Below are 67,780 nucleotides of genomic sequence, written 5' to 3' on the forward strand. Positions count from 1 at the left end.
GGTTGCTTATGCATCAAGACAGTTGAGAATTCATGAACGAAACTATCCTACCCATGATCTTGAATTAGCTGCAGTTGTATTTGTGCTTAAGATTTGGAGACATTACTTGTATGGTTCGAGATTTGAGGTGTTTAGTGATCACAAGAGCTTGAAGTATTTGTTTGATCAGAAGGAATTGAATATGAGACAACGAAGGTGGCTCGAATTATTGAAAGATTATGACTTTAGTTTGAATTACCATTCGGGTAAAGCCAATGTCGTTGCGGATGCCTTAAGTAGGAAGACTTTACATATGTCTGCTATGATGGTTAAGGAGTTTGAATTGCTTGAACAGTTTAGAGATTTGAGCTTAGTTTGTGAAATGTCGTCTCAGAGTGTTAAGCTGGGAATGCTGAAAATTGATAATGATTTCTTGAAAAGTATTAAAGATGCGCAGAAAGTTGATGTTAAGTTTGTAGACTTGTTAGTCGCTAGTAATCAAACTGAAGATGGTGACTTCAAGGTCGATGAACAAGGTGTGTTGAGGTTTCGAGGTAGGATTTGTATTCCAGACAATGATGAGATAAAGAAGATGATTCTTGAAGAGAGTCATAGGAGTAGCTTAAGTATTCATCCGGGAGCTACGAAGATGAATCATGACTTAAAGAAGTTGTTTTGGTGGTCTAGATTGAAACGTGATGTAGCACAATTTGTATATTCTTGTTTGATTTGTCAGAAGTCGAAGGTGGAGCATCAGAGACCTGCTGGGTTGATGACACCGTTAGATGGACCAGAATGGAAATGGGATAGTATATCCATGGATTTTGTGACGAGTTTGTCGAATACTCCTAAAGGGAATGACGCTATTTGGGTGATTGTTGATAGATTGACGAAGTCGGCACACTTCATTCCGATTAATATTAGTTTCCATATAGCTCAGTTGGCAGAAATTTATATTCGAGACATTGTGAAGCTGCATGGTGTTCCTTCAAGCATTGTGTCAGATAGAGATCCAAGATTTACTTCTAGATTTTGGAAGAGTTTGCAAGAGGCTCTAGGCTCTAAGTTGAGATTGAGTTCGGCTTATCATCCTCAAACAGATGGTCAGTCGGAAAGAACGATTCAGTCATTCGAAGACCTGTTGAGAGTTTGTGTACTTGAGCAAGGTGGAACTTGGGATAGTCATCTCCCGTTGATTGAGTTCACGTATAATAACAGTTATCATTCGAGTATTGGGATGGCACCTTTTGAGGCTTTGTATGGTCGGAGGTGTAGGACTCCGTTGTGTTGGTTTGAAACATGTGAAAGTGTGGTTTTAGGACCAGAGATTGTTCAGCAGACTACTGAGAAGATAAAGATGATTCAAGAAAAGATGAAAGCGTCACAGAGTCGACAAAAGAGTTACCATGATGAGCGTAGAAAGGATCTTGAGTTTCAAGAAGGAGATCACGTGTTCTTGAGAGTTACTCCGATGACCGGTGTTGGTCGTGCATTGAAGTCAAAGAAGTTGACTCCGAAGTTTATTGGTCCGTATCAGATATCGGAAAGAGTTGGGACGGTGGCGTACCGAGTGGGTTTACCACCGCATTTATCGAATTTGCATGATGTGTTTCATGTGTCGCAACTGAGGAAGTATGTTCCAGACCCGTCCCATGTGATTCAGAGAGATGATGTGCAAGTTAGAGACAACCTTACGGTGGAGACTTTACCTTTGTGGATTGATGATCGCAAGGTGAAGACGTTGAGAGGCAAAGAGATACCTTTAGTGAGAGTTGTTTGGAGTGAAGCGACTAGTGAAAGCTTGACGTGGGAGCTAGAGAGTAAGATGATGGAGTCTTATCTAGAGTTGTTTGCTAGAGGTAAATTTTCGAGGACGAAAATTCTTTAAGTTGGGGAGAGTTGTAACGCCCGTCGTAAATTATTTAATTATTTAGAAATATATTTATATATATTTATATGATTTATGATTTAAGTGATTTATGAGGTTTACGTAATTTTATGAGAGATATATGATTTACTTGAAAATTATGTGATATATGCGATGTTATGATTTTTAGAGATGTTATGAGGTGTTGAGACTTATTTTATTATTTAATAAAATAAGATATGAAAATAAAATAAAAATATTAGAAGTTGGGCTGTGAGGTGAGATGAGTAAGTTTAGAGGTGAGTAGAGTAATGTGGAAAGATAAATAGGGCAGACATAAGTTAGAAACAGAGAACGTACGTTTTTGGAGAAAAAGGGAGAAAAGTCAGAACAAGAGGAGAACAAGGGGAGGGCTGCGATTTTCTGCAATAACCAGGTAAGGGTGAGACTAACTTTCAATATCATTAAGGGTATGATTCTTAGAAGTGGATTTAGCATGATTAGTTGAGTTTTGGTGAGAATTGGGAATTAGGTTTAAGACCGATTTTGAAGATTGAACCATGAAAAGATGTTAGATTGATGCAAAATTAGTGTACAGACCTTAGATATTACCTAGGGTGATAATTAGATGATATTTGGATGAAAGAATCATGAAGATAGGTGAAAAGTTGTGATTTTTAGGTTTTTGGCCGTACTGACATTCATCGCTCGCAACTGCGAGCAGTAACACTCGCAAATGCGAGCTAGGAGCCATCGCTCGCCATTGCGAGCAACACAACTCGCAACTGCGAGTAACCCGTAACGCTCGCCATTGCGAGCAAAGTAGCTCGCCGTTGCGAGCAAGGTCTCTAGGAGTTCCAGGGAGCACGTTTTGCTCGCCATTGCGAGCAAAGTTACTCGCCACTGCGAGTTAGGCTGTTAGTTGCCCAAAATTGTTCCGATGCGATCCTTTCGCACGTGTAGTCATGAGTTGATCTTAGAAGTAAGAATGAGGGTTGTTTAGGATACTTTCAGAAGTTCCAGAAGTCTGTTTAAGTGACTGAGATTAGTAGTGATGATGTATAAGTATTATTTATGATGCTTTATGATGATAAGTTGATATTGATTCATTCCCTTTAATGTTGATATGTTATTTAAGCACTGTTACATGCTGTAATTGTTGTTGGTTGCTGCTGTTTACTGTTAATGTCTTGAAGTTGCATGAGTCGGTCTAAGTTGCAAGAATTTAAGGAGTTGTCCATGATTATGGAGTTGTATAAGATGTTCACGTTGTTGTCTAAGTTGTAGGAAGATTGAGTCCATTGCATACTCATTAAAGATGGGGGCTTTAGGCCCGGCAGCTTTATGCTCAAACTACGTTGGGGGCTTTAGGCCCGACAGCTTCATGCTCACTTGTTGCAGAGCCTAATTATGCTCATATATGTTGCTGAATGGTACCACATGCATTTGCATATCAAGAAGTTTCACGATGGTTTAAGTTGTTAAGTTGTTAAGAGTTGCATTGTCAAGATGAGTCGTGTTGTCGAGTCAAGTGCTAAGTTGAACATGATGTCTTATGTTGATTATAAGATGATAAATGATTATTGTTATTGACGTTTATGATGCTCTGACGATGATGTTTGTTTATGATTTGATATGATGTTAATTGATAAATGTTTGATATGTTAATAATGTTTTATGTTGTTAAATGCATTTTGATGAATTTTATGCTTAATTTATTGACTGTGAAATCTCACCCCTTCTGCTTGAAAATGTTGCCCTTCGTAGTAACTTGCAGGTAATAAAGACTAGAGGCGTTCGTGAGTGGACTCCTCACTTTGTGTCTAGGTGCTCTGATACGCAACGGGATGAGGCTTGTTTTACTATTATTCCTTACGTGTCTTTATGAACTTTTTAATGAATAAATGTTGAACTGAAACTATGAAATTTTGATGGGGCCTGCGTGCCAAGACTTTTATAATGTTGAACTATTTTCCGCTGCGAAGTTTCAGATTTAATGATGTTGAAAATTTGAAGGATAATTATTATTATCTATTTATGATTTTCAAGAAGCATGTGACATTCCGTTTGTGATTTAAATACTCTGATTTTATGTGAAATTTTTATGTTGGGAAAAACGGGGTGTTACAATTGGTATCAGAGCAGGTCGGTCCGTCCGGCCAAGTAGATGAGTCGAGTTGTGTCGTTAGCAGTTGGAATACCATTATTATGTTATTCTAATCGTTGTGTGTTGTGCAGAGAAGAGACCTGGAGGCTGCAAATTTTATCTGTTATAAGAGAACTAGAATGGCTGGAAGGAATGATGCTGTGATTGCTGCTGCGTTGGAAGCTGTGGGACAACATCCAAATGCTGGTGCTGGTGTTAATGCTGAAGTGAGAATGTTGGAGACCTTTCTGAGAAATCATCCTCCCACTTTCAAAGGAAGGTACGACCCTGATGGAGCACAGACATGGCTCAAGGAGATTGAAAGAGTTTTCAGAGTTATGCAATGTACTGATGATCAGAAGGTGCGTTTTGGTACGCACATGCTGGCTGAGGAAGCTGATGATTGGTGGGTGAGCCTCCAACCTACCCTAGAGCAAGATGATGCGGCTATTACTTGGGCTGTGTTTAAGAGAGAGTTCCTAAACAGATATTTCCCTGAGGATGTTCGCGGAAGAAAAGAGATCGAGTTCCTTGAGCTGAAGCAAGGAAACATGTCGGTGACAGAGTATGCAGCGAAGTTTATGGAGTTGGCTCAGTTCTATCCACACTATACTGGTGACAATGCTGAGTTTTCTAAGTGTATCAAGTTTGAGAATGGTTTGCGTGCTGACATCAAGCGAGCCATTGGTTACCAACAGATCCGTGATTTTTCAAATTTGGTGAGCAGATGCAGAATATATGAAGATGATAGTAAAGCTCATTATAAGATTGTGAGTGAGAAGAGAGGTAAGGGTCAGCAAAGTCGCCCAAAGCCTTACAATGCTCCTGCTGATAAAGGAAAAAGAAGAGTTAATGATGAAAGAAGGTCGAATAGGAAAGATGCTGATGCTGAGATCGTTTGTTTTGCTTGTGGCGAGAAAGGCCATAAGAGTAATGCTTGCAATAAGGATATTAAGAGGTGCTTTCGTTGTGGTAATAAAGGACATACACTTGCAGAGATAATTGCTAAAGCAAACAATTAGCTTGCAATAAGGATATTTCCTCATGCGCTACGTGAGCCGACTGACTTGCAGATAGATGGATAATTTGTGGCAAGCAATCATGTGAACAATTTTCGGCATCTATGATAGGGTCCAAGCAAACAAATATGTGTTTATTCTCAAGCAAACAATTAGCTCCATTATGAGAGAACAAGGATTCTCAGACCCTATTATGACGCCTCAAAATGGGTCATCATCAAACAAAATGAGGATGAAGTATATGTATGGTATCGGTTTCATGACCTTTTTCTTGGCCTTGAGATCGATTGGTTTATTTTCTTCGTCGTCTTCATTAGAGACGATTGTTTCTTCGAGTCTGACGTTAAACACATTAGAATAAATTTAATTTTGGTCCTTGAATTGAAGAACCTAATTACCAATAATTTAAAAGTTTTAAGGACACAAATAAATTTTGTTTAGTTAAATGACATAATTACAAAAATAACGAGCGTCCCTATGCACTCTTTAAGACCTTTTAATAGTAAGATTTTGTGAAAAATTGTATATTCAATATATTGAAATATGTAATATTTAACTTTTTAAATAAATAATTTCTAAATTTGAGATGTTAAAGAGTGGTTCGGGAAGCACTCATGAACAAGACCATAAAAAAAAAAAAAAAATACACCCTCTGTTTCAAATTATACTACATTCATCCCTGAAATATAAGACCATTTTGAGAACAACACGAGAATTAAAAAAGTTGGTTGTTGAATTAATTTTACTGACAATTGTTATTGTTTTACATGTTTACCCTTTAGGAGAGAGAGAATCAGTTAATGTTTTCATCGAAAATTTAATATATATTGCAGAAAAATATGTAACATAAATAAAGTTATAGTGGTAAAGAAATAATTAATGCACATTGAACTTTGAAAGGAATCTTATAAAAAGAGACAAAGAAAAAAAACTCAAAAGTGACTTATAATTAAGGATGACGGTAATATGTAATTACAGTAAAATTTGTTTGTTTTAAATTATATGTCATTCTACAATATCAATGAATAATTAATGTTTATTTTTCTATTATGTAATTTACTATTTATTACTTTATATTTTTCAATTCACTATATTCCTTTTTAATTGTCACATTTTGAATGATACAACAATTTATCTTTTTTTCTATAATAACCTTAATTGTTTAATATATCATTTCAAATATTTCTCTTTTGTAATAAATATCTTAGGATAATATAGGTAAAACAACATTTAATGATGCATTGAAATTAGAAACAAAAAATTTATGCAAAAATGATAATTATAAAATAACGGAGGGAGTAATTCTTTTAATATATGTTTTTCATACCATTGAGAAATTATATTTTTGTAAAATAATTCATAATTACCCTATTTTATATAGAAAATTAATGACGTTTTTTAATACATGTGAAATATCTAAAATGATATATACTTTTTTTTTTTGACGAAAAAATGATATATACTTTGATAAGGAGAAATACAAAATTAAAATTAAAATAATAATAATATGAAATAAAGCGGGGAATGAAATTAGTATGTAAACGATAAACTCCAATTCCAATTCCATTTCGAACTTCAACTTCAAAAGGTACTTCCGCGTGAATAATGTTGATTCAGAGATTTCAGGGTTTCTCATCTTCGTGCTGATTTCTTACATTTAGGAGTTGGAACTTTCACGAACCATCATCTTCAGCAACCTTCAGGCTTCTTCGATGCCTCCATTTTCAGGTAGTGATAATAGTTCAGTTTTTGATTTTTCCTTCTTCTTCAATGGATTCAGTTGATTCTAGGGTTTCAATTTTCAGTTCCTCATGTTTTGATTAAGCTGATTCAGTGTTTGTTTTGTTGTTCTTTGTTGGTTTTGTTGATTCACTTTGTGGTCTATTACATGATTCTGTGTTGTTTGTTTTGTTGATTCATTTTGTGTCTAGTTTTATTTTTTCAGTTGGTTTTATCATTGAGGTTGTTACTCCTCTGTACTTGTATACTTCCCATTAATTTGAAACTGAATGCATTTTCATTTGTGTAATCTCTCTGTTAACGTTGATTTATCTATCTATTTGTGTTGTAAGCTTTTAAAAAAAGGGCAAAGACTTTTTGCCAAAAGCTCTTCGGGAAATCCAAACCTACAGGATCTGATAAATGGTAAATTCAACACTTATACCTCTTTATTCAACTTTTTGCTGAAACATTGTGTAAAACCAGAAATTGTATACAAAAGCCTTATTCACTTTATTATTGATAATTCCATTTATAGGGTGTTTTACATCACAGGTTCACATAGTTTTGTTTTCTAAACTCACTATGACACTTACAGTTACAACAGCTAAATAGGCTTACAACTAATTTGGGCATTTTCAATCCCCACCGTTTATGACAGTGAAAACATAACTACAACATATCCTCCCTTAAACTGAGTCGTATTCCACAATCAGTTTAATTCAGACAACCTGCACATTCCTATTTGCTTTCTAAGCCTTTCAAAAGTATCAGAGAGTTGATGAACAGAACCATAATGCACTAGTTCTATAATTCCATCTTTGCTAAGATTCCTTGAGAAATGAAAGCGCACATCAATGTGCTTGCTTCTCCCGTGCATGCCTGAGTTTTTTGATAGCTTGATTGTTGAAGTGTTATCACAGAACACTATCATTCTTTTCTGCAGAGATGCTCCTAACTCACTTAGGATTCTTCCCAACCAAATTCCTTGACTTACACACACTGTTGCGGCAACGAACTCTGCTTCTGTAGTGTGACAAGGTGACCACAGGTTGCTTTCTAGAATACCAGGAAATTGCTCCGCTTCCCAATAGAAACATATAGCCTGATGTGCTTTTTCTATCGTCTAAGTCCCCGGCATAATCACTATCTGTATATACCAATAATTGTTCCTTTTCCTATCTCTTGTAGTAGATTCCATACTCAATAGTCCCCTGAACATATCTAAGTATTCTTTTAGCTGCCATCAAGTGCTTTTCAACTGGTTTCTCCATGAATCTACTAATAAGACTAACAGCAAAAACAATGTCAGGTCGTGTGACTGTAAGGTGCATAAGACTGCCTACCATCTGTTTATAAGTAGTAGCATCTACATATTTCCCTTCATCTGTTTTGGATAGTTTTGTTCCCGACACAATAGGACTTTTGACTGGCTTGGAGTTTTCCATTTTAAATCTTACTAGTAACTCCTGAGCATACTTCTGTTTCCATTTTTGAAACCATCTGTCAACACTTATACCTATTTGTTGTAAATTTTAAAATGTATCTTCTTAATACATTGTAATGTGATTTTTTTTTTTTTATATAGGAAACTTATATTAGATGAAGCAACCATTCAAATGAAAAAAGCAGTTCCTCTTCTTGAGAGTGAACTTCATAATCTTGAGGAAGAAGAGGCAGTTTTGATGGCTGCAGGAAAGAAAGCTAAAGCCAATGACATGGTAGTATCTATCTCTATATGACTGTATCACATTTTTTATATAAATAATTGTTGAAGTATGGATAGTTAGAGTCATTTAGCTAGTTAGTATATAAGGTAGAAGGAGAATTTATTTGTTTACCAAATTGTTCACTTGTATCATTCTCATTGTTTCCAATACAAATTTTTTCTTAAGCTTTTATCTCTTTTTCCTCTGATATCATGAATCTTAACTTGGTATCAGAGCCATGGTTTCCTCAATCACAATCCCGCTGCCATTTTCTCGAGAAAATTCAATTCTCAGCTATTCTTTCCTCATCTGTGTTCTTGATTTCGTTCAATTTTTCATTTTAGTTCAAACATCTTTTTCGACAAATTTTTGTTTCACGGATTCAACATCCTTTTCAATTTCGTTTCCGATTGAGTTCTTGATTCTAGTTTCACTCATTTCTGTGTGTTGTTTGCAAATTGATTTGTTCTGATTCATTGATTCTTTGCTATTTTTCACAAATTTCTTTGGTTTAGATTCGATTAAAATTTGCTGTCTATTTCTTCCCAAATCACTATGATTTTTCTTCGCTCAACTGGAATCTTCGTCTCAGTTTTGATCTCGATTTCATTTTGAGTTTCACTCTATGGTTAATCATTCATGTTCATATACTTTTGGTTCTTGATGGTGACAAAGACACAAATTTCTGTTGTCATACATTACTTCTTAAATTTGAACGGTTTTGGAGAATCATCGAATTGGCTTTGTGATCGGTGCTCCATCGTTGATGTTGTTCGCTCGGGTCAGTGCGCCGTGTTCTTCGAATTGTTCAACTCAGTTCTGCGTATTGCAGCTCATGTGTGATTCTTCTTGCAACTACTGAAGGTTTATTCTCTCATTCTCTTGGATTGATATGTTTGTTGTCAAACCAATGACTTATCATTTTGGGATTGAATTTTCTTTGCTAATTGTCCATGGAAGGTCACTGATAAATGCATTTCATATTGTTCTACTTGATCACTTGAAACTAGTCAAGTTTGGATTTGGATTTTGTCGTTGGTTCTATCCTTGTTACCTCTCTGTTTTTTTGTGTGAAGATTGAAGACAGATTTTTGAGTTTTTTTATTCAACTCTTGATTGGGAAAGCTGGCTGGTCCCCTTATTTTCACGTTCTATCAGCTGGGAGTATTGTTTGTGTTGAAGATCCACGCAAAGTATTCGCCCTACATATGAATCGTTGTGTCAATTTGGTACTCTTGGCATTTTGCTACATAGTGAGTTAGTCTCTCATGTTCTTTGAAGAATCAATTTTGGTTGATTATTACGTTCTTGTTGCTATGGTTTATACTTTGTCTTTGGTTATTAAGATATAACCATTCTGCCATAGCTTGTTCAACTTTGATATTGGGTTGGAATTCTTATTGGTTTTAGTCTCCTTTTTGAGCTGGATTTCTTTATGACTGCATATGGTTTTACTGGTGCAAGCACCAATATATGGTTAAGCAAGAGTTACATACTAGTTCTTCCTCCACACTTTGGTTACTGAGATATTTCAAAGTCTTCGGTGCTGATGTTTGGCTTATACTTACTGATGTTTGCAAATGTGAAAAATTGAAGACAAATTTGAGTTTTATGATATGCTACTGCTGCTATTACATCTTTTAGTGGGGCTGTTACAATTTGTTAGTGTGGTTTGCTGAGCAATCATGTGTTTAGTGGTCTGAGATCAATGGGTGGAAGACATATGCAAGTTCTTACTCAAAAGATTATTTGCTCAACTGGTATTTGATGAGGCTTCTGGTACATATCGTTTTTTTTGTTGGTAATTTCGTCTCTTGTTGTTGATTAGCCTTATTGGCTTTGTGGTGAGCTTCTATCCATAGTGGTTAAGAATTCATATGATCTTCTGTCATGAATGGTTAAGCCTTGTTTCATGCTTCTGCTCTATGGTGGTTAAGCATGCTTCTGCTCTATGGTGGTTAAGCATTCTTCATATTTTCTTTTTCGCTTATGCCCTATGGTGGTTAAGCATTCTTCATATTTTCTTTTCCGCTTCTTCCCTATGGTGGTTAAGCATTCTTCATATTTTCTTTTTCACTTCTGCCCTATGGTGGTTAAGCATTATGCCCTTTGTTGGCTTTTATTAACGTTTGCTTCTGTTAAGTGGTTAAGCCTTGAGTTATGGCTTCTGCTTAATGGTTAAGCGTTTTGCCTTATGGCTTCGATTAGTTTACTGTCTGAGTTCAAAAGTTGTTTGGATTTGGCTTGGTGAAGCATTGCTTACTCATCTCTACTATGTTGGAGGGATTGTTCGGATTTTAGTAGCACAAGGTTCTGCAATCATTGTTGACTTTTCTAGTTTGTGATTGGATTATTGGATTTATATACTATTGGAATTGCCATGTTTTGGAATGGATGTTGATACTATCTTGTTGACAGTTTGAGTTTCTCATATTAGAATTTGTGAAGGAGTTGATGTTTCTATTCAGTTTTGTGGTCTAGTGGCATTAGTTGAGCTACCTTGCTGACAGTTTTGAAGGAATGGTAGCAAGGATGTTGGTCTACTTTGTACATGATAATACAAGGATTACTTTGAGTGTATTGTGTTTTTGATATTGCTCGTCCCAAGCCGGAAGTGTTGTGAACACATTCCAGTTAGAGTCATTTAGCTAGTTAGTATATAAGGTAGAAGGAGAATTTATTTGTAACCAACTTGCTCACTTGTATCCTTGTCATTGTTTCCAATACAACATTTTCTTAAGCTTTTCTCTCTTTTTCCTCTGATATCATGAATCTTAACAATAATCATTCATTTTATATTAATAGTTTACTTATTTTTAGATGCTGAGAATTGTTGAGATAAGAAGGAGAATTGCCTTTTTAGAGACTGGATGGATTTATTCGGAAAATCTTGCTCGAAGAGTGGATGCTGTATTTGAGGACAGGTTGATTACTTTAAACCATTAAACTTTTATTTAAATATTGAAACCTAGTAAACTTTTTAATATACTAATTTGTTTATTTTATTTTTACACGACTAGCCAATGTCCTGAGGACTTGGTTGCAGCTATGACAGGACTATCTTATGCAGCTGATCGGTTCCACGAGATGACAAGTCTAGCTAGGTTCAAAAAGGAAGTGCTCAAGAAATATGGCGTTAGATCCTCATTGATGTCGACTTTTCATCCCGCTATTACTGAAGAGGTTGATTTTAGTTCTTGTTCAGTCAACTTATTTGATGTTCACAATTAATTTTATATTTCTTGTTTAGTCAACCTCTTCTGATAATTGTGTTTTGTGTGAGAGGAATATTGAGTCGGCGTATCATTTGTTTATTCATTGTGTGTTTGCCATGGAGGTGTGGAATAGTTTGTGGAGATGGCTTGGTTTTAACTTGTGTTACCGTTGAATCTTTTCTTGCTTTGGGAGGGTTGGAATGGTGCTGCGAGTAATAATAGGATTCGTAAAGGTTGAATCTGCTTTCTGCTGTTTACTGTTTAGCGCTTTTTTGAGCGGTCTAGCTGGTTCCCTTTGTATTCTGTTTTTGCTAGCCGCGAGTTTTGTTGTGTTCTAATTAAAATAAAGCTTCTGTCATTAAGGCACAAATGTCAAAATGAGAGAAGCAAAGTTATATGGTGTGGTCCACATATAGTTCATAGAGGTGATTGTGATTGTTTTTCTTATATGTAAAAGAAAAAAAACAAATTGGATGATAGTCTTACATGAAGTTCATTTGGTTGGTTGAATTTATCATTTCAGTATTATTTTCATTGGCACAATTTGATTTTTTGTTTTACTAGACTTTTTATGTTTCAGTCTAATAAACAAGACTTTACATGTTTCATTCTATTCTTTTACATAATTTTACATGTTTCATTCTATTCTTTTACATAATTAATGATAGTGTTTGCTGAATAAGATTAGCTGTTTCTAAAAAATAAATTTATATTTCTTGCGGTTTAGAGTATACAGAGGGCGAAAAATTATCGAATTTTCAATAATTCAACTTGTGAAGTGGACGAGATAGTGGAGGCTATTAAGGTTTTGTCGTGGAGATGGACTTTGAGTCGGTTGAAGGTGCCGGCTTGTTTGTTCTATGAATGGTGTTTGAATCCAAAAGTGTCTTTGCGATAAGGGAGCAGTTTTGGCGAGTTTGCATCGCAAAGGTTGAGGCTGGGGTATGCTGCGCCTGCCGTTAGCTGTGCTGGTTTTTCTGCTAGTTTGCATATGGCAGCCTCACTTCTTTGTTTCTGGTGCTGGACTGTTATAGCGCTTCTGCTGTTAGCGTTTTAGGCTAGGCTGCTTTCTGCTGTTTACTGTTTAGCGCTTTTTGAAGGGTCTAGCTGGTGCCCTTTGTATTCTGTTTTTGCTGGCCGTGATTTTGTTGTGTTCTAGTTAAAATAAAGCTTCTGTCATTAAGGCACAAATGTCAAAATGAAAGAAGCAAAGTTATATGGTGTGGTCCACATATAGTTCATAGAGGTGATTATGATTGTTTTTCTTATTATGTAAAAGAAAAAAAACAAATTGGATGATAGTCTTACATGAAGTTCATTTGGTTGGTTGAATTTATCATTTCAGTATTATTTTCATTGGCACAATTTGATTTTTTATTTTACTAGACTTTTTATGTTTCAGTCGAATAAACAAGACTTTACATGTTTCATTCTATTCTTTTACATAATTAATGATAGTGTTTATTGAATAAAATTAGTTGTTTCTAAAAAATAAATTTATATTTCTTTTGCAGATAAGGAGGAATTTGAAGTTTCCAACCCCCTCCCAACTTCAAATGAACGGTCTTTTATTGGATATAGCTGTACGGTATAAGGTCTACCAGTGGGAAGAATTTCCTCCAGATCTAAATATACTCCTTACCAACATCTCATTGGGGTTATACAAATAATTTTGTAAAATTTGTAAAAGACTTTATGAATGGAGTGAAAGAACTTGGGTTCGTCGATCTCTTCCTTAAAGATTGGGACGAGTCAATGTCGGTTGATGGTGCGAAAACACTTTTTGATGTCGATTTCCAAAAACCAGGGAGAGGTTCCCCACTCTTCTTTGATCCGTGTTTCGGATAGTATTTTTTTCTTTTCAATTAACAGTTTTTCTAACATGTTAAAGTTCCCTTAGCTGGCCTAGCTCAGACGGGAGTGTGTCTTCAAATTTTACATGTTGATGGTGAGAGATAAGGGATGAAGGTTTAGTGCAGTTGGTGTATCTCAGGTAGCAGGATTGGTGGAATTTTGTTTGATGGAGTTGCTGTTTGGGTTTTACTCAATTCCAATGTCATGGTTTTGTATTTTGGCATTTGTTTGGGCTGCTGTGCTGTGCGGTTATTGTTTTTGGCTTTACTGTGTTGTAGGCCGGTTTTGTTCCTGCTGCTTGGGTTATTTGTCTGTGTCTGCCTTCTGGTTTTTGTTTCTGCGGTAGGGCGGTAGTTTAGTGACTGTTCTGAGTTTTTGTTTTGCGGTTCTGCTGGTTTTAGCATGTGTGGCAGCTGATTGTCTAGGCGGTTGGGGTAGTGAGGCAGGGGTATGCTAGAGTAGGCAGTCTAGTCGTCTGTCCACAAGTATATTTCGGCCTCATTATTTTGGTTGAGTTTTTACTAAGGGTTGGTTGGTTTGGGTTTAGGTGTTCCGTGGAAGGCCATATCCTAGGGCCCAACCCACTGTCTTGTATGTAGATTACCAAAGTGTTGGAAAAAAGGGTACAAAGGAAAATGCTAAAAAACCACTAATTGAAGAAGGAAAGCTGATAAGGTCCTCTCTTTAGGCTCAAACTGTCAAATTGGTCTGCTTCCATTGTAGAAATGGCAGGCTTGGTTCCTCCTGTTCCTACAACACTGATGTACAATGCAAGGAAGAAAATACCCCTTTGCAATGGCGATCCCCTTGGGCAAGCAACTCCTCGTGCACATTGTGGTGGCGACAAAGATGTTACTGAAACAGCTAGAGTCAACAAACATTCCCTGTGGCCAAACAAAAAATGGTTTGTCTGTTTGTCTGTTTTTAATCACATAAATAACATACTAAATGATCGTGACCTATTCCTTTCTTCGTGTGAGAGAATGTTAGAAAATATAAATGTAAGTGAGCCTATATGATTCGGATTCAGCTGGGATATACTCACCGTCAAGTTTCGGGTTATGATGTGTCAAATTTGCCATTGTGAATTTCTGACGGTTACTTGTTCTATTGTTACATATGATCTTGTTTATGGACCCCCCCCCCCCCCCCCCCACCACCCCCCAATCATAATGTTCATCCAATAATTTTAGCTGCCTCTAAGTAGCATATATTCAAATGATGAAAATAACATCACTACATACCAAAAGATAAATGCACGATGCAATTACAAAGTTCCAATAGCTGTCAAAATAAGCATCGGCGATGTAAGCTCCTACAAGTGGCATCATTCACATCGAACCCGCCCAGATGCTAACATTGTTTGAAGATTCCACAGTACCCTCATGGAGCTTGTTTGTTGGATAATTCACTAAGTTTGATGCTATCCCGTAGTAAGCCATCCTCTCAAACACTTCATACCCTATACACAAAGATCCATAATGATTCATTCATGTTGCTATATATGAAAACAATAAAATGGAAAAAAGAGAAAAATATTAAGGTATCTATAAAAAGATAAAACTATGTATGTTTAGATTGACACGTAAGTTTATCAAAACCACAATGACACTATAATTTTGTCAAAATTATAAAGTATATTTCAGTCGTCAAAACTGTAGAGGATTCCATCGATCCTAGTGTATAGTGTGTCCAAATATGCACGAAGCCACAAAACGCCTCACTTTACCTACTATGAAGGAGCAAGCTTTCCATCGTCCAGTCTTTGATCTTAAAACAGGTCTACCTTTTAGGTCTACTGTTCCATCTTGAGTGTAATCTTCTTTCCCATTTGCGGGGCCTTTTTCTTCAACCGCTTCCATGATGTTGGATAAAAAGTTGTGTTGGCTCTTATGTTGGAATCATGCAAGGTGGCTGGCTTTTTCTTATGAGTTTTTTGATATGTTTAAGGACGGACAATTTGATTTTAGAAGTTTGTCTTCTACCTCCCTAAAGTTATGTATCGTCCATTTTGCATGACCTAAGTAAATCTTAATTGGGGCCGAAAACAAATAAGGAACTTGTCATATTTTTGTTTTGCCTGCACTTCTTGTGTTTTCCACATTTTTCGTATCTTTCTTTCTTTGTGGTTTCGCTTGGTGTTGACATTTAACTTATCTTGAAGATGACATGATATATTCACAGTGCACAAAATGTTGTACGCTACCTACGCTCTGTTCCCTTTTTAATTGTCATCATTGACCATTTGCAAATTGCAATACTACCAAGACCCAATGTACATGTCTCTATCCTATATTTATTCTTAGCTATATATATATATATATATATATATAATGTTTTTATCCTTTCCTATCATTCGACCCGGACATAATTTAAAGGTTTCATAATTCTTGACAGGATAGTGTTTTGTTGGTTGAAAATGTTCTCTACAGCCCTGCAATAGTACTCCAAAAATAAAAAACACGATGAAAACAATAACAAGGATTTTACTAAATCTTTAGTTTTTCTTGCACGTGTTCATAGATATTAGCTGCGATGTGTCAGTAATGCTTAATGTGTTAAGACTTTTTTAAAATAGGGGTTAACATTATAGTAAGGAGTTTCCGAGATTGAGATAAAACATTGAGGGTTCCATGATCCAAGTTTGATCTCTCCGGAAAAAATTGAGGGTTTTATGAGAAAAACATTTGAAGATTGATATGATGGTGTAGATTTGAGATTAAATAGTGTATTCCTCTAGATTTTAGGTTTAAACTCTATAAGTGCTAACAATTTTTTGTGTTGAATCAATCAGGACTTTGCACTTACTTTGATTGGACCCTAGTAGACGGTATGACCGATTTCTCTAATTAGTCAATTTATAGATCAAATACTAGTTTTAGGGATCCTATATTTATTAAGATCCATGCTTGGACTCCGAGTGACTGACCGATTTCCTATATCAACAAGGGAAGGAACTCCGAGTTCCTGACCGATAAGCAAGGGAGCCCCCCGGGCGAGATTCCAAGCTTTACTTGGAGTAAATTCCTCTTATCTCTCCGAAGGCGAGATAAGAATTGAGTTCTCAGTGACGAGCCCGCTATTCCTTCGAGGAATAGAGTAAGGGCTCTACTACATCTCGATTTTCGTTTGCATAGCAGACACGTAATAACGAAACCTCTAGACGAGGGACTGTAGCTACACCGAAAGAGAAGAGCTACAGGCCCATATACTTCATAGGAGACAAACAGGTGGTAAATAGCCTTTAGGTGGTATACCATTAGAGGGGCCTATTAAGTCCCTTAATAGGCACTTTATTCTATATTAGAGGATGGTAACCTAACACCCCCCACCCCCCCCCCCCCCCCCCCCGGCGCCGCCGCCGCTAGGGGTAGGGGCTTCCTCTCTCAGCTTCACCACCCCAGGGATATGGTATGGGAAAGGGGATCCACCAATATACTTCAAATGGAACTATTTATTTCTTTTGAGAAATCGAGATGATTTTGATCCTAGCACTAGCACTAAGTGGATCATCAAAATCTCAAAGACTTTTAATTATGGTTGTGCATGCAATCAACGGCTTTTTTTACATGGTTAATTATCAAGGGCTAGGTTTAGTTTATTTCTTTTCTAGTTAATTTTTTGGCTTAAATATATTTTTGTTTCTTTATCTTAATTTCAGAATGGAAAATGTTAACTTATCCCCTTATGACACAAGGTAATGATCCAAAAATAAATGTTGCATTGATTATTTTTTTTTTATACTTTTGAGATTATAAATGCACAATTTTCAAGATTAAATTTTCACATTTTCTTATCTTGTACCATTAGGATCAAGTTAGAAAGACCCTTTTAGGATTCATATTGACACCTAAAAAAAAAAAAAAATCATATCAATCATTTAATTTGATTAAATTGTGTGTTAGTTATTTCCATATCCATTCTGTTAATTAAATTCAAGATTTATGGTCAATTAACAGTAACGTGAAGAGTCATACACAAAAATATTATGACTAAACATTTGATTTTGAAAAAATAAATAAATAAAGTAAAATAAATAATTTTTAATTTATTTATGCTCATCTTCCTCACTAGATGCATTGAACCAAGAAAAAACCTAGCAAACTGCTTCATTCATATTCACCTCACCCCTATCTTACAATATTTACAAATCTAAAAAACATCATCCTTATCAACAATTTCTTCAATTTTGAAAAAAATTAGGAACTCTAATTCCAAATCTGTGTTTTTTATAAACAAAATATATATATATATATATATATATATATATATTGTTGAACGGTTTTGAAAAGTTAACCTCGTCTCCGTTTGTGATGTTGATATATCTATGGTGTAATTTGTTTTCCACATTAGAGAATCGATTAAAGATCCAAAATGTGATACGCACCCTGATCAAACAAAAATTAGCTTGTGTGAGAGACTTGGCAAGGTTGCAATGTTGGATATCGAATCAAGCTTATTTCCCTGGAATGGTCTCTCTTCCCTCCACCATACTGAACACCGTGAACATTTTGAGGATGAAATTGAACAAAATATAGACTAACATAATAATAGAGTGATAACAATATGACTCAATTGAATGCAGGTATTAAAAAAATTTATTGTTGATTAAATGTTGGGCGTGTCTAGATAATTTCGCAAGGGTGTGATTAAATTTAAAAAAAGATTTACGGACAACTAAAATTGTTTCTTAACTTGAGAGAGTGATGTGATAAATCTAATATGCTAATGACGTGATACGAAAATAAAGAAATACAATCAAAATGAGGTGCTAAATGAGTGTGTAGAAATTAGAGATGTATATATATCATTGTTTTTTAATTAATGGTGTGTAATTAAATGAATGGTATGAAAGTCTATTACTACTATTTGATTATTCAAAAATACTCCCTCTGTCCCAAATTATAAGTTAAAAAATTATTTTCACACTTATTAAGAAAACTAAAATATTGTAGTTTGTAGTATAGTTTCTTGTGTTATCCTTGGAATAAGTTTCATAGAAAGATGTAGAAACAATTTTTATTGGTTATTAGTTATAGAGAAAATGAAAGGGATAGCATAATGAATGCAAATTGCATTTAATTTCTCTTTGGAAAAGATTATTTTTTGAAAAAACATAATTAAATACGATAAAAGCTAGTCTTTTTTTATTATAATTTGGGAAAAAGAAAATGAGTTCTTTTCTTATAATTTAGGACGGAGGGAGTATGAGATACAATAAAAAGCGGTGACATCTATTTCATAGTTCCTTAAAAAAAATCTATCTCGTAGTTTGTTTATTCCATTTTTTATCAAAAAAGTATTGTCAATTTTACAAAAAAAAATGGCAATTTTAATCTTTTCTTCATATTAAAAAAAATCTATCCCATAATAAAATAAAATTTGAAACATTTGTTTATAATATTTAATTGCTGTTTTGTTCCTCTTATTTTAAAATCTGGCAATTTTAATCTTTTCATCAAAGTATTTTTTATTTAAGAAATTGACAACATATCGTGATATTTTCTCATCATTATATTATAAATCACGTCATTTAAAAACATATAACACTACCAATTTTTTTAGTTGGAAAATCTAAATAAGAGACCAAAACTGTTCCACTTTAAAATAGAGAAATGAAATCCACATAATAGAAAAACTTGATTGAACAAAATTGCAATTAAGCTAATAATAAAATGTTGACCAAGCTAAGAAATTCAAACAAAAAAAAACATGAAAAGGTAGCGGGAACAAACGGTGGGAACCAGCTCCAAAATCGAAAAAAAAATGGCGCGAACACTTTCATTTCATTCATACAAAAACGTCATCGTTTCCTAGGCGCGAATATATGAAATCCATTAATATTTCCCGCGCCTATAGTCTACAGTATTTTTTAAACCAAATATGAGCCATCCACGACCGTTATCTCCCAAAACATCATAAGAAAAACAATTATAAGTCCCTCTAAAAAATACAATTATAAGTTACTTTTGATTCCCCGATTATTTTTAAGTCCAACAAATACTAGTTCCGTTTTAAAATAATTGTCGTTTAAAGTTTTTACACATATATTAAGAAATGCAATGATTATAAGAAATAGAATTGTCATTTTACCAAATTATCTTTATTAAATATTGGTTTGTTTTCCACTAAAATAAAAGTAATACTTTAGAAGTAGTGTACATAATATTAACTAGATAGCACAATTAGAAGGAAAAAGTTATTATTTCATTAAAAACTTATAATAATATTTATTTTGAAACAATTTTTTTACTGAAGTGACACACATTTTAAAACTGATGGAGTAGGTTAGCAAGCCTACTCCCACTTGCTTTTAACCAAAATACCCACTAGTTACTGATTAAACCAGTTTTAAATGAAGGGCTGTTTTGTAAGTTTACTTTAATTAATTAAAGGGTTAATTATGTTTTTGGTCCCTACAAAATTGCGACCTTGTAAGTTTACTCCTTACTTAATTTTAATAGCATTTTTAATCCATACAAAAAAAAATTTACTTATAATTTTAGTCCCTGCTAAAATAAATTTTGTTTAATTATCCTTAAACTCTTAAATTTTTTAACGATTCTTTTTATACAAGTTTAGAACACTATGAAAGGTCCATTTACTAAAATCTATAATTTTTGGTCCCTTTAATTAATTAAAGGGTTAATTATGTTTTTGGTCCCTACAAAATTGCGACCTTGTAAGTTTAGTCCTTACTTAATTTTAATAGCATTTTTAATCCCTACAAAAAAAAATTTACTTATAATTTTAGTCCCTGCTAAAATAAATTTTGTTTAATTATCCTTAAACTCTTAAATTTTTTAACTAAAATCTATAATTTTTGGTCCCTTTAATTAATTAAAGGGTTAATTATGTTTTTGGTCCCTACAAAATTGCGACCTTGTAAGTTTAGTCCTTACTTAATTTTAATAGCATTTTTAATCCCTACAAAAAAAAAAATTTACTTATAATTTTAGTCCCTGCTAAAATAAATTTTGTTTAATTATCCTTAAACTCTTAAATTTTTTAACGATTCTTTTTATACAAGTTTAGAACACTATGAAAGGTCCATTTACTAAAATCTATAATTTTTTAACATGAAATAAATTAAATATGAATTTTTTAAAACGACAAAAGTTTAAGATATAAGTAACAAAAATATGGACGTGGAAATCAAATTTTTGCGATATTTTTTTCGGATGACCTTTTAATAACGTTCTTAACACGCCTGTAAAAAATTGTTGAAAAACTTAAGAGTTTAAACATAAATTAAACAAATTTGGATTGAGTAAAGACTAATATTGAGTGCAGAAATTTTTTGTAGGGATTAAAAATGCTATTAAAATTAAGTAAGGACTAAACTTACAAGGTCGCAATTTTGTAGGGACCAAAAACATAATTAACCCTTAATTAAAACAAGAACACAACTGGGGTCAAAACAAAGACAAAACACTTAATTGTGGGGAAACAAAACCACTTTCGCACGTTAATTCCTCATATGAGTAATATATTTTCCCAGTCTCAGTTAATCGAAATTAATTACACTCCAAATTACATCAATTATACGGGAAAAAACTCCAAATTACATTTTTTTTAAGGGTCCAAATTACACTTAACTGTGTGGAAAAATTGGTCTGACCCAATTCCAAACAACAATTAATAGATCAATTAGTTTCATACTATCAAGCATTTTTTTTCTTTCCTGAGATTTGGCAAAAACTGTGAAACATTGAGATGGAGAAACGTAATTTTGAGATCAAATTATTAGAGATTCAACTTGATGAGTATGAAAGCTTTGATGAAGATTGTTGGAACATGAAAAGCTTCTTAAAGAAAAAAATAATAGTTTGCCAGTGAAGGATTAATTTTGTTACGGTGAAGGGTTGATTGGGAAAAAATGTATTTTTATATTTGTTTTTAAAATTATATATTTGAAAATTACAAAAGTAGCCTTCAACTTAGAACTGATTTCAAATAATTATAATGATTTTTTGGTCAAATGCAAGTGGGAGTAGGCTTGCTAACTTATAAAGAGGATGTTCATAACATTTATCATGTGAGATAGAAAAGAGGAACTTGAAAGTTGAAACAACAACAAAAGGCAAAGGATGATATGAATGAATTATGAAGTGACCAATTGACCATGGTCCATGGCATGGGCTTGGAATACAACCAAATAATTATTAAAGTATTACTTTTCCCACTCTATTGTCTTCTCGCGCGCTCTATAAAATTTTCAAAAATGTCCCTTTGTAGTCCGGATTACGTAATCTGAATTGCACCAGCATCATGAAAAGAAAAGGGTGCATCAACAATCATAATCTCTCTCATTTCAACAATTTTGAATTTTGCTTTTAAAAACAACCAAAAAAAGGGTTTATTCATGTCAAATAAAATCATAAAAACACAAGGATGAGAGTTAGGAAGATTAATATTGTCCTTAAAATGACTATCAATGTTACAAACATGTTCAGAATTGGTGCTGATGTTGTCCGGATTACGTAATCCGGACTGCATTAGCACCATGAAAAAAGGGTCTAAATATGGAATTTTGGATTTTGAGGGCGGAATCTCGTAAGAAGTCACTTCTAAGGGAGTCTTGATCATAAAAACACAAGGATGAAAGCTAGGAAGATTAGTATTGTCCTTAAAATGACTATCCATGTTATAAACATGTTCAGATTTGGTGCTGGTGCTGTCCGGATTACGTAATCCGGATTGCATTAGCACCATGAAAAAAAAGGTGTTTAGGGGTGTTCGATTCTATAATACGAAAAAATCAAATAGCGCACCCTATTTTTTTAGATTTCCGGATTACAAAATCCGAATTGGTGAAAAACATATTTTTTTTCACCATTTAACAAAGGAAAACACCATTCCGGATTATGAAATCTGGAAACTCAAGGGCATTTTGGGAAAAAATAGGGTGTGCGAGGAAAGACATAGGGTGGGAAAAGTAAAACTCTAATTATTATCCAAAAACTGAGAAGTTGAGAGAAATGATATTCACACGGTCAATAGATTTTTTTTAACCGTAAATATTATTCTCCTCGAGTATATGCAAGACGCACAACCACTCGTGGAAAAAGAGATAAACAAAATACACCCTCATATGCAAGACGCACAATCACTCGTGGTATAATTTCAGCTCAACCATCATGTACATATTTGGGACCTTTTGATGAACGTTGCTATATATACCCCCCCCCCCCCCCCCCCCCCCAATAAACCAAATATTTCTATATACACCCTCCCAGGTAAATATTTTTTTTGGACCTCTACCGGCATGGGTCCTAGGCCGTCTGAAGGTATAATTTTTTGGGTTAAGTCTCGTATTGTGGTTGCAGACTTAAGAGAACATGGTTTCCAGGTGCTTTGTGTTCTATAATCAGTCTTTTAACTTTAGGATTATGTCGTCCATGTATACTTCAATTTCTTGGATAATAAATATCACCAATATTTTTGATATTAGTGAGGCACATTATTAGAAATAAAGGTCTCAAAAAACTATCACTAATTTCTTTGATAATATTTTTTTTGCACATTATAAAGAACAACCAAATTTTTTTATAGGGAGGGTGTATATCAAAATATTTATGCTATACGAGGGAATATATAGTAAATCGTGCCAAACACATTAACAAATTTCAGCTCAACCATCATGTACATATTTGGGACCTTTTGATGAATGTTGCTATATATACCCCCCCCCCCCCAAAAAAAACCAAATATTTCTATATACACCCTCCCAGGTAAATATTTTTTTTGGACCTCTACATGCATGGGTCCTAGGCCGTCAGAAGGTATAATTTTTTGGGTTAAGTCTCGTATTGTGGTTGCAGACTTAAGAGAACATGGTTTCCAGGTGCTTTGTGTTCTATAATCAGTCTTTTAACTTTAGGATTATGTCGTCCATGTATACTTCAAGCATGCCTCCTATTTTCTCTTTAAAGTTTTGTTCATTATTCTTTTGGTATGTGACTCATGCGTTCTTGAGCCCAATGGTATAAAATTATAACAACATTAGGTATTGTTTGTCATAAAGTGGTTTTTTCCAATCTTTTGGATACCTATGTATTAAGTTATAACTAAAGCATGCGTCCATGAAGGATAATAGCTTGTAACCGGAAAAATTGTCGTTAAGTTTGTCTGTTTTGGGTAGGGGATACATGTATTTTATAGTTGTTTTGTTTAGGTTGGTGTAGTAGACGCACACCACTACTTGTTGTTTGAAAACCTAACAAGAACCACTTTTGAATTACATGCGGTGTATTTAACCTATAATATGAACTTGCCATTAAGGAGATTTTTGACAATATTTTGTCAAGAACTTCTGGCTTCTCTTGCAATTATTTCCTTCTGCGCTACGCGAGCCGACTGACTTGCACATAGATGGAGAATTTGTGGCAAGCAATCATGTGAACAATTTTCGGCATCTATGATAGGGTCCAAGCAAACAAATACAGTATGTATTTACTCTCAAGCAAAAAATTAGCTCCATTATGAGAGAACAAGGATTCTCAGACCCTATTATGACGCCTCAAAAAGGGTCATCATCAAAGAAAATGAGGATGAAGTATATGTATGGTATCGGTTTCATGACCTTTTTCTTGGCCTTGAGATCGATTGGTTTATTTTCTTCGTCGTCTTCATTAAAGACGATTGTTTCTTCGAGTCTGACGTTAAACGCATTAGAATAAATTTAATTTTGGTCCTTGAATTGAAGAACCTAATTACCAATAATTTAAAAGTTTTAAGGACACAAATAAATTTTGTTTAGTTAAATGACATAATTACAAAAATAACGAGCGTCCCTATGCACTCTTTAAGACCTTTTAATAGTAAGATTTTGTGAAAATTTGTATATTCAATATATTGAAATATGTAATATTTAACTTTTTAAATAAATAATTTCTAAATTTGAGATGTTAAAGAGTGGTTCGGGAAGCACTCATGAACAAGACCATAAAAAAAAAAAAATACACCCTCTGTTTCAAATTATACTACATTCATCCCTGAAATATAAGACCATTTTGAGAACAACACGAGAATTAAAAAAGTTGGTTGTTGAATTAATTTTACTGACAATTGTTATTGTTTTACATGTTTACCCTTTAGGAGAGAGAGAATCAGTTAATGTTTTCATCGAAAATTTAATATATATTGCAGAAAAATATGTAACATAAATAAAGTTATAGTGGTAAAGAAATAATTAATGCACATTGAACTTTGAAAGGAATCTTATAAAAAGAGACAAAGAAAAAAAACTCAAAAGTGACTTATAATTAAGGATGACGGTAATATGTAATTACAGTAAAATTTGTTTGTTTTAAATTATATGTCATTCTACAATATCAATGAATAATTAATGTTTATTTTTCTATTATGTAATTTACTATTTATTACTTTATATTTTTCAATTCACTATATTCCTTTTTAATTGTCACATTTTGAATGATACAACAATTTATCTTTTTTTCTATAATAACCTTAATTGTTTAATATATCATTTCAAATATTTCTCTTTTGTAATAAATATCTTAGGATAATATAGGTAAAACAACATTTAATGATGCATTGAAATTAGAAACAAAAAATTTATGCAAAAATGATAATTATAAAATAACGGAGGGAGTAATTCTTTTAATATATGTTTTTCATACCATTGAGAAATTATATTTTTGTAAAATAATTCATAATTACCCTATTTTATATAGAAAATTAATGACGTTTTTTAATACATGTGAAATATCTAAAATGATATATACTTTTTTTTTTTGACGAAAAAATGATATATACTTTGATAAGGAGAAATACAAAATTAAAATTAAAATAATAATAATATGAAATAAAGCGGGGAATGAAATTAGTATGTAAACGATAAACTCCAATTCCAATTCCATTTCGAACTTCAACTTCAAAAGGTACTTCCGCGTGAATAATGTTGATTCAGAGATTTCAGGGTTTCTCATCTTCGTGCTGATTTCTTACATTTAGGAGTTGGAACTTTCACGAACCATCATCTTCAGCAACCTTCAGGCTTCTTCGATGCCTCCATTTTCAGGTAGTGATAATAGTTCAGTTTTTGATTTTTCCTTCTTCTTCAATGGATTCAGTTGATTCTAGGGTTTCAATTTTCAGTTCCTCATGTTTTGATTAAGCTGATTCAGTGTTTGTTTTGTTGTTCTTTGTTGGTTTTGTTGATTCACTTTGTGGTCTATTACATGATTCTGTGTTGTTTGTTTTGTTGATTCATTTTGTGTCTAGTTTTATTTTTTCAGTTGGTTTTATCATTGAGGTTGTTACTCCTCTGTACTTGTATACTTCCCATTAATTTGAAACTGAATGCATTTTCATTTGTGTAATCTCTCTGTTAACGTTGATTTATCTATCTATTTGTGTTGTAAGCTTTTAAAAAAAGGGCAAAGACTTTTTGCCAAAAGCTCTTCGGGAAATCCAAACCTACAGGATCTGATAAATGGTAAATTCAACACTTATACCTCTTTATTCAACTTTTTGCTGAAACATTGTGTAAAACCAGAAATTGTATACAAAAGCCTTATTCACTTTATTATTGATAATTCCATTTATAGGGTGTTTTACATCACAGGTTCACATAGTTTTGTTTTCTAAACTCACTATGACACTTACAGTTACAACAGCTAAATAGGCTTACAACTAATTTGGGCATTTTCAATCCCCACCGTTTATGACAGTGAAAACATAACTACAACATATCCTCCCTTAAACTGAGTCGTATTCCACAATCAGTTTAATTCAGACAACCTGCACATTCCTATTTGCTTTCTAAGCCTTTCAAAAGTATCAGAGAGTTGATGAACAGAACCATAATGCACTAGTTCTATAATTCCATCTTTGCTAAGATTCCTTGAGAAATGAAAGCGCACATCAATGTGCTTGCTTCTCCCGTGCATGCCTGAGTTTTTTGATAGCTTGATTGTTGAAGTGTTATCACAGAACACTATCATTCTTTTCTGCAGAGATGCTCCTAACTCACTTAGGATTCTTCCCAACCAAATTCCTTGACTTACACACACTGTTGCGGCAACGAACTCTGCTTCTGTAGTGTGACAAGGTGACCACAGGTTGCTTTCTAGAATACCAGGAAATTGCTCCGCTTCCCAATAGAAACATATAGCCTGATGTGCTTTTTCTATCGTCTAAGTCCCCGGCATAATCACTATCTGTATATACCAATAATTGTTCCTTTTCCTATCTCTTGTAGTAGATTCCATACTCAATAGTCCCCTGAACATATCTAAGTATTCTTTTAGCTGCCATCAAGTGCTTTTCAACTGGTTTCTCCATGAATCTACTAATAAGACTAACAGCAAAAACAATGTCAGGTCGTGTGACTGTAAGGTGCATAAGACTGCCTACCATCTGTTTATAAGTAGTAGCATCTACATATTTCCCTTCATCTGTTTTGGATAGTTTTGTTCCCGACACAATAGGACTTTTGACTGGCTTGGAGTTTTCCATTTTAAATCTTACTAGTAACTCCTGAGCATACTTCTGTTTCCATTTTTGAAACCATCTGTCAACACTTATACCTATTTGTTGTGAATTTTAAAATGTATCTTCTTAATACATTGTAATGTGATTTTTTTTTTATATAGGAAACTTATATTAGATGAAGCCGTTTTAGAGATGAATAAAGCAATTCCTAAACATAAGGATTCAATTTACAAATGTGAAAAAGATGCCGCTACTTGTATTGCCAACGGCGACCTTCGTTTAGCCTATGTCAAGGTTTTATCTCTATACCTCTATTTTTAACAGATGTTATATATATTAACAGATGTTGTGATGCATTTTAAAAACCAAGTTTCTGTCATGAAAGCAAACACATGCTAGAAAAGCTATCGGTGATCCTAAAAAATGACCACCTATGTTAACGCTGCTAAAGAATCAATAGAACCTTCATGTTCAAAATCACCGTCAAGTTACACAAGCTAACAAGATAAGAACTTATTATCAAACTGACCTATGAGATTGAGTTGAAAGGTTTGGTTTGTGCCATTAATATTGAGGGGAGGTCAATGCAATTTCCCCTTTAAATAAACAATTACCAATGTTATGTTGACATTTTTTTTCTTCCTTTTTTCTAGATAATATACATCTGTAAACTGAACCGGAAAATCGATTTCTGTAAGATTGCACCAGTTTATGCAACAATGCTATCTGATAATGTCAAGACTTTGTTTGAGAACATGTAAATTTTTTAAACCTTCAAATTCTTATTTAAAGATTGCAGTCTTTTATTTAAATTTTTACCATACTAATTTTTGTTTAATTTCATCTTATTCAACTAGCAATTGTCCTCGGGCCTTTCTTGAACCAGTGGCATGTTTATGTTATGCGGCTGATCATTGTGACGATCTTCCGAGTTTGACCAAATTCAAAAAGGAGATCTCAAAGAATTACTTCTTTAGGGATCCGATCGATGTTACTTACTACCCTCACGTTACTCAAGAGGTTGGTTTTCTATTTTAGTTATCTTCCCTTCCCTTTTTGCTGTTGAATTGTTGATACCAATTAATTTTATTTTCATTTGCAGGTCGTGAGGTTTTTCTCGTTTCCAACCCCTTCCGCCGATAATCTGAGTTCTCATCTATGTGATTTGGCTGTCCGTTACAAGGTTTTTCAGTGCGAACAGATTCCCCATGATCTAAAGGTCATGCTTAAGGACATCTCAGATGCATTATACACGTAATTTTGGTGGAGTGTATCATATTTTAGACATGTTGCTCACAATTCATCTTGAAATATTTCTAATTTGCAATCCGCACCTGACAAATAGTATGTGATTGCTAGATAGATAGATAGATAGAATAACATGTAAGTAATTTTGTCACTTTATTAGGTGTTCAGAACAGCATTGGTATCCTAAACTTCTCTATGCTTGTTAATTTGATATAGCAGTTGTAGGTTTTGAATCTTTTGTTGAAGAAATGAAATTTTGGTTAGGTAGCATGGCAACTAGTGAGTGAATCTGGATGGTTGGATTGCAGCTTCTGGCATTTCTAAGTTGTTGTTCACTTAGGCACTAGTTTTTACTTCAATTAGATAGTAGACTTGGACCTAATCTAATTGAATGGTTATTTTTAGAGAGTTGCATGGAATGGTTGGTATTTGCCTTTTATTGTTCTGATAGTTTAGTTCATTTAGGATTTGCTGTGATATGCCTAAGTGGAATATCGGTCCTCTTTAGTAGGACTTCTTCCTTGTTTGACTCAGGGACCGATATACACTATGTGAAATGGGGGCAGCTGACTTCAATTAAATTAGAGAATTACTTTTTCCACCCAGTTGATTTCTCGCGCGCCCTGTTAAATTTCCAAAAATGCCCATTTGTAGTCCGGATTACGTAATCCGGATTGCATCAGCACCATGAAAAAATTGCAAGAGATAGAAACTGTTTTCACCATTTTAAAGATGGGTTTTGCTCTTGTAATGATTGCTGGTGAAACTTAATTATCATTGAAAATCCGGAAAAATCCGTAACTCATTTTTTCACCCTTTAACAAAGGAAAACACCATTCCGGGTTATGAAATCCGAAAACCTCAAGAGCATTTTTGGAAAAAACTTAGGGCGCACGAGAATCCTATAGGATGGGAAAAGTAATACTCATTAAATCTTAATATATATAAATGTTAGACAGTCTCCAATCAACCTGATTAACCCTAATCCCGCCCTTTTTTATGGGAATTTTTATGAAATTTTATGAAAAAAAGGGTTTGCAAGGAATCGAACCAGGTACAATATGCCACCATTCCATAACTTTTACCACTAGGTCACAACCATATTTTTGAAATATTGTTGCTTATAAAATAGATATGTAAGGCCTTTTTTTAAGCCACTATCACCTTGGCGGTTCCTTTTCCAATGGCAGTTACTTTTTTATTATTGGTGGTTCCTTTTATATTTTTCCCAATTACTACATAGCAGTTCCTTTTCTTATTTTTTTTTCCTTTCGTCACCGCTTAACAACTTCTTTTCATTATTCTTTTTTTCTTTCTTTCTGTAACCACATATCAGTTTCATATATTATTTTCTTGGTGCAAACTTTTGTCTATTATTTTCTTTTGATTACAATGTTCACTATGAATTATCATTTTAATTGTGTTGATATCCACCTTTGATTACTTCCGCTAAATGATACTTATATATGAAACTCTATAAAACCCGTGCATAGCACGGGTTAGAGTCTAGTTATAACTAATAAATGGACAATTTTGTGTGTTGCCCCCACTTCTAATCTTGCATTGTCCCCACACCGCTCACTAATTTGAAAACTTTTACAAGCCAATATTGTATATTTTTTTTTTTTGAAGTATTGCTGCTGTATAAATATTTTTAAAAAACGATTACTTGCCACGGGAAATAGATCATTCCAACTTTTATGAGATGCATGCCATTGTTTTTTCGTTAAAAAAAATAGAGAGATGAGAGTGGTGCTTGAAATGAAAGACGACAAGCTTCATAAGTGCAGCAAATGAATAAGAAAAATAACTTCTTCACACACTACACTCGCAATGCAAAAGAAATTGAAAAAATAAAAATAAAAATCTCTACTCCCTTCTTTGTGTCTCCCGATTTAAATTTTTAGCACTTGCTTTTGATTCTATTTTATTCCTTTATTTTGTTTTTAAAAAATAACATCTGAAGGTGCAATGGTAGTAATTTATTTAAAATGGGAAGTTGATTAATTTGACTTGATTTTACGCATAACAAATTTCTTCTATCGAGTTTATTGAGCTGGACAATCAACTTGAAAATTGTGTATTGGATAATCATTCTAGCGAAACACTTTCTAATGTAGATGAGATAACCGATAATTCAATGATGTATATTCTTGAATTTAGCATGGTTTCTACTTCTTTATATATAAAAAAAAAAAAGGCATGGTTTATACTTGTGGCAATTGCTACGGTTGAAATGAAGTTTTTATAACTATGAATTTTGTGAAAATCAAATATACTACGTAGTCATAGAAAGGGAAATATTTGATGGTGGTAAAAATAAAATAAAATAAAAAATAAGGGATCCAGAATGGCTTAGGCAGGTTTGTCTCACCTCAATGGCTCAGGTTTGAGTCACCTTTAACCCACTTTTTATGATTTTTTTTTTAAAACGTTAAAAATGGAGGCGATGGAAGTCAAACCTTAGACACACTTGTATTTAACGAGTATCTACCGCTAGTCAAACCCTAGACACCAATGTTATGCATCCTAGATACATCAAGTTTGATTGACTCATTTAACTCTTATAAAAAGCACCGAAAGAAGTAAGATTTATGCAATGTTGTGATTAATCACAATAGGACGACTGTAATCTATAATGTAGCAGCCGTGCAAAATCCTTAACATACCCATGACCTAAACCACGACCAACCTTGGATGAGTATCGATGTTTCCCTATATTTTAAGTTATTGTAATTTTGTTTTTTCTACGATGTGTGTCTATTCATCATATAACTCAATCAATATGCCACATTTAAACCACACATGTCCATGATCTTAGCTAGATCCCCAAATTGAAGAATTCCAAAATCAAATGCAAAAATAAGTAATTTCATAATTAAAGCCCCGGCAGCGGGATGTAATTCTAAAGACACCAACATACTGTTAAATGGATTTCAACACCTAATTTTAATAATCCAAATTCTTAGAAAATTTAGAACTTCTAAAAAAAAGTATTGAGGACAAAAAATAGTGTAATGAACCATAAAAAACTGCATATGAAGCAAAAGAAGTGCGTCAAACATCAAACTTTATTCCACCCAGCCGGCACAATCTCCAAGATGTCCTACAAAGGCAATATACAAAGAAAGGCATAACCAAAAAAAGTAATTAAAGATATACATCAAACATGCATGCCCTTACAAATATAAATCACCAAAAATTGTAAGAAAAATAAGTTCACTTAATCTACTAAAGTGTTGAGATTTATTCAAACTTAGGTGTGTATAGCAATTAGTTTGCGTTAGTTAGTTATGCCTTACTCAACTAACTTTTCATGTTTTTAGGTTTAGTTTGTTGAGACTGTAACAATTACTTTTTTTTTTTTTACACTTGTGAATAATCAATATAGACTTTTCTCACATTCTATTTTCTTCTCTCACATTCTCTCTTTCTTCCGATCTTAACTGCTTTTACAAACCCAAAACCATTTGTTCACCAACAAATCGGTATCATAGCTTGCTTGAACGATTCAAGAAGAAAATAGATAATTAACCATGAATATGAATGTGAATGGTAATATCTCAGCACATTTATGTGTTTGATGGAAACAACTGGGACAGATTGATGAAGCAAATGAAGGTGATTTTTGGGTTTCAAGAAGTGTTTGAAGTTGTCAACAATGTAGTTGAAAGTCTTCCTACAAATCCTACTGAAGTTCAAAGAATTGCGCATAGGGAAGCCAAGAAGAAAGACTGCAAAACCATCTTCTATATTCATCAATGTATGGACAATAAGGTGTTTGAAAAGATAGCTGATGTAGAAAGCTCAAAGAAAGCTTGAGACACACTTATGAAATACTTAAGTGGTGATGACAAAGTAAAGAAGATATGACTGCATGCATTGAGAAGACAATATGAGTTGATGCAGATGAAGAAATATGAAAAGATTTAAGATTACTTCTCAACAATCATAACCATCACCAACTAGATAAAGTTATGTGGTGAAACTCTGTCAGAAAAGGTAATCATGGAATAAATTCTTAGAACATTCCATTTAAGTTTGATCACTAGTGATAACAATGACAATTAAGAAACAATCAATAGTTGATTTATGAAGCTGAATATGTAGAGCAGGGTCCTCAGCTTTTTGTCAAGCTAAACGTGCCCAACAAGCCAAAAATCGTGTCGCGTTTTCCCAAAATCGTGTCACGATTCGACACCCTGCAAAACTTGCTCACGGCATTGCGAAATCGTGACACGCCTACCAAATCGTGTCACGATTCTGTTTTTTCACAAAGACTCAATTTTGAGTCATATACCAACAAATATGATCCTAGAAATGATCAAACAACTAATATATATTCACCAAGTTAATAAAAAATAGTTCACTTTCTAAAACGGAGAAAAGAACTAGGTGTGGTAGCTTTTGAAAGTTTGAATTAAGAAAGCATGTTGAGATTAGTAATTCAAACTTAGGTGTATATAACAATTACTTTGGATTAATTAGTTATGTCATGCAACTAACTTTACATGTTTTTAGGCCTTACTTTGGTGAGACTATAGCAGTTACTTGTTCAACAAGTAACTGAATATCCACTTGTATATATATCTCACTCTTGTAAATAATCAATATAGACTTTTCTCAAATTCAATCTTCTCTTGCATTCTCTCTTTCTTCATTTCGTAATTGCTTTCACAAAACCAAAACCACTTGTTCACCAAAGAATAGTAAACATATTTTATGAGATATTTCTTTAAAATTAAAATAAACTAGTGATTAAACTTAATAAAGACATTTGCACAGGCATTTGCACAGGCGGTCCAACATTCCAATTAGTAAAACTTACATGTGACACTGATTCTGGAGAAGTAGAAGTCGACGACATGCCTTTATCAGCAAAATTAAAATAATGGCATCCGTACTCATAATACAAGTCATTCCGATACGAACATTTGTACCCTGGATACCAGTCTTTGATCTTGCTTCTTTTAGCAATTTTTCTTAGGAGTTTATTTCTCTCATTTTCCGTTGGATTCGGAAGTAACAACAATTTTATTACCTGCAATTGAAACCATATGAGATGCTTTTATCCACAAAAAAGAAAAGCATGACGAGCATAGAAAACGTTCACAAAACCTTCTTATTAACACAACAATCTAGCTTGCTCTTGGTGAGGTTGACTATATATTCTTCTCCATATTTGCTAATAAATTGCGACCGAACCTTCAATAGAGCCGGAAGTTCATTATACTTTGATCCAACAAAACATAAAGTTGCTATGGCTTCCTTCATGTCTGGGGGAACTTCTCTGAACATCATTGAGACTTTAGATACAAAACTCTAGAATAAAGATTTTCATTTTGCAAGAGTGCTTATACATAGACACACATGAGTGGCATACAACCCTTAAACCTCCAGACATAAATGCAACATGTGGCAATGTGGGTCCAAAGTAATTACATATCCTTTCTTACACATTACCAAAATACTCTCCTACATAGGATGTGTACAAGAGTGGTATGGAAAAAGGGTGTCTATCTATATTTTCCCATTTTGTAAATACCGTCGCAACATTAAAATATTATTACAAAAACAACATTAAAATATTCATTAGTCGCAATTTTGACTTCTCATGTGGCAAATAATAATGTAAAAATGTTCCAAGTAGTACAAGCATTTGATGCAAAGATATTTATAATTCAATATTGCAAAGCATATGCATACATATTTCCTTACGATAAATGATATTTTGACAATATTTTTTGACAACTTTTGGACAACTTTCTCTCTCATACTCACATGATATTGTTATCCTCTCTCTTCCTTTTTCTCTCTCCATTGTTTTTGATCAATAAAAAGTGAGAAAAATAAGATTGTCAACAAAGTTATCATCAAATGAATGTCAAAATATCATTACTCTTTCCTGACTGAGTCTATCATAAGAACACATTAGAAGAAAATCAACAACCGTACGGTGAGTCAACAACCATAATCATAAAAAGGAAGTGTGATAGAACCGATAAATTTGTACGGAGAAACAGTACTTTATTAACTTTGTTGGAGATTCATACAAGAGAGATACTCTCTCCTAACCAATTTGCTAAACAACTTCATGAAAACTAACTCTCTCTCTCTCTCTCTCTCTAGCATATAAGAAATTTAGCAAAGCATTCCACATTTAATCACAATTATCAAGCCCTCATGCCTCAACAAGTTCCAATTATAAGAGTACGTTAATCAAGTTATTAGAATAACCAGTCTTCATGATTGTATATGCAACAACACAACCCTATTGAAAGTTACAACAACCTCAAGCAATGGTTGCCGGTTTAGAGTCTTCCTTTGAGTAGAACTGGCATGAAGATTCTGGAGCATCATTTCATATGATTGACATGGCATTCGCTCTTTGAAACACATTATCAAACTTAGATTTAGGGTGCATTTGTTTCAATTTAAAATAATATATAGATTTCGTGTTAAACAATTTTAGAGATAAATTGAAATTATTTTTGTTTATTTACTATCCATCAAAATCATTTTTTTTTTAAAATATTAAAGTTAAAATTTCGTGTTAAACAATTTTAGAGATAAACTGAAATTGCTTTTAGTACCTAAAATTGATTTCTTAAAAAAATATTAAACATAATTTTATAGAGTTAAAATTATTTCTATGCTTGAAAAACATTTCTAAGACATCTAAAAGTAGAATTGAAGGTTTGAACACGGTTGCATTTATTTGACTTTTTCTAGAATAGAATCGTCTAGGATTTTGAATTTACTTCATTACTATATCGAACTACGACTTAACGAGAGCATTGTTAGAACAATATAGACATATTTACTACTTTAGACAAAGTTTTATAAATATTCTCTTCTGTCTCAATTATAAGCAAAATTTCATTCTTTTAGATTCATTCAATAACTAATGTATTTGCACTATATCAGAGACCTAATACATTAATTATTAAATAAAATCTAAAAAATGAATTTTTACTTATAATTGAAATTGGATGGAGTACATTAACATTTATTTTTGCCAGGATGTTCTAGAAATAACATCAATTTCAATAGTCTTCATATCAGTCTCTAACCCTCTGAATAGTTCTTGTGCAGATTGGATCTAAGCTGTCTAAGAGTGAAATTCATAAGCCTGGATTACAACCCACATTACCAGCTACCACTTAGTTCTTTCCTTCCTAATAATATCATTGTTACTCCCTCTGCTGTTGATATTAATATTATTATTACATGTTATTATGTTAAGGGTGATTGATTGAAAGTGTGAATCAAATGTATCATACAAATCTAATGTAATAATAGGATAGTCAACCATAATTACGTTTAATTAATATATATAGAAGAGTACCTTTGTGATTCAATTGAAGGAAGACGACGAGCAATTAGTTGACAAAATGGTATAATAATCTCTAGGACCCGAGACAAATTTTTCTGATCAATTAACTCCACAACCTGCATAAATAACCATATACATGAAGAACAATGTCACTGTGTCAAAATTCTTAATAGACTGGGTAATTCTTTACTTGGATCCACAAGTCCAAATATTTGAGGATATGCATACATCTAACTTAAAAAAAAAAAAAATTAAAAGAATAAAAGTAAATTATATTAATTGTATATTATTTTATTTCATATGGGTCTGCTCCAATATTTTTAATTTGTGATTGTGACACGCAGCTCGCTCATAATAGCTATACCTTTAAACGAGCACTGTTTTCCCGTCCACGTGATAGTAACTGTCCAATTTCCGTTTGCATAAAATCCATACGATTCTGCTTTAAATGAATTAGTGCTTCTCCATCTCCAACTATGTCATACAACAAAGTCTTTAATGTCTTCTCTTTCGGCAAAGTCACGCTTAAAATACAAAAGACAATGAAAAATTGCACAAACATTAGAAATCCATAAAAATATACATGTAACAATAAAATGTCGAATATATATATATATGAAGTCCTTACCAGGTTATTGGCTTGTTGTAGCAACAGGAGATCAAGTTGAAAAACATTGTGTGATCGTTTCTATCTACATCACGGGAAAGGATGTTAATAAACAACAATATTGATAAAGAAGAAAAAAAAAATTATGTGAATCTTACATCCTTAAACGAAGCTAATAAACCCTAACGAAAACCCACGTAGCAGAATGTTTCAAAATCATTAGACAAAGATGAGATTACTTCCTCTAAAAAAAAAGGTGCAAATCTTAAAAGGAGAAAAGAAAAAAATTAAGATTGACGGCTCTTACCTGTTTCTCTTCTCTTCGCTAAACAGGTAGGGTATATGCTCTATTTTCTCCTCTCTTTTCGTAATTATTATATATAGAGTACTACATATGTATGTAATTTGCAAAAGTATATTTATAAATTTACAAAGAATCTCTTCACAAAAAATATGATTATTAATTATGATTATATTTAACTTTGAGTCAATTTTTTTGGTTACAATTCTGAATCAATTTAGAAAGACATATGTATTCGTTTTATAAATTGAGAATGAATCTTCTCATATATATATTTTTTTCTATAATGAATCTTCTCATATTTTGTGACAAAATATTTTAGATTAAATATATTTTCCATTCCTACAAATCTAATAAAGTTCATTTTTTTATCCTACAAAATTATTAACTTTCGTTTTTTCTTTCTGATGAAAAAGGGAACTTTTTCTTTCGTGCTTGTGGTCCTTAAAAAATTGTTTGGTTATCTTTAAAAAAATTATTGATTACTTTTTATGAATATTTTTTAAACTCTAATGTTTTTTCTACTTTGGATCGGAGCACTACCCCGCACTCTAAAATCTTTTCAACAAAATTTATAAAAAAGATTCAAATTTATATTAATCAATATTTTTATTATTTTAATCAAAATAACAATAGCAATATGTAAATAAATATATTAAAAAATTATATTTATCTATTTTATACTTATATATAAATGACAGACATGATTTTGGGATACTTTTTATTTTAAATTTTATCCTTCATTTAAACAATTATATTTACTTTACTTTATTTTTTAAATTATTAATTAAAAAATGGTAAATCTCTTTAAACTAGGAACAACATAGTAGGAATGATTAAAAAAAGAATTTTGCTCTTCCCCCAGCACAAACCACTCGCGCCCAGCATGATTTCCAAATATACCCCTGCGTGAGTTAAGTCACGCTGCGTGACTTAACTCACGCACCTTATAAGCTCTGCGCGAGTTAACTCGCACAAGTTGGCCGGTTGTTAGAACTCAAGAACACACGTTTTTTGGACGGTGGTCAATGCATTGTAATGGTTTTTACACGTTTTTTTTTTTAAAGTTTTTTCACGTTTTTTGACCTCATTAAGTGCTATGTTACCTTAAAGTCTTAGACCACCTATAAATACCCTCACAAACTTCATATTTTCCTCACATTATCTCCTCCCACTCTCTCCCCCTCTTTCTCTTCTTTTTTGCTTCTTTAGTTTTAGGCTCTTTATATCCCTTTAGGTATATAGCAGTGGCTTTTGGGGTGAATAGTGGTCAGTCGAGTTGGAGAAAAAGACAGCATCCCTTGAGGTAAAATTAGGTTTGCTTTCTTTTACTCCCAAAATCTTTTTACCGTGGGTAAAAAGAATCATCATGGGGGTATAAAAGGAACCAAATTTAAATGTACCTCAAGGGATCTTGATGTCGTTTTCCCAACAAGACTGATCACTATTTTCCCCAAGAGCTATTGCTATATACCGAAGAGGGTAGAAAATAAATATTGAATAAATAAAATTGAATTCATTTTCTAATTTTGTATTCAATGAATAAATAAATTAGAATAAATATTGAATTAGAATAAAATCGAATTTATTTTAAGTGCATAACTAAATTAGAATATAGCAAATAAATAAATAATTTAGAATAAAGTAAATAAAATATTTTACAAATAAAGTAAATAACATAATTTGAAAATAGTAAATAAATTAAAAAAATAGCCACCGTGTGCCACTTAACTTACGCCACACGTAACTTAAATTGCGCATTAGTTTACACTTGCGCTAGTTAACTAGCGCAGGGGCATTTTGGGCATGACTGTAGGGTGCGAGTGTTTTCTGCTGGGGGAAGAGCAGAATTCTTAAAAAAACATCACAACAGTAGGAATTTAAATTATTAATTAAAAATATAGTTAAATCTCATTCAAAAAAAAAAAACAAAACAATATTACATGAATTATATTTAATCATAATATAAGTCTATATTTGTATATTTTTTAATATGATTAAGCGAAGTAAAAAAGAGGATGGACGAGCATCTTAGTGCTCATATTTCCGTTAATAAATTAATAAATAATCATTAACTTTTTTTTAGAGGAAATAATCATTAATTTACGGTATACATGAAACAATGTAATATTTGTCCCCGTGAGCTTAGATTAGTTGGTATGAACAATGCATAAAATATGCAAGGTATTTACATTATACGGTATATTATATCAAAACAATTTACACTTATAAAGATTTTTTACGTTATATATATAATACACATGAATAAAAGGTATGCAGATAATAAGTTGTATCACTAAGTCTTTTCGAATAGCAAAAATAATCCTTATGAACACGATATTTATGGGCTTAGAAAATATTACATTGTTATGCATATGATTCTTTGAAATCTATGTAAATTAAATTATGCATAAAGGCTTCCTTACTCGTTTGTAGTATTGCTTTTTTTTTTTTGTGGTGGTCGGGGTTTAAACCCCGAATCTTGCATATATTATTCATTGTTCTTACCAACTGAGTTAAGTTTACGATGACTGTTTTGTAGTATTGATTATACAATGCAAAACAATTCTTCAAAGAACTAAATTCCATGTCAAAGAGTCATTCAAATTTCCGACCAATTCCTATTTGTTTTTTAAAAAAAAGTTAGTACAAAAATTAAATTACTTTAATTGAACAGGAGAACAATAATAATTCAATATTTACATTTTTTTTCTTACCGTTATAAATAATGAGAAATTCTTTCTTAGTCACAAACACAAGAAAAAAGTATTTAGGCGTGTGAAGCCCCGATACTTCAAAATGGATGACGTACCGTATCTCCTGCGTATCCTGCACCGATACCTGCCCGATACTTCCCGATACGTATCCGGAGAGTATCCAAATATTAAATTTTATTTTTTTAAAAAATAATTATCCGATACTTCCCGATACATCCCGATACGCACGGATACTTGTGTTTTTTTATATTATTTTGATTTCTGTTTTTTTTAAAATAAGAATAAAAACATTATATTACTATAATATATATACATTTCATTTATCTTTCTTTGGTGTCAGTACGACCCACACCACACAAACAATTGCATCTTCCCCTTTCTAAAAAATTAGGGTTTCAACTTTTTCTTCCAAAGTGGTCGCCGTCCACTTTGGCCACCGTTGAACTGCTCGGCCATTTTCTTGTCAAGGAAAGAAGATGGATATAAGAAAGGACAATCAAGAATGTGGGACATTAGTAGAGATGCGCATGAACCGTTTGATGATGTTGGAATTAAGTTAGCAGAGTTGTCTTTGGATGAACCGGATTTGGAAGCTGATTTGTATCTTGATGATGGGAATGGAGGAGAGGAGATGTAAAAGTTAGTTACATGTTAGTGTTAACTCTTAGCAATGATGTGTTCTTTTTTGGATATAGTGCTTCTTTTTTGGATCGATATAGTATAGCACTAACAATGTTCCTTTTGGATATAGTGTAGCATTGATGTATAGCACTGATGGTGCTCTTTTTTGTATATATTGCGTATGTAATTGATTAATGACCACACTCTTAATCGTCAATATTATTTATATTTATGTTAATGTGCTACGAGTCTGGTTTCTTGTGTTTGTTAATATATTTGCATATTAAAAAAATGGTTATAATTATATTGTACATTTAACTATATAATTTTTTTTATTAACGTATCTCAGCCGTATCGTATCTTGATTTTTGAAATTTTTCCGTATCGGCGTATCGGTGCAGTATCATATCCGTATCATATCTCGTATCTGGGCTTCACAGGCGCACACACATAATTGAACAAAATTAAAGAAAAAATAAATGAATGATATGACTAGATTTTTTCATTTATTTTTCTCTACTTGTGTGAGTGTGTCCAAACCTTTTTTATTTGTATCAGGCGCACACACATAATTGAACAAAATTAAAGAAAAAATAAATGAATGATATGACTAGATTTTTTCATTTATTTTTCTCTACTTGTGTGAGTGTGTCCAAACCTTTTTTATTTGTATTTGTGTTCAAACAAGTCTTCCTCTATAAGGTGAATCGTGATAAGAGAGTCACGCACGTGCTCACCGCATGAGCAACTTAAGCACATTGGCGGCATACCTTAGCAAAGGGTCATTAGTCACGTGCCTTTATCCGAAAAAGAGCCCAATATACATCATGCTTTGACTAAGTCTAGATAGGCGCAGAGTAGTGGGAGATCCCATGATCCTTAATTTATCAGTGAGCGAGGTTATTAAAAAACAAGGTTATAGTGTTAAAAATAATACATATAATTTTTTATGCTTATAGTTAATTAACAGCTAGTTTAGACAAATTTAAACCTTTTTGATATTTTCTTAAACTGGAAAGAAACTATGCTAATGGAATTTTCTGATTAGAATGATGTATACATTTATTTATGTGTGAAAACTATTTGTAAGCTTCTTCATGGAATATTTAGAAGACTTAAGATTCAATCTTAATTGCCATCAAATTGCTAGGGTGTTTAATTTCTACATGCACGAAGGAACCATCAAGTATTATATGATGTGAATAATATACTGGCCACTAACTAGTAAGACTTCATCATAGGCTCATAAAACCCTCGCATGTTTTCTTTTATAATTTTCTTCGTTTTGATATCTCTTAGTTGCAACTGAAAATGATGCTTAGTTCAAGGGAGAAAAGAGGACTTTGATTCTTGTGCCTTTGGACAATGTTTTATGAGCTTTCTTTGGAGAATATATATATCCAGAACCTAGTCAAGTCGTGCTTTTTCCACTTTTGAGGGTGATTAAATCAAAGAGCAGAAGGAGTATTTCAACAGTAATTTCCACTTGAATATGCAATTAATTAATTGATTCCTTTGCAGCATACTATGTAGCATTTGCTTAGAGTATTGTAGGGCCAAAAATTCTAATCTGTGTAGCTCAAGGCTTTGATTTGTTTCTGTTGAAACTGATCTAGTAGTGTAAGAGTTGGTTTTGGTGGCATTTTTGTATCCTCTGCCAAGCCCAGTACTGCATTTCCCACTTGCACTTTATCCTCCAACCCTGATGGTATAAGGAAACATAATTTATGTTTCCATGAGCCAGGTCTAGCAATCAGAAATTCTGCTGGAATATCAACCTGAACATCTGCTTGCTAATGTTGTCAAACATTGAAAGTACTTAAAAATATTTGGAAAAATTTGACAAATTAAATTCAACTACTAGGATATCAACCGAATATAAAAGTTCTAGAACCCCTGCGCACTAGTGTAGTGTCTATTTTGAATACATATATACTTGTATTGCGTCTGTTTGAGTGTCTTTACAGGCTAAAAGGCAAGAATTATACACCTCAAAGGGTAGGAGTTAAAGGAATTGATACGTTCTGTGAATGTCACAATCTTGATAAGTTCTTTGATGCGCCAGATAAATGTCACCGACATAACCGCTGGCTTAGTTGTCCTCTCCAACATCCAAGAGTCAGAAACAAAACAAAAAATCAGCTTGATGTTCTTAAATCGCCCAAGTGACGAAAGACACAAAGGTTCACCATATGAATCAGTGTAGTATTTCACTATGATATAAGTGTGATCAATTTTAACTTTCTGTCGTTAATTCATTCGTGAAATATGTATGTGTAAATTATCGGTACATAAATTGTTGAAGTCGGATGGCCATTGTTGCTATACTCTGAGCCGTCACTAGCACTCTCACTCTTATATCTGCAAACAGTGAAACCATGGCCGTTGGTAAGAACAAGCGGATCTCTAACGGGAAGAAAGGTGGCAAGAAGAAAGCTGCTGATCCATTTGCCAAGAAGGATTGGTATGATATTAAGGCTCCTTCAGTTTTCCAGGTGAAGAATGTCGGCAAGACCCTCTCAGGGTACTAAGATTGATTCAGAAGGACTCGAGCATAGAGTGTTTGAGATTTCATTGGCTGATCTTCAAGGAGATGAAGAACATGCATTCAGGAAGATTAGGTTGAGAGCTGAAGATGCACAAGGGAAAAATCTTTTGACAAATTTCTGGGGGACGAATTTCACAACTGACAAACTGAGGTCATTGGTGCATAAGTGGCAATCACTTATTGAAGCTCATGCGGATGTGAAGACTACTGATAATTACACATTGAGGATGTTTTGCATTGGATTTACCAAGAGGAGAGCTAACCAGATGAAGAGGACTTGTTATGCACAATCTAGTCAGATTAGACAGATCCGTAGGAAGATGGTTGAGATCATGATCAACCAAGCATCATCCTGTGATTTGAAGGAATTGGTCCGCATATTCATTCCAGAGATGATTGGGAAAGAGATCGAGAAAGCTACGTCTAGTTGCAGAATGTGTTCATCCGAAAAGTGAAGATCCTTAAAGCTCCCAAGTTTGATCTTGGAAAATTGATGGAGCTTCATGGATATTACTCGGAGGATGTTGGCACGAAGGTAGAGAGGCCTGCTGATGAAATGGTGACAGAGGAACCTACTGAAATTGTTGGAGCTTGATTTGGCGATGATGTTCTTAGTTTGATTTAGGTTTCCTGTTACTTATGTTTATTAGTAGTCACATTAAGTTTAAACTTGAGTCCCAGAGTTTTATGTAAGCCGAGTGCAGCTGTTTTGTTTTGACATTGAGAAAATGCTAATCTTGAAAATGCTAATCTTAAAACTACATAGTATGATTAACGAAGACGTCGACAATATCTCACCGACTTCTATTTAATAGTAGAGATGTCTCATATGCGACGAAAGTTTCCTAACAATCAATCATGAGAATGATATTAAGTTCTACTTGAATATTCAGATTTCTTGTTGATTTAATTCATTACCTCTCTATTAGTCATCACCTTGTAGTGTAGAAAGGAAAAAAAAAAATCAGTAACTAATGAGTTTGGGGTCTCAAATAAGCATCTATTTTACTTGCGTGTCCCCCATATTTTTAATATTAAAAAAATAAAATATAATGATATAGAGTTATTGATATATAATTAAAAAAATTTGTTTAAAAAATTTGTGTGCGGTGTTGGTTGGAGGTATTAAGTGTTATTAGATACTACTGTTAAGAGATTAAAAATGTGTGATGTGTATACGTGAAATCCATTTAGACACTCATAAAAATAAATTTCTCCATTATGGACACTCTAAATCGTATGATAGAGGAATAAAAAAACAGCACTTTAAGGATAAATCCAAATGTTATTAATAACTTCTCTCATAAAAATGATTAGTTGTGTTGATTTCAATGGTAAAATTAGTGGCATTTACTGGAATACCCTTATTAAATGTAGTTAGTGGAGTAGTTAAGTTGAATGAAATTCAATAAATAAGGATATAATAGTGGAAAACATAATAAATGCTGCATTAGTATTGTAAAGTGACAATTATTTTGAGAAAAATAAAAAATGCTAAAGAGACAATTATTGTGAGACGGAGGGAGTAACATGTAAACAAATTATGTTTCAAACAAAATGTAAACAGATTAAATTGGTGTAGTCATGGTTGGTTTATTTTAAGGTCGGATCAGGTTCAATCGAGGTCGGCTATAATAATTAAGTGTTCAGTTCGATTGTAACTTGGTTTCATTTAAGTAGTGTTAACTCTTTTTTCATCGGTCTCTCACACCTTTACTTTTTTATTAATTTAAATCAAAGGGTTTTCATATTTTAGAAATGAGTTTCACTTAAAATGATATTCCCTCCGTCCTTATATGTAAGCACTCTTTTATTAAAGGCGGGAAGAAGGGAGTATAACATACATTAATTTCATCAAATAAAAAAAAAAAAAAAAAGTTACAGAGTGTTAAAAAGAGAATGTCTTTTAACATTCATGGTTCGGTTCTATGTATGACCCGACCCGTTACTCTTGGCTCTCTTTGTTTTGATTTTACCCTAAATTGTATCGTTGTCAGCGGCGACGGTTCTTTCTGAAGAGGAGTCGAGGAAAAATCTTTGGGAGAATAGGTATGGTTCTAGTTAACTTGTTTTATTTGAAATTGCCCTGTTTGATAATAATCGGGTTTGAATCTTCATCGTCACTGTTCCTTTTCCAATGATATTATATGCAGATAGAAACCACCACACATGTCGGTGCTTTTGAACATGATCCCCTGGCCTTACAACAAGCGATACAAGGTTTCCACTTGGTAATCATTTTCACATATACTCCCTCCCTCCCTCCCTCTATGACCATTGTTGATATTTTTTTCTAACTTCTTCTAATCAATGTGATTGATTATTCATTTCAGCAAGGCTTTACTTGAAAAGATAATTGATGATGCTCAATCACTAATTGAAACAAAGAAAAATAATATCTATGCCTGTCGAGAAAACATTTCTAAGCGACTCTTGACTCCGCTGGAGCATGTTGCTCATACTATGGTATGGTATATCTATCTACTCACTCACTCTATTGTTGCATCTTTTCATTGAACTGAATGTGACATGCTTCTTCATATCTTCTTTTTCTATATGCATGCAGGTATTAAATATTTTCGACGAGAATAATATGATTATGCTTCTGCAACATATCATATGCTTTTGTGAAGCAGTTGCTCGACATCTTTTCGTTGAATCCCCAAGGTATTTTACAAGAGTCAAGACCCAATTTGATCCGACCTAACTTATTTGTAAAAATGTCAGAGACTGCCTCTAATGTTTATGTACCAAAACCACCACCCTGCTAGCCCATTTGTGCCCACATATTTCTTGGGTTTCCTTGAAACTTCAACAAAACACCACTCTCTTCCTAACTTGTAGATAAAGTTTCATCATCTTTATTGTTATTGTCTCCTTTTTAACTCATTGTATTTTGTCTCAACTGCCAATGTATCTCAGTTTTCATAGGTCTCTAGAAGTTTAGATTCCGTTTGCACAGAGTGAACATTAAGAGTTTTAGAGAAGATTGAGATACATTGACAGTTGGGACAAAAGAGACAATGAATTGAAAGAGGTAATGACAAAGAATAAGAGGAAGTCTTACTCTTTTAAGTTGGCATCAGGGTAATGTTCTGTGTTGAGAAGATGCCCTAGGAAATATGTGGGCATAAGCGGGGAAGTGAATTTCATTTAATATAACACAGCCTTCAAAATAAACAACTTTATTGGGATATAGTATAATTATAACAATATATTGAGACCTTTTCTCCCTCGTTTACTTTATGTAAAATATTCTCCATTTTCATGCATACAGATATTCCTTTAACATAGTATTATTTACCAACTCCCCAGATTAGTCAAAATCATGTTAAGTGAAATTTTATTGTTGTTCTGCCTCTGGTAATAAAGTTGTTATAGTTTTAAGTGAATGCTATGATCAAGACTCCACTATGGTTTTAACAAAAGTACATAAAGCAAGCCATTTTACAACCGTTTTGTATCTGAAGTATCAATTTTGTTTAGAGAAGTTCCCCTCGATTTGAAGGAAGCTATAGCTAGTTTATGCCATGTTGGAGCAAGGTATAGTGAACTTCCAGATTTGAAGAAGCTTTTGTCGCAATTTTCAAGAAAATACGGGAAAGAATTCATAGCTAATGTGACCAAGGTCAAAGCAGACTGTGGTGTTAAGGAGAAGGTTATGTGAATGTTTTAATGCTCTTTATTTATGCTTTTGCTTTATGTGGTTAAAACATCTTATACAGTTGCAATTGCAGATACTAGAGTTGTTATTAGTTCCGAAACCACCTGTTGAGGAACGAAACAAACTTCTGAAAGATATCGCTGAACAGTTCCATGTAGAATGGGATCCAGAAACAGGGAAGACATGGGAGCTTCAACTAATGAAATACTACTCAATGTCACATGTAAGTACTGATATAAATAATCTTTATGTATCTCCTCTCTTAAATTAATTCATTTTTCTTGCAATTTTAGGTCAATTATATTTCTAAGTGCATGTAAGTTTGATTTATATCTCCCATTGCATCTGTATTTGTATGTTTATGCCTTCTCTCCCATTTTTAGGTTAATTGCTTTTAGAAGTTTTTAATTTTCTAACACTGTGTTCAGATTGATGGTATGTGATGGTAGCGATAAGTAATTAGATTCGATTTTTGGATTTGCAAAAACGAATGCAATGGATGGAACATAATCGAACTCAGTCCATCTCATACCATAAATTTTTCTTTCCCCCCAATTGATTAATCCTTTTCGGTGGAAAGAAACCTTGTTACAAATTAACGCATACACACTATTATTATAATATATTTAGGGAATATAGCACTCCCGAGTTATTCTTGACACACACACACACACACACAGAGTTGTATTTTTTTTTTTTTGTAGAGTAGATGAGAGGTGAGTGTAATTGATAAGAAGTTAGGTAGATGTCTTTTACAAAATACAAGATGTGCATGTCTCACTTTGACATTCCCATGGAGGTGAGGTGATTGCAATTTCTCTGAGCTCTTTTATTGGGTGGTTGAATTGTTGAAGGAGATAAATTTTTAGTAATAATATGTTTTACTTAATATTAATAATAGTGTTCTTTAGATAAGGGTAAAAAATGGAATAGAAAAGTTATAACTTGTTTTATTCTATCCATTTTCCAAACAATGGAAAGAAAACATTAATCTGTAACATTATAAAATACCCAAAGAATGGAATGGAATGGAAACTCTTCTACCATTCCACACTCCATTCCATTTCTTTCCATGTTTAAAGGTAAATATTTTGGTTGTTCGAGGACTAACTCCTGCTGTGAGGGCTTAATTCTCAAATTACTATGCACAATCGAGAATTTGCATCTATTATTTGTTTGCTCTTCGTGATAGTTTGAATTGGATAGGTCAGCACAGCCTTTTGTTATATTATCCCCTAATAATGGTGTGAATTTTTTAATCAAACATGTCTTTCATTAATTTGGAAAAAGAATTCTGGCGTGAGATGCAGCCTAATATTTGGCTTGTCGTTAAATGCTTGACATTTGACCATATACTATTAAAATATGGATTCTCTGCAAGCAATTCACATTATTGTTTCCTCATTCATTAATAAAGTTTCAAATGAAAAAGTGTTGGATTTCAAGAACGATCAATAGGAAATACATGATTGCTTGACACAAAATGAAAAGAAAAACTAGGACTGGAATTAAAGGATTACTAGATCAATTTAACTTCTTCTTTTTTTTTTGGGCAATCTTAGATCAATTATATATTTTTTTGAGGTTGGTCAATTAGATTTGTAAGTGAATATATGCTTGATTTATATCTTCCATTGTATTTTTATTAGTATTGGTTACGCCTTCCCCGTGTACTGCCTTTGTAGGTTAACATGGAAACTGCGCCGGACATGATGTCACCTTATATTTAAAAGCTGTAATTTTCCAAGAATTTGGATTCTTATTCCTTTGTTTTTTTTACAGAGAATTTGGATTCTTAACATTTGATGTTTAAAACTTGTAATTTCCTTAGAATTTGGCTTGTGAGATGCGTGACATTTGACTATATTATTGAATTGTGTATGTCTATGATTTGCTGCACTTATTATTATTGATTTTTCCCCTCCTACGTTTATACTTTTTAAGTATTTATACTTTATTAGTATTGATTTAAAAGAAAAGCTGTGATTTTTACCCATATCAACTTTTCTTCTTTAGTGTCAGCTGTGTTTCTATCAATTACATTAGGGAAATGTTAAATGCTAACATCTCGTTAAAGCACAAATTAATAAACTATATGTAGAAATATATTTTTGGAGTCTGCTTTTAATTCTTTAAAAAAAAATTCCCAACATATATAGGTGTATGTTAAGCATTCCCCATTATAACAATATTAAGAAAAACTATTGATGTTCTATTTTTAGGTACGTGTTGGCACAAATTAATGAATTTGTTATTGATGTTCTATTGATGTTCTATTGGTGGAGTATATGCTGATGTGCTACGTCCAAAGCTGGAAATCGAAAGTTTCATTCACTAGTGTTCATAATCTTCTTTCTTCTTTCCATTAGATGAAAATCAAAATCTTCATTCACTAGTGTTCATCCAAAGCTTCATTCACGAGTGTCCTACTTCAGCTCATAAACATTTCGAAAGCTTACCGCCTTGAGATGAACGCAAAATCCGTCAGATCTGGAACAAAATCATTGTTTTCAGTCAAAGAATATAGTGTTTGAGATTTGTTGGACTTGATCTCTGTCTTAGATTAATTTATCTGGTCCATGAACTATTTCACCAACTCATAATATTTGCTTTTCAAATTCTTTTAGGTATTTAATTAAACATGCAATGCCTTTATGTGACTTTTTGGACTTCATCTCTCTTAGATTGATTTCATAGATCCTTTAACTATTTCACTGATTGATTTTAAATTTTTTTAAAATTTCGAACTTGTTCTCTCTCAATTAAATGACCAACAATTTGTATCTTTGCTGCAGAAAAAATAGAAAGTGTGAGCTAAATTCCTGCAGATTTATAATACTTTTTTTGTAACATTTATCCGATGTTGAAGATGATGAAGACGACCCTCCCTCTCTTGTATCTAACGATGAAGAACACCGCCGCAAACCAGTCAAAAAATAATTTATTTTTTTTTTCTTTTCAGTTATATCGTTTTCAGATCCAGCGTTTGTTTTTCATAAACAGTAACAAACTCCCGTTTGTAAATATTTGTTAAAAATCAATTTCTAGTGCATAATATGATGAGTTAGAAGACACGCAGAGGTAGACGAGAGGTAGAAGACAGTGAGCAGAAAAATATAGTATAGACAGCCTATAGTAATATCAGTGTTCCCTTTCAATTTAGTGGTTAAAAATAACCTTCCCATGGTGGGAAAGGATTCCCCTTTCCCATGTGAAATGCCACCTACAAAATTGATATGAAATCAATACATTCTAAATGTTTTGACATGAAGATTCAAAGGTAGTACTAATCAATATCGATAATAGGATATCATTCTTATTCGGTTTTTTCGTTTTGACAAAATGTTGGCGTCACTTCTCTAATGAGATAAAAAAAATGTTGGCGTACCATCTCTAATGAGATAAATATTTTGAATTAGTTTTTGAAGATACATTACGTAGCCATTAAAAATAAGTTATATAAGCTCTAGTAGTATTTGGCGGATATGACGGTGGTGGAAGGATAGTGGTGCCAGAGACCAAGTAGTAAAAGATGATGTAATGAAAATATATTGCTCTTTGAGTTTGTGATGTGTTTCTTTTTTTTTAGGCATTGTGTACTGAAAATTATAATAGTATTTGTATTTGTATGTAGTTTATTTTTATCAATAGACGATCTTTTTTGGAGAGGATATCAATACAATAGACGACCTTGAATCGTAGAAACACTAAACAAATTGTTAGTCAATCCAACCGTAACATTATAACTAAGTAAACTTTGGCATTGTGTTTCTCTTGACCATGTTGAGATGAACAAGCATCAAACTTTCACATTCTAAAAGTCAACCGAAAAGATAATATCATCCTCAATGGTCAAATCATTTTTTTCTAGTTCGTTTCATATGTCAGCCTTAAAGCAAACTGATCAAGGTCTAATTTAATTGTAGGGACTGTTATGTTCAAGCAGAAGAAATGTCTTTCAAATCGATTTAAGTTGTGAATGAAATTTCTAATGTTTTTGTGTTTGAAATTTGCAGAGGTTTATAAGCTCTTTAAAGCAAGCTATAAGCTAAGCTCTTTTAGAAGCTCTATCAGCTACTTCTTATAAGCAAGCTATAAGCTGATCCGAAATTTGTTCTGAGCTTGAAAGCAAATATTATTATCACATCATCTTATGAATCCTAGAATTTCCCAGATGTAGCGACAGCCACTTTCTGGCTTGATCACCGGATTATGCTCTTAAATTCCTCAAGTTTTTGTTCATCTTATTGAATTTTTGTCTAAATGAGGGTGAGGATGAAGAGTGATATTTATATTCTGACACCTCTTGTATGAGATGAATCAGAAGATTCATCTATCAGCACATCAAGCAACTGAGTCCTATAATTAAAAAATAAATGGGAAAAACTACCCGTCTTTAATTTATTTTTCTCTTTGTGGATGAGATTAATAATTATGAAGCAATTAGATTGCTGCAGCATATAGAAGTCTTAAAAAAAGTGACAATGTTTGCATTTAAAATTAATGCTGCCTTTTGATTGATAAGCTGGAGAATACACATATACTGGTTACCGTTTATCAACAATTTCCAGTCTTATAGTTGAATTTTACTTTGAAATCACCCAGGGAATACAACCCAAGGGGTCCGGTGATGGAAAGATACTTGCACCTCGTAAATAAAACCGCCAAAAGATTCCAGATAGTAAGGTTTGAACACATAACACGTGAAAAGAATCTTAAGGCCAACAAATTCACGGAAATTGGTAAAAACAATGACACAAAAGTCAGAACACATTTCAACATGTGAGTTTTATCCCTACTCGTTTTGTGTTCATGCTCTACGCCTTCTCCCTGACTTTTCAACGTATGCAACTGTTTGTATCCATAGCAATTTTGATATGATTTTGAAAGCTTGCAAAAGCATTACTTATATTGCGAGCAACAATAGAATTTAAGTGAATTCTAAGAAACTATTGATAACATTAATTAACTGCAAACATCAATATAAAATCATCCATTCATCAGTGAAGTTCAACATTTGCCACTTAGGTCTAACATTTGGGAAAGATTTTCACGGAATGGGTTCAAAACATAAAAGCATAAACGACTCAACTACTTCACACAAGCTATTGACCACAAAAGACTGCTAAGCACCTAAGGAGAATCACTATAATAGCTAAAGCTTGAATATAGCTCAATACTTTGGAGCTGGATGCTGGGTCGGTAACAGTCCAAATCGCTTCTTCAGTTTAACTCTCTGCTCTGAAAATTTGTCATCAGGTGAAAACCGGGCTGCAGTTTCGGAAAACAAAAGAAAAAGTCATTAATCATTTGTAAAAGTTTTCAAAACAAAAAAGGGCAGTATTAATTAGTGGTGATGATTTCACCAATGCAGAATCAAAAGAGTGCAAAAATAAACATTCATAATCAATATATAAAGTTATCCCTTACTTCACAATTCAAAACATTTGCATCACACCTTGGTCTCATTTTTTAATAGCAAAGAAAGAGAGAGAGGATAAACTAAGCAACCAAATTCCAAATCAAGTCATTTTTCTTTATTGATCAACAACAAAAGAATTAGATGAGGGTCTAGAGAAGCCCCAATACGGAAAATGCATCAGATATAAACCTAAGTTAAATTGTTTTAGCGGTAGACATGATTTGTGAGAGAACAATGTTACTTATTCTGCCTAATGTTGTAACCAAAATCACTGTGTGGGGGAAAAGGTCTTTGAAGCATGGACACATGAGTTTTGGTCAGTAATGTACACTCTGATACATAAGTATTGGATGCCTTTTTAAAAAAAATAATAATTATATAAACTACAATAAGTCGTTGATTGGCCATCAACACACGTCAATCTCCAAGGCAAAGTAAGCAAATTGATGGGTAGTGATAGAAACTTTGGATTTGCAATCGGAATTTGGATTTGCAATAGGAAACAAGGGATGGTAGGTATATAGAAAGAAGAGAAGAAAAGAAATGTAAACAAGTGATTGCTAATGTAAAAATATGATAACTAAAGAGATACGTTAAACACGGAGAGGCATTAAGTGCATCTTTGCAATGAGAATTAAGAGTGGCGGCACATTTGAGAATTGAGAGTGGATCATGAAAAAGAATAGGTCCTAAATTTTGACATGACACATAGACTTGTTTCTTGTTCTCAAATGTGCCGCCACTCCCAATTCTAATTGCAAAACCACGCCTCTCCATGTTTGAAGTCTCTCTGTCTTCTTGTTTTTTCTATTTTAACATTCACTTAAAATTGGATGCGTGTCCAAATCCAATTGCAGTAAATACAAAATCCAATTGCCTCCCCATTTTAACATAGACTTTTTATCTCACTTTCTTTTATACCTCTCCTATAACCAATTGCAAATCCAAATCCAACGTTTCTAGGTGACCTATCAGTTTCAACATTTTACTTCGAAAATTGGATGTGTGTCATTGGCGAATCATAAAACATATTGTAAATTGTCTACTATTTAATTATTTAAAAAATGTATGCAATACTTTGACAACAAATATCAACTATTGATCAGAGTGTCTTGAGAGTACAATACGAAACTGAAACTCATATATCCATTGTTTCAAAGATGAAAGCACAAAATGGCAGTAAAAATATGGTGATTTTAGCAAAATACCTGGATGAGCAGATTGAGTAGCTAACCCAAGCGGTGACTCTTTCTGCAAAATATAATCACAACCAAAAAAACGTATCAATTTTTTTAAAAAACGAAACAAGTGAAAATTATAATGAAATAAAAATAAAAATATTACAATCCTTTGATCCAAGGTTTGAAAGAGATGAATTTTACCTTAGTGGTGTAGACCTTGTCACCGTTGTCGTTGATGTAAAACTGAAGATACATGGTTACACTGAAACAACCAACCTTGTCACTGTAGAAAAAAGTTTAAGAAATTGTAAACAAAAGGTGTTGCAAGAGAAAGAAAATCTGAAATCAGAGTTTGTGACAACGATGTTGAAGCATATACCTTGTTGAGAAACAGAAGAAAGAAAACCTAAGATGGAGGCGAAGAACCAGCGATGAAGGAAGGAAAAGGGTTTAAGGTTGTTTACATGGGTCTATGGGCTTTTCTTTTATGTTACGGGCCTTCACTGGGTATGTTTTTTTTTTTTATACAGGCCTGCCTGTTTCTTGAAAATTCTACTTGGTACCCCCAATTATTTCTCATCTTAAATCAAATTCCAGGCTTTTATGCTTCTTAACGCGTAAGTATTTTGTTTGATTCTAAAAAGAGATCAAAAGCATCTTGAGATTATTTAAAGTTAATGTTCCTACTACATTGATACTTTTTTATGTTTTTTAAACTTCAAATTGAACCTTTTTGTCTCTGACTGTTTACAATGCTACCCTTTCATTTAAAAAAATCAACCACTCTCGACAATATCCACACTATTTCTTTACCTTTCTTCCATAGTCATTGACAGGCTTTTGGTTAGAAGAATTTTATTATATTAACAAAACCACCCATATTTGTCGATACTTCTGCCATAAATTTTGGTTTTTAGAGATAATTTGTTTTCTTCATGGCCAAATCTACATGGCCACTTCGATTTTACAAAATCAAAATACAATTGAAGTTTTTGTTTTTCGTGTGGATAGCTCGGAGTTGATCAAATTGTTAGAGTATAGAATTTTTGACTAAAAATGACATTTTGTTAAAACTTAATTGATATCATATCAAGAAAAGAGTTAAAATTTTATCAGGATCTATGTTAAAATATGATTGTTTATCATTTTGCTTAATTTTAACTCATTTTTGAAAGGAATTTTAACTCATTTGAAGTATATTTGACCGCATGTGTATTAAGTTTTTTTTATGATATTACATATGTTAACACTTGCGTATTACACTTGTCAAAAAAAAAAAAAAAAACACTTGCGTATTACATTTTTTTTTTTTGAGGGACTTGCGTATCATATATTATATGTTAACACTTGCGTATTACATTTTGCATAATATTATGTGCTGTATGGTGCTCTATTTTGTTATATAATGTTCTATTTTTCTATAGTATGTTCATAAAGTGTATAATGCTCTATTTTGTTATCTCAAAAAAAAAAAAAAAAAGTGTATATGTTGCAAAATCTTGTCTCTCTCGTGTGGATTATATAAACCAAAAAAATATTTTATTATGTTCGGTTAAGAGAATCTAAAATCTATCAATATATTGATGTTCGGACCGAGTAAAAACTTGTGGATTAAGAGTTTGGCGCAATTCAGATTGTGTAATCCAAATAAGTCAAATACAAGATTTTTCCACAGTCCACAATGCACAATAACTTATATATAAATAGTATATGGTCAAATGTCAAGCATCTGATGACAAGCCAATATTGGGTTGTATCTCACGCCAAAATTCTTAATTCGCGGATTTCATATGCATCAAAAAATAAAATAAAATCTCTGTTTTTCATCATCAATCCTAGCGTTGGATTAATCCAATGGTTCAAGTATTTGTTGCAGGCATTGCAGCAGACAACTTCGATGTTGATGATCCATACAATAATATTCAATCGGCACAAACTCCACACAGGGCCGGCCCTGTGCAAGTGCATCAAGGCCCTTGGCACAGGGCCTAAAACTTAGAGGGGCCTTAAAATCTGGAAAAAAACGAAGAAAAAAAAACTTGTACCTACGGCCAAAATGCGTCACTAAATGTCCTTTTTCCGTACGTAAAAGGTCTGAAAGGCAGCAATTTTGTTGTCAATTATGCATTATCCATAGGTAAATGCCTATTTCTCTGTGGGTAAAAGTCTTTAGATTTTTTTCAATTATTTTTAAATGAAAAATTGTCAAGATTATAACGGGGCCTCCGAATTGTCGGGGACGGCCCTGACTCCACACAGTAAAGTATTTATAGTCTATATTAATTATATTGAGAGCGGGGCATATTCATTATAATTCTAACATATCTTTATCCTGATATCAGTTTCTAATATATATCATGAACAACATTAATGGAGGTTTCACAGAATAATGGAAGATGCATCATAAGCAAACAGAACCGCAGTTTGATGAGCTTCAATAGGCAAATTAATTCTTTGAAACCTGCAAAATAATGTTCAATATACAAGTTACAATTAAAAACAAGGCAATTTGAAGTAAAAGTCATATGCCATACTCAGAGTAGTCTGCACAGATGTTAGGAAGCAAGAATGATAGATGAAAAGTACATATCAACAAATGTAATAACTTAAAATGCAAAAGAACACAAAACTTGTATTTGATACACAATCATTAGCATAACACTTTTTTAACACCTCTCTCGTATTAATTTTAAGCACAACTATTTCAACACAAAATCCGAAAATTGGAAATTGAAATTAGAAGAAACTCAAAACAAAATAGCTAGAAATGAAGTCCCTAAATTTCAACACAATATCTTAAAAAAAAGAAAAAAAAATAGAGGGAAGGAAACATAGGGAAAACTAAAGGGCGAGAGAGATGTAGTGAAACCAGAAGAAGCTTGGAGAACCAAGAACTGGAGACGCAGAAGAATACAGGAAACACATAAGGAAGCGTGGACGAGTCGATGAGAATGAGTGTGAGAATTGTCACGTGGATGACATATGAATTGTTTTAATTTCACGTGCAATTTACTCATTCCATTCTCACATATAAATGTCATTCTCAGGTGATATATATATATATATATATATATATATATATATATATATATATATATATATATTCTTTTACAGAACGTGTGACATCTAATGACTCTAAGTGGCATTTCCACTTGCGGAGAAAGCAATTTTCATTAAAGGTATGATATGCAACGACAATAAAAAAAGTCCAGGTCAGTCATTGAACTACATATGACTATATCTACTTTAACCCATGTTTAATCACGGACAATGTAAACTTCATCAAAGGGTTTAAAATTTATCATTATTGAACAAGATGATTGTTATATTTCAGAGTATACAAAAAATATTACACTAAGAATATTAGTGTTTTCATGTATTTACCATGTTACAAGAAGTTAATCTCCATCCATTCATATTATAATTTCCGTTGCAAGAGGTTAGCCTCCATCTACATCTTCTAATCAAATCAATTCCACTATTATCATTCATATTACATATTGGTAGTGTCTGTTATCCTATAAAGTTTGGTAGAATGGTAGTGAAAACTAGTAGCTCATCTACAAACCAAAACTCACATATCTGCACTTCAGATATTAAAACATAAAATGGTGGTGAAATCCAAGTTAAAACAAATCCATGATCTATTATGCATGTGCATTAGAAAAGAAAAATATAAAGATAGTTTATAGACACTAGAATAGAATAAATGAAGCCTTCAATTAAAAACTACAAATCGATGCAGAAATAAAATTAAAACAAAAAGAACAAAAAGGGAGAAAACAAACATTTCATAGTCATTTATTAACATATATAATATTAAATTGAAGCAAATAAACGGTGTCACTTTTTCAAATAAACAAGTAAAGATAATAATTAAAAAAAACATATTCAAATACCCTCAAACATTATAGTATACTCTTAAACACTCTCCCATAGTTTTAATTCATATTATTTCAGAAACACATTATAACAAAATCAAACTTTTACTACCCAATAAACTTTGCATATACATTCAAATTTATAACAAGCCAACAGTAAACAAAAATTGTAGAGCACAACAAAAGATTGAAGACCGGTGGTTTTACTTGTAAAACACATGTGTCCCAAACAATAGTTGTTATTCTAATTAATACATCTACTTCAATGTCAAACAAACTTAATGAAATACACACTTTCAACTTTCGTAACAAACAAGCAGAAAACATTGAAGCAAATGCATAAAAAAAGAAGTTATTATTTAATACACATCATATAAGTAGTTCACCATCTTGAAAGTTAAGACACATTCACACACTTCTTTATTTTTCATATCATTTAATATCATTCATTTTTCATATCTTAGTTATGACCTGAAACGGTTAAAAACAGTTTCCGAAAATAAACCACTAACCATAAATGATTATATTTCCCGAAAATTAAATCGAACAGGATATGTGAAAAGTTTACAATATATAGGCAGTGTTACACTTACTCAAACATGTTTTCACATGGAAGACAGTGAAATTTAAAAATACAAACAATGCAATATGTTGTTCAAGCTAAGACATCTTTTGAAGAAATTTACAACAAACTTTTTATTTGAGAAATTTACAACAATCACCAACATCATTATGTAACTAATATAAAATATTAACATTATATAATGACATCATATATTAACATTATATATTACAACACATAATTCAAAATTACAACATCATTGATACTAATATACATGTTTATCATTCCATGAAAAAAAAATACATGTTATATGACTCACCTCTTTATTTAAGGAACAATGTTTTTCGTACATTATATCAGAACACTCTTCCATCGCGCTCTTTAACTTTGTCAAAACACCAATTTCTTCGTACCGGTCTCGGGCATAAAGAAGTCAGGTCATTGCTTCTTCTAGGTCTTTAGGACAATTGCTAAAATAGATTTTCCTTTTTCCAAATTAGCATACATAATTTTAAAAACAAAAAAAAATATTTACTATCAAATCAAATTTTACAAAAACAATCAACCAAAGATTGTAAATCGTCCGGATTCGGTTGGACTGTTGGAGAGTACTTGAGCATATTGCATTCCAATCTTTAAAAAATCAATCTTGCGTTTTAGCTCAGCTAGCTTTAACGCCTACATATGAAAAAGTAGTAAAACCATAGGCTGTTAAGAAGTATCTAGAAATCAATAAAATTCTACAGATAAACGTAAGTGAAAATATAATTAGCATTAATGACATGCCCTTTTGAGGAGATCGCGAGCCCTTTTGAGGAGATGATTGACAGTTTCAACCTCAGCAACACTAAGCTCCTTCTCCAGCACCGATTTAGCCTTTTCCATTTCCTTATAAGCATCATCCAACATTCCTTTCCACTTAATGTGAAATGAAACTTTTGGCCTCCTGAAGAATGAGAAGCATCTTATATCCGGTTGACTCCCACAAAGAAACAAACAAAAGAATCAGTGAACCCTAACAATATTAATTAATTTAGATACGTGATTGAATTGAAGAAGAAGTAAAAGATGATGTTGAATCTGTGATACCTGATTGAATTAAAGAAGAAGTAGAAGATTGAAGATGATGATCTTTCTTCTATCGTCTTGTCTCTTCTCCTCTGCTACGGCTATGTTTTCTACTACTATATATATCCATCCCTTACAATTTCTACTACTATATATAATACATGTGTATCTACCCAGCGTTGTTCGGGTTAGATATATAATTAAGTATGACCAAAATTTTGCATGTATGATAACAACAAATAAAATTTACCATGGACCGGTATGGGAAGAATATCTTAATGGATACACACGAATATAATAAAATAAACTATATTTTAAATACTCATAGAAGATTAATAGGTGCCTATGCGGATGAAACTAACGGTATTCAATTTTTTTTTTTTACGGAAAAAATTAACGAAGTTTAATAAAAGTTATCAACACATATAAAATAAAATAAATATTTGTTAAGTATTCGGACTCGCAGAAATCCGTACACATTAGTAAAATTATACAATTATCGTATTACTTAAATAAAAATCTTCTCTTCATGAAATAGAATATAACTGAATTTCTTGATTAATTATTTTTGTTTGATTAGGAATTTGTTGTAAAGTGAAAGTGTGTGGTATAATATTTTTAGAAGGAATGAGTTTAAGAGGTGTCAACTCAGTGGTAAGAACCTGACTTTGTAACTTCAAGAGACGTTGTCCAAATTTCACATGGAACACTTGTAAAATGTTCATTTTGCGACAATTGTTAATAATAAAACTTAAGGAATAAATTCTACATAATTTCAATTATTTTGTAATAATGCATTTTTTTTGTATAAAAAATCATTTTACACATTGATTTAAAATTGATAAATGTTTATTTGACATTCAAAATAGTTGCAACAAATTTTTGTTAATATTTAAAGAAATAAATATCTAAGAAGTACAAATGAAAGAAACATTGATAAATTTAGCTTTTTTTGTTGTTTGACAAATGAAATGTTCGAATTTTTTTTTTTACATGTCACATAGTAAAATAAAATCAAAACGTACTAAAAAATAAATTAGTACCTTTCACTCTTTATTCTAAATAGAAAAAAGAAATAGCCATACATAAATAAAGAATAATGAGATGGAAAAAAACTAATAAATAAAATGGCGTAGAGTGTAGGGAAAAAAGATGGCATGATAAATGACTAATAATTTTTATGGAAGAAATAGTAAAATATATTAAAGCATGAATAAAACACATAAAAATACTAGAGAATATTATGATTGGTTAGTTTCCATGGAAAAAGAATATAAGTGATAAAATATCGTAATAACAATCACTTCCCTGAGAAAACAATGTATTTAGTTTGGATACAACTATATAAATTGTATTTTTTTTTTGTTACAACATTACCTTCACTTTCGTTACCCTTAATATGTTTTCATTTAAAACTGTTTTTAGATTTATTTTGTAGATCCTGATTTTAAAAAACAACTATAACATACAAATACAATGCTCTTTATTGTGATTTTATTTTAGTTATAAAAACGACCCCATAGAGTCTGTTTGTTACAAATTAGAATAAAAATGATTTTGACATTCAATAATTTAGAGACTTTTTTAAAACATTATATATAAAAATCAAAACCTATATTGTGGTTGTTTATCATAATAAAATCATTTAAAAAATTGGTTTGTTTTATATAAAACGAATTTTGTGTTACAAAAATATTTCGATCTTCTGACAGTTATACAAAAACACTTCAATCTTTTGACAATTATACAAAAACACTTCAATTTTTTGTTACAAAAGACAACAAAAACACTTCAATTTTTTGTTACAAAAGACAAAAAAGGGTAAAAATATGTGTCGTCAAATGTTTAAGATAAAATTAAACTATGTTTTTGGTGGTCATTAACTTCCCTAAGTAGAAAATATAAGATAGATTATTGATTGATACTATTCATGGTTATAAAATTTTCAAATATAATGAGTAGTTTGTTGAGATATTTATGTTACATAAATATTTTTTAAAAATAAAAACTTAATTAAAATATTTAGTTGATGAGATCAAAGTAACATATGAAGTTTGTTGAGTTATTTATGCCAAATAAAATATTAGTTTTAAAAAATAGAAAAATAATAAAAATATTGAAAATAAACGTGAAAACAACATGTGACATAAAAAACCTTACTTTACATATATATATATATATACTAGTATTTAGACCCGTGCGATGCACGGGAGGTTAGATATGACATTGATTAATAAATAAGGTAATCGTAAATAAAACAATAATAGTTGTAAGTGAGCATGAATTAACGTGTCCAAAATAAAACCAATAAAAACCTGAAGTAATTTAGAATTCTCGTTATCACATTGGATAGACAAATAAAAATAACCAAATGCAACTACTAATATAAGTTTGTCTTGAGTAATAATATACAAATTTGTGGATAATAAAGACGTATCAATTCTCAACAATTGAATCGGTAAAACTCAGGTTTGTGTCCATGACTTTTGCTGATTCCAAATCAAAAATTCATCATAAAGATGATGATCAACCTGGCATGAAATAAAATAAATTTGTATGATTATACACGATTATTTTAAATGGCATAAGGTATAAAGAGAAATACAAATTACATAACCATATAAAAAAGTATAAGAAAAATGCATAACATATTGTTAATTTGTGAAACAAATTTAGTTGATAAGTTTTGACTTTTTTGTCAACAACAAAATTCTAAATATTATTTTTTACACACGCGTGTGCGCCCACACACACGCGCGTGCGCGCGCGCGCGCACACACACACACACAGATATATATATATATATATATATATATATATATATATATATATATAGTTCGAAAGAAAGGCATTATTTTAAATAAAAGTGCTTTGAAAAACATAGCTAGATGCACGCAACAATAAACAAATAAAAAATATATACGAATATGTATATGTGTAAATTACCTATCTTAAATTCTGAAAGACTTCTTTGTAGACAACATTATTATTTTTGTTGGAGACACGTCCTTCGTCATCGCAAATCAGCATCATCAGCCCAGCACGTGAAGTAACGCGTGAAAGAGCAACATATAACTGTCCGTGTCAAAATATGGGTTTTGGAAGATATATTCCAATATTTATAAGAGATTGTCCTTGGCTCTTATTGATAGTCATCGCAAATGAGACCATAATAGGAAACTGTTTACGTTGAAACGTGAAAGGAAGTTTTGTATCAGATGGAGATGGAGACAAAGTCAATCATGGGATATATACCTTTTGTCCAATATTGTTCCCTGATATTATCTTTGCCTCAAGTACAAAATTCCCCATTTGCATAATTATAAGGCGCGTACCATTGCATAATCCTAACGGTTGATCAATATTTCTCAATAACATAATTGGAACTCCAACCTGGAGATTTAACTCATGGTTTGGCAAACCTGAAGATTTGACGGTGTTCAAAAATTCTGGAGTGAGAATCTGATCAGGACCATTAATATTTTCATCTTGTGTAGACGGACTATCAACACTTAAGTATGTTTTTTTCTCACCAGGAATCATCGATAAAATGTAATTGTTCAGTGAATCATCAATATCATTGGTAGGTGCTAAAATTGCCCTATCTTGAAAAAATGAAATATCACTCATATTCTCCAAAAGTGATGGATATGTGCTATTAACAATTGAAGAAATTAGGTCACCTGAGTTCTTGATCAACATGTCATCTGGTATTTCAATTTTAGCTTCCCCATCATTGTTGTCTCTAATATTTCCATCTCCAACATTTAAAATCCAGTCAGAGAACTCTTTGAGTTCATTGACATCAGAACATGAAGATCCAGTTTGAAGCCTCATGTTTTTGGTCAATTTTAGGACTCGCCAATGTTTCCAAAGGCGCGATGAATTAATGCTAGCATCAACAACATCATGTCTTAGTGCTCTTGGAATGACCGGAAGAATTTGCCTGAAATCACCACCCAAGACAACCACTTTTCCTCCAAAAGGAATATCCGTACTTCCAGGATTAGAGACACGAAGTATATCCCTAAAAGTCTTATCAACTGCTTCAAAGCAATGCCTATGAAGCATCGGAGCTTCATCCCAAATAATAAGTTTTGACTCAACGATTAGTTGCGCTAAAGGATCCTCTGGCTTGATAGGGCAAGTCGAATTCTCGAATATTTGTATGAGTATGCCAAATCTAGAATGTGTTGTCCTGCCACCTGGAATAAGTAATGCTGCTATCCCACTTGATGCTATCGTCAAAACAATTTCTCCTCTGGAACTAATTGCTGCAGATATCGCTCTCCAAATGAAGGTTTTATCGGTTCCGCCATACATCAATGAAGAAAAAAACCACCGATGTTCGCATCCACAGAACTCGTGATTGTGTCGTATATGCTCCTTTGTTCTTCAGTCATTCTGGAAGTTAATTTTTTGTGCTCCAGAATTAGATCACGATGATTATAGTTAAGCTCGTTAGAAATAAGTTGATTGTAAGATTCAGGATTCAAAGGCATGTTCACTTGAGGCATGGTTTCAAAAAAATTTAGACTTTTGTTCCTTCTCCGCAACAATTTTTCTATCTCCACTAAAGTTAAATTTTTCAATTCATCTTCAGTCAAAACCAAATCTGTTATATAGAGTAAAAACATAAGTTAAAGATGATAATAGTAAAATTCAATATTATAAACAATGAAGCAAAAGAAATAATGAGAATTGAATATACCTGGAATTTTCAGGTGTCTTCGTTGCCTATATAAAATGTCATCACTTAAATACTTTCAGGTATTTATCCAAACATAATCTGGACTTGGAATTTCATTTGACAGCAATAAAGTTGTAAATAAGATCCTTAGAAAACTACTTGTGCCCCACTGAGCTGCTTCTTTAATTACATCAATCTGCTCTTTGTCATCAAACAAAAAACAAATAAGATTGTGAAATAAAAAAAAACAAAAAAAACAAACTAAGATTATGGAAGAAAAAAACGTATTTAGTAGTTTATGGCACAAATTTAACAAAAGTTTGTTCAATTGCTTAAATATATATTATTAAATAGTAATGTGAAAGAAAAACAAAACAAAATTATGAAAGAAAAAAAAAGAAAAAAAAAACAAACTAAGAGTATGGAAGGAAAAAAAACGTATTTAGTAGTTTATGGCACAAATTTAGCAAAAGTTTGTTCAATTGCTTAAATTTTTTTAGCAAAAGTTTGTTTAGAAAAACATAGTTAACAAAAACAAAAAAACATATGGGGATCGGTGTTTATATTGCCAAATAAATAGAGAAAATAGCACTACCAAAAAAATAGAGAAAATAGAAAACAAACTATGATGTCAATCAAACAAAAAACAAAATAAGATTATGAAAGAAAAAAAACAAAAAAAACAAACTAAGATTATGGAAGAAAAAAACGTATTTAGTAGTTTATGGCACAAATTTAACAAATGTTTGTTCAATTGCTTAAATATATATTATTAAATAGTAATGTGAAAGAGAAACAAAATAAAATTATGTAAGAAAAAAAAAGAAAAAAAAAACAAACTAAGATTATGGAAGAAAAAAAAAACGTATTTAGTAGTTTATGGCACAAATTTAGCAAAAGTTTAGCAAAAGTTTGTTCAATTGCTTAAATCTTTTTTAGCAAAAGTTTGTTTAGAAAAACATAGTTAACAAAAACAAAAAAACATATGGGGATCGGTGTTTATATTGCCAAATAAATAGAGAAAATAGCACTACCAAAAAAATAGAAAAAATAGAAAACAAACTATGATGTCAATCAAACAAAAAACAAAATAAGATTATGAAAGAAAAAAAACAAAAAAAAACAAACTAAGATTATGGAAGAAAAAAACGTATTTAGTAGTTTATGGCACAAATTTAACAAATGTTTGTTCAATTGCTTAAATATATATTATTAAATAGTAATGTGAAAGAGAAACAAAATAAAATTATGTAAGAAAAAAAAAACAAACTAAGATTATGGAAGAAAAAAAAAACGTATTTAGTAGTTTATGGCACAAATTTAGCAAAAGTTTAGCAAAAGTTTGTTCAATTGCTTAAATCTTTTTTAGCAAAAGTTTGTTTAGAAAAACATAGTTAACAAAAACAAAAAAACATATGGGGGTCGGTGTTTATATTGCCAAATAAATAGAGAAAATAGCACTACCAAAAAATAGAGAAAATAGAAAACAAACTATGATGTCCATCAAACAAAAAACAAAATAAGATTATGAAAGAAAAAAAAACAAACTAAGATTATGGAAGAAAAAAAAACGTATTTAGTAGTTTATGGCACAAATTTAGCAAAAGTTTGTTCAATTGCTTAAATATATATTAAATAAATGATAATAATAATGAGATGTCAGTATTAAATTTAGCAAAAGTTTGTTCAATTCAATTGCTTAAATATATATTAAATATTAAATAATAATAATAATAATAATAATAATAATAATAATAATAATAATAATAATAATAATAATAATAATAATAATAATAATAATAATAATAATAATAATGAGATTTCAATATTAAAATGACAAAATTAACCTCAATTTTTGGCTCCAAAAAGCTGTTTAAGACAACTTAAGACCTTTTATAAATAAGATATATATATATACTATTGATATAATAATAGTAATAATAGCAGTAGTAATAATAATAATAATAATAATAATAATAATAATAATAATAGATTAAGATATTATTTTATCAAATTATCCTAATGGTTTGTTTTTCATTAAAGAAAAGGTAATATTTTTCTTTCAAAAAAAAAGGTAATATTTTTGAAATAATGTATCTAGTATTAATTGAAGGGTACAATTAAAAAGAAAAAGTTATTATTGCATTGCAAATTGAAAATGACATTCATTTTAAAACAATTTTTTTTTTTGCTTTACCAAAAAAGTGTCAGATTTGTTTTTTTAAGTCCTAGCTTAACTAATTAAATTGTCGAAATTGTGAGGTTGGACGTAGTGACCGCTGTTCAAACTCCGATTCATTTACTTGTGTGAGTTTTTAATACTATTGTTATTGCGTCTATCTTAAAAGGTTTGTTTAGTTGATATATCTAATGTCCTGATTTATCAATGATCAAAAAAGAATCTCATAGTTTGAATCTCACTAACCATTTATCATAATAATTTAATTAACCATAATTTTTAAATGTTCAAATATACTGTGTAATTGTAAGTTGTAACATCATAATTAGCAGGCTTTTAGTTGTAAACATATACTCATTGTTTACTTGTATATTTATGAGTTGTAAAATTCAAAAAAAAAAAATATTCATAAAACCTAGCTCAATTAATAATACCGATATTGTTTAGTTAAACATTATCATTTAGGTTCAAGCTCAGGATCTCGGAGTTGTGTTTGTGAGTTTTAGGTGGTTTACCACTTCATCTACGAAAAAAAAATCCAATAAACATCATCAATGCCCACTTGTATATTTATTAGTTGTAAAATCTACTAAATTTTAAGGTGAGATCACCAATAGAATCACCCCTCCTATTGGATTCAAATATGAGAGGATTTAAATTTCATTTTTAGTTAGTCCCGCATAATATACTTTGACACATTTAAATGAAACTATATTATTTTAACACTAACAATGCTAGTTATATCATGTAAAAAATGAAAAGTACATGTACATTTTCAATGAAATTCTTTTATTGAAATACTACAAACTTCGTTATTATTCATCAATTTATATCTATTTTTCCTCCAGTGATTCTACAATTTTACTAACAATACAATATGTTGTAGATTGAATGGTGATCACAGGGTTAACACCAACTGCACTTGGCAAAACGCTTCCATCACAGACATACAACCCTTTTGCTTCCCAACTTTCTCCATTCTCATCAACTGCACCCTCTTCTTCATTGTCACCCATTCTACAATTTCCCATTTGATGTGCAGAACTAAACATTGTCCAAAGTTGACTTCTGGACCACGTCTCCTGACAACCACGACAGTATAAAGAAACTCCTCTAATTCTTCTCTTTGATCCCTCCACATTTGATTTTTTGTCTGTCACTCCTATAGGTTCCAACTTCAACAGCTCCTACCGCAGCCAAAATCCTTAAAAACTTCCTTAATCCAATTCTAAGATTTTCTTTGTCCATTTAAAAAAAGAAAGAGGTCTCTCGAAAACTATATCATTGTTGGAATATGTGTGAAAATTGAGTGAAAAGACTAAACACAAATTCTCATATTGGAACGCAATCTAATATATTAGAAAGTGTTTTTTCATCACTATTAGAAAGTGTTTTTTTAGCCATCTAGTTTCGCTAAAATATTTTGGAACACAATCTAATATATTTCGGAACACAATCTAAAATATTTTTGTATGCAATCTAATATATTTTGGTACTTGATTTGAAATATATTTTGGTACATAATATTATATATTTTTGTATTCAATATAATATATTTTTGTACTCAGTTTGAGATATTTTTGTACTAGATCTATTATGTGGATTACTTGTTCCCAAAGTTTCTCATGTAATAGTTGTACGAGTCTTTCTTCTCTTCATCTCATTTTATTGTCATTTTGAAATTAAGTGTTCTTAAGATCATAAACCCTTTCTAGATATAATGTTCTTTCAGAATTAAGAATTGTCTTAAAAACGTAGTCCCTTCAATTATTTATGTCACTTTAGAATACATATGATTATTAAGATCATAGCCCCTTTTGGAGTATAATGTTCCTTCGAAAATTAAGAATGATCTTAAGAATACATTCTTCGGTTCTTTGAGAAGTTAAAGGCTAGAATGGAGGTAGGTATCACCATATTTAAGTGGTTGAAATACAATATTGATATTTGGAGATGTTAAAAGTTAAAATGGTGGCTTCTACTTTTTTCTTATTTATTTATAAAATAAATAAATAAATAAATAAGCAAAAAGTAGAAGGCTTAATTGCACTTTCCCCCCTATAGTTTGCCAATTGTGCGATTTTGCACCTCATGGTTTTAAACGAGCGATTTTGCATGTAACACCCCGTTTTCCCAACATAAAAATTTCATCATAAATCAGAGTATTTAAATCACAAACGGAATGTCACATACTTCTTTTAAAACATAAAATGGATAATAATAATTATCTCTCAAATTCAACATCAAAATCTAAAATCATGCAGCGGAAGGATAATAATAATTATCTCTCAAATTCAACATCAAAATCTAAAATCATGCAGCAGAAAATAGTTCAGCATACTAAAGTCTTGGCACGCAGGCCTTATCAGAAAATCTCATAATTTGATTCAATACTTATTCGTAAAAAGTTCATAAAGACACGTAAGGAATAGATAAGAAAGCAAGCCCCATCCCGTTACGTATCAGAGCACCTAGACACAAGTGAGGAGTCCTCTCACGAACACTTCTAATCCTTATTACCTGCACATTACCCATGGTCGAGGCAACATATACGCAGAAGGGGTGAGATTTCACAGTCAATAAATTAAACATATAATTCATCAAAATGCATTTAACAACATAAATCATCATTTACATATAAAACATTTATCATTTAGCATTATATCGAATCATATTTAATTATCATTATCAAATATCATTATTAGTTCGTAAACAATTATCATCTCTAATTCATAAGCAAAAATCATCATTAAATCATAATCAAGTATCATCATATATTTTACAAC

The 67,780-nt window shown here is 32.1% G+C and overlaps 4 protein-coding genes, 1 long non-coding RNA gene, 1 other non-coding gene and 1 pseudogene across 7 annotated transcripts; 5 read left to right on the forward strand and 2 right to left on the reverse strand.

The window, feature by feature from the left end:
* The first annotated feature begins 6,576 nt into the window (after positions 1-6,576).
* On the forward strand, positions 6,577-14,624 carry LOC146910225 (uncharacterized). 2 transcript variants are annotated; one of them, XM_085727735.1, is made up of 6 exons: positions 6,577-6,739; positions 7,084-7,156; positions 8,319-8,451; positions 11,260-11,363; positions 11,460-11,622; positions 13,169-14,624. In XM_085727735.1, exons 1-6 carry the CDS (start codon positions 6,724-6,726, stop codon positions 13,322-13,324), a joined length of 645 nt encoding a protein of 214 aa, XP_085583861.1. In that variant the 5' UTR covers positions 6,577-6,723; the 3' UTR covers positions 13,325-14,624. The 2 variants fall into 2 exon arrangements, with proteins under 2 accessions (XP_085583861.1, XP_085583862.1); XM_085727736.1 differs by lacking the exon at positions 7,084-7,156 and having other exon boundaries at positions 6,589-6,739.
* Positions 14,625-25,381: 10,757 nt separating this feature from the next.
* LOC146910226 (uncharacterized) lies at positions 25,382-28,450 on the forward strand. The gene is made up of 6 exons (XM_085726980.1): positions 25,382-25,554; positions 25,899-25,971; positions 27,131-27,263; positions 27,623-27,726; positions 27,827-27,989; positions 28,072-28,450. The coding sequence occupies exons 1-6, from the start codon at positions 25,539-25,541 to the stop codon at positions 28,225-28,227; spliced, it is 645 nt and encodes a 214-aa protein (XP_085583106.1). The 5' UTR covers positions 25,382-25,538; the 3' UTR covers positions 28,228-28,450.
* Positions 28,451-31,067: 2,617 nt separating this feature from the next.
* LOC146910227 (uncharacterized) lies at positions 31,068-33,250 on the reverse strand. The gene is made up of 2 exons (XR_015020445.1): positions 33,046-33,250; positions 31,068-31,323 (listed from the first exon to the last, which is right to left on the reverse strand). It is a non-coding gene; the product is annotated as an uncharacterized LOC146910227 (long non-coding RNA).
* An 8,714-nt stretch (positions 33,251-41,964) lies between these two features.
* Positions 41,965-43,076, forward strand: LOC146910228 (small ribosomal subunit protein eS1 pseudogene; annotated as a pseudogene).
* Positions 43,077-44,219: 1,143 nt separating this feature from the next.
* Positions 44,220-47,938, forward strand: LOC146910229 (uncharacterized). The gene is made up of 7 exons (XM_085722760.1): positions 44,220-44,396; positions 44,501-44,578; positions 44,681-44,813; positions 44,914-45,014; positions 45,834-46,005; positions 46,085-46,234; positions 47,697-47,938. The coding sequence occupies exons 2-7, from the start codon at positions 44,517-44,519 to the stop codon at positions 47,739-47,741; spliced, it is 663 nt and encodes a 220-aa protein (XP_085578886.1). The 5' UTR covers positions 44,220-44,396; positions 44,501-44,516; the 3' UTR covers positions 47,742-47,938.
* Positions 47,939-50,279: 2,341 nt separating this feature from the next.
* On the forward strand, positions 50,280-50,370 carry LOC146910230 (small nucleolar RNA snoR1). The gene has a single exon (XR_015020998.1). It is a non-coding gene; the product is annotated as a small nucleolar RNA snoR1 (small nucleolar RNA).
* Positions 50,371-50,976: 606 nt separating this feature from the next.
* On the reverse strand, positions 50,977-53,117 carry LOC146910231 (H/ACA ribonucleoprotein complex subunit 3-like protein). The gene is made up of 4 exons (XM_085722761.1): positions 52,994-53,117; positions 52,816-52,897; positions 52,642-52,684; positions 50,977-51,282 (listed from the first exon to the last, which is right to left on the reverse strand). Exons 2-4 carry the CDS (start codon positions 52,867-52,869, stop codon positions 51,185-51,187), a joined length of 195 nt encoding a protein of 64 aa, XP_085578887.1. The 5' UTR covers positions 52,870-52,897; positions 52,994-53,117; the 3' UTR covers positions 50,977-51,184.
* Positions 53,118-67,780: the final 14,663 nt, after the last annotated feature.

The sequence above is a fragment of the Medicago sativa genome, chromosome 7, assembly GCF_051527215.1.
Source record: "Medicago sativa cultivar Bolivia chromosome 7, Bolivia_mono, whole genome shotgun sequence".
Lineage (NCBI taxonomy): Eukaryota > Viridiplantae > Streptophyta > Magnoliopsida > Fabales > Fabaceae > Medicago > Medicago sativa.

Coding starts and splice junctions, on each gene's coding strand:
- LOC146910225 (XM_085727735.1), top strand. Junction 8,452..11,259: donor AAGCTAAAGCCAATGACATG/GTAGTATCTATC, acceptor ACTTATTTTTAG/ATGCTGAGAATTGTTGAGAT. Junction 11,364..11,459: donor GATGCTGTATTTGAGGACAG/GTTGATTACTTT, acceptor TTACACGACTAG/CCAATGTCCTGAGGACTTGG.
- LOC146910226 (XM_085726980.1), top strand. Junction 27,264..27,622: donor TTCGTTTAGCCTATGTCAAG/GTTTTATCTCTA, acceptor CCTTTTTTCTAG/ATAATATACATCTGTAAACT. Junction 27,990..28,071: donor ACCCTCACGTTACTCAAGAG/GTTGGTTTTCTA, acceptor TTTCATTTGCAG/GTCGTGAGGTTTTTCTCGTT.
- LOC146910229 (XM_085722760.1), top strand. CDS start 44,517: ATGTCGGTGCTTTTGAACATGATCCCCTGGCCTTACAACAAGCGATAC. Junction 44,814..44,913: donor AGCATGTTGCTCATACTATG/GTATGGTATATC, acceptor ATATGCATGCAG/GTATTAAATATTTTCGACGA. Junction 46,006..46,084: donor ACTGTGGTGTTAAGGAGAAG/GTTATGTGAATG, acceptor TTGCAATTGCAG/ATACTAGAGTTGTTATTAGT.
- LOC146910231 (XM_085722761.1), bottom strand. CDS start 52,869: ATGTATCTTCAGTTTTACATCAACGACAACGGTGACAAGGTCTACACC. Junction 52,685..52,815: donor ACAAGGTCTACACCACTAAG/GTAAAATTCATC, acceptor TATATTTTGCAG/AAAGAGTCACCGCTTGGGTT. Junction 51,283..52,641: donor TACTCAATCTGCTCATCCAG/GTATTTTGCTAA, acceptor CCGAAACTGCAG/CCCGGTTTTCACCTGATGAC.